This window comes from Nicotiana tabacum, chromosome 15 (genome assembly GCF_000715075.1).
Source record: "Nicotiana tabacum cultivar K326 chromosome 15, ASM71507v2, whole genome shotgun sequence".
Lineage (NCBI taxonomy): Eukaryota > Viridiplantae > Streptophyta > Magnoliopsida > Solanales > Solanaceae > Nicotiana > Nicotiana tabacum.
The window spans coordinates 32,980,120-33,052,208 of record NC_134094.1 but is presented as its reverse complement, the minus strand read 5'-3'; the positions used below and the strand labels follow the sequence as shown (position 1 = coordinate 33,052,208).

Genomic DNA, 72,089 nt, shown 5'->3' with positions numbered 1-72,089 from the left:
CTTTGAAAAAATCAACACTTCCTGGTGTGGAAAAGAGAAGAAAACTTGGGGATGATGCTTCTGGGAGCAAGGGAAAAGAGGTCGCTAAAGGAAGTAGCTCAGAAACACATAACGACAAGGTAATTGTTGATGTATTTATATGTATTCGAGTCTGCTTACATTGATTTTTAGTTTGTACAATGGTTTTCTCTTCTTGTATTTAGATGTATTTATATGTATTCAATAAGGGCATACACTGATTTTTATTTTATACAGTGATTTTTGACTGTTGTATTTAGATGTATTTATACGATGAAAATATTCTCATTATGAACTCAGCAGGGCTAGTGTTTTTACAAGAAATCTCTAGCCAACCTTCCTGCAAGAGATTCTATCTTAACATCAAGCCTATTGGGACTAGATAGAAATGATAAGATAACTTGTATTTGAGTTCATACAACAACATTTTTAAATACATTGTTAGTTCTATCATTTTGATGTTATTCATCAATTAGTTATGCATTCAATCTAACTCTATTCATCTGTATTTTCAACCTCACTGTATCCATATATATTTAAACAATAGTTATTGCCATAACTCACAGTTGTTTTTGTAATTATCAGTGTATTATGTTTTATTCATGAATGAGTTATGTATTCAACCTAACAATATTCATATGTATTTTCAACCATATATTTTATCTTTTTAGTTATTTTTTGTATGCAGGAAATAAAACTCTTTATTAAACACCCGCCTATTTTATCACCGCATATCAGTTCATATAGTAACACCGACATAATCTCCGACCTCAAAGAAAAACTTACTCCAAATCAGTACAAACTATTTGGTACTACTTGTTTTGGAGGATTCCTCAATATGAAGCACTGTGAGGTTCAACATCAGTTATTTAGGTGTTTCATGGTTCTGCAACTGGAAGAAAGTCCTATTGATTCATTTTTAATACATGTGAATGGTACAACATTATGCTTTTCAATCAGGGAGTTTGAGGTAGTTACTGGTCTCAATTATGTTAGTGACGCTGGCGATTTTGAGTTTAACACAAAGATGCCTAAAAGGATTGCGGATACATACTTTGGCGTGCAAATAATATCAAGAAGAAAGATTTATTGAAATGCTTTGATGACAATGTAACGACCCGGCCGGTGGTTTTGAGTATTACAACCCCGTCTCCCCATTTACTGCTCAAGTTATGTTTTTCAGTTGTTTTATGATTTACCGGGTTGATTGGTTCGGGTCCGGTGAGGTTTTGAAATGATTTGGAACACTTAGTTCCAAGGTTTAGAACATAAGCTGAAAAGGTTGAACGGATGTTGAATTATGTATAACGACCCAGAGAATTTTTGCTAAGGAAATTAAGGTTTTGTGGTGCCGAGGTAAATCAATTAGTACAAAGGTTGTAGAACTTTCTCCCTTGGACGTTAATTTCAAAGCAATAAGACTAAAGAAAATACAGTAAGTTATCTCATATTTTTGGCAACTTCGGTAAACGACTTGAGTTTCACTGATACACTTGAAAGACATAACTATTTTCATAAATCATGATTAAGCTGAGCATTTTATCTTTGAGTTACTTCTCTTATTACTTGCATTATATTGTTATGAACTATTGAACCTTCTTGGGCATGATTTATTAACCCGATATTGACATTTTTCTCTAATGGCATACTGTTTCATAACGAGAGTCAGCAGGTTCTTGTCACGACCCAAAATCTGACCATGGTCGTGATGGCGCCTATCGTGTTACAAGGCAAGCCTACTTCCCAAAATATTTCTACTAAACCGATTATAAGAATTTAATAAAATATTTCAACATTTGAATTTCTCATAAACTAAATCAACTTAAAACGTAATTTTAGAAATACGGAAACGAGCCCCAAACATCGGGGTGTCACTAAGTCATGAGCGTCCAAATCTATGAACTAAGAAATGAAGCTGTCCAACTGTCAATACAATCCAAAAGAAGAAATGATAAAAGGAGTAACAAGGTCCTACGGATGCTAGCAGCTACCTTGAAATCTCCACAGATAGCCGGCCTGAACTCAACGATCGCCACGCTCTAACTCACCTGAATCTGCATATAAAGTGCAGGGTGTAGCATGAGTACAACCACCTCAGCAAGTAACAGAAATAACTAAGGAACTGAGCAATAGTGACGAGCTAAGTAAAAGAGCCCAATTATTTATTTTTTTCACAATTTAAAAATAAACAGAAATAAACAGGTAAATTCCATAACTTAGTAAATGCCACAAAGAAGTTTAACAGATAAATGCAGCAACAACACAAATAAATACAACCTCACAGCATGGTCACTCCATCACTCATCACTCGTACTCAGCACTCAATACTCAAAACACTCAGCACTCTGCACTCACTAGGGGTGTGTACAGACTCCGGAGGGGCTCCCAAAGCCCAAGCGCTAAGAACGGACAACTCACGTGCCATCATATCAATACCTGGATCCGCACGGTTAACTCACGTGCTACACGGACAACTCACGCGCTATGGTATCAATACCTGGACCCGCACGGTCAACTCATATGCTATGCGGACAACTCACGCGCTATGGTATCAATATCCTCACAACCAGGCCCTCGGCCTGACTCAATCAATATCAATACCTGAATCCGCACGGTCAACTCACGTGCTACGCGGACAACTCACGTGCTATGGTATAAATACCTGGACCCGTACGGTTAACTCACGTGCTACGCGGACAACTCACGCGCTATGGTATTAATATCCTCACACCCAGGCCCTCAGCCTCACTCAATCATATACCTCACTAGCCTTACCATCATCAACAATAAGGGAACACAGCCCACATCAAGTATCACCGTATATTAGCAATTAATAGAGATAGAGGTAAACATGTACAATAATTTCTAGGACTGAGTACAAATAATGTGAGCATGAATAAATCCTAAGCATGATCTCTAACATGAAGGCAAACAAGTTAAACAACAAATAAACACATAACCACAAATAATAGCCAATTAGGCCTCACAGTTTCACGGGATGGACCAAGTCTTAATCCCTCGCGGTGCACACCCACACACTCATCACCTAGCATGGGTATCACTTCCAAATAATCATGTGATGTCAAATCTCCGGGTTTATACCCTCAAAGCGAGAGTTAAAACTGTTAGTTACCTTAACAACATAAAAATCCTACTCCGGGATGCCCTCGTCTCTCGACTCGGTCTCCAAACGCTTCGAATCTAATCACAATCAGTACAATACCATCAATATACGCTAATGGAATGAATTCCACAAGAAAAACTACAAAATTAGACCAAACCCGAAATTGGCTCAAATCCGGCCCCCGGGCCCATGTCCCGAAATCCAACAAAATTCACAAAACTGGAAAGCTCATTTACTCACAAGTATAACCATACCAAATTCATCAAAATCCGATATCGTTTGGTCCTTCAAATCCTTAAATTACTTCTCCAAAAATCCCAAGTCCTAACCCCTCATTTTCACTAATTACAATGACTAAACAACGAAAAATTACCATATATACAAGTATTAGGACTCGAGTAACTTATCTCAATGAAATCCCCTTGATTCCCTCTTCAAATATCTCCCAAAAGCTCCAAAAACCGAATATAAATGGTGAAGAATGCACCAAAATCGCGAAGGGTTCTATTTATGGTTTCTGCCTAGGTTTTTCACACCTGTGGCCATCTTTCTCGCACCCGCTCGGCCGCACCTGCGGTCCAAGGAGCCGCACCTGCGCAACTCATTTAATTCCCCAGCTTCCGCACTTGCGTACACCTTTCTCGCACCTGCGGACTAGCATATGCGGTCCTAGGTGCGCATCTGCGAAACCAGCCCAAACTCCTCATCTCCGCATCTGCGCTCAAGGCCTCGCACCTGCGGGCTTGCAGATGCGACCAATTCTTCGCACCTGCGTCCCTAGCCTTGGCCCAGCGTTGCCCACACCTGCACACTACCCACTCGCACCAACGGCCTCGCACTTGCGAGGATTTCTTCCACAAGTGCGAAAATAGCAGTAGCAGCAGCTCCAGCTGCAAATTCCAACTTTGACAAATCCGTTAACCACCCGGACTCACCCCGAGGCCCTCGTGACCTCAACCAAAAATACGAACAAGTCATATATCAACATACCAACTTAGTCGAACCTTCGAATCACTCAAAACAATATCAAATCATCAAATTACCCTCGGATTCAAGCCTAAGAATTTTCAAATTTCAAATTCGGCAACCGATACCGAAACCAACCAAACCACGTCCGAATGGCCTCAAATTTTGCACACACATCACAAATGACATTACGAACCTACTCCAACTTCCGGAATTCCATCCCGATCCCTATAACAAATTTTTCACTGCCCACCGAAATCGCCAAATTTTTAATTTCACCAATTCAAGCCTAATTCTACCACAGACCTCCAAATCACATTCCGGACAAGCTCCTAAGTCCAAAATCACCTAACGGAGCTAACAGAACTATCATAATTCAAATCTGAGATCGTTTATATATAGGTCCATATCCGCTCCACTTTTCTAACTTGAATTTCTCAATTATGAGACTAAGTGTCTTATTTCACTCCGAGTTCCTTCGAGACCCGAACCAACTAACCCGATAAGTCATAAATCAATTGCAAGATATAAATTGAGCAGTAAATAGAGAAACATGGTTATAATATTCAAAACGACTGGCCGGGTCATTACAATACTACACTCTGCACCTCGTGTGTAGATCCAGGTACTTCCGGATACGGCGATTTCCAGATTTGAGGATTTATCTGTGGAGACTATCAATGTAGCTGCTTGGCGTCCCAGACCTTGACTCTCTTTCCTGTCAGTTATTGTATTGTTCAATATTTTCAGAAACTGAATTCTATCAGTCAGACTTTTTATTCATTTAGATGCTCATGTACTCAATGACACCGGGTTTTGGAAATGTTTATATTTGTACTTGTGAGATTTCTTCCACTGAATTTAATTATTGTGTTTTCAAATTTAAAAGATATGTGGTTTATTAAAATTGTCGGCTTGCCTAGTATTGAGATAGGCGCCATCATGATGGGTGAGATTTTGGGTCGTGACAGACAAGAATTGGGGTTTTGACAACGATGGAGATGCAATTAAAATAGTTGTATTGTATTTCATACATACATTCATATTATCCATTGAGAAAAACTGCACAACTATCCCAAGACTATATTTTAATTTGGTCGAGAGCGGGAGATATTGTGATTACCCATGGGGTAAGGAGGCATTCAATGCCCTTCTCAAATCTATTAGCAAGATTATGGTTTGTATGTCGCAGCATATGCAGAGTATGTGAGCACTTATGGATTGGTTCTACATACAACCTTTGATACTAATTTACTCTGTCAAAGATATGGTGCCCTCATTTAGGACTATGCTATGCGGAAGTTAGACGCCGATGCGATAAGCGACAATGAAGCACCCGCAAAGATTGTTAGGCAAATCACAGAATCAGATATTTCTGTGAAGATAGTTTTAGAATAGTTTTCTGTTATACAGATTGTATTTTTAGCTTATTGCTGAATTGATCATGGTTTTACGCAACCTTTTTGGTTTTGAATACATGAATATCTTCTTGTCTTAATGCAACTGTCACTCGAAATACATTCAATTTATTTTTTATATGCCTATGTATTTAAATTCTCATGATTCAATACTCATTTTTAACTTTAATATTTTTTTCAAAAGTTCTGCCAATAATGTAATAAAATATAGTTATATTAATAGTATGTAAGTTATGCTGTTAATACATGTATTCGGAATACAATCAGAAAAACAGTGAAAACAACCACAGAATTGAACTCAATATAGCAGTAATATGTATTAGTATAATCATGTACATAGTTGTATTATGTATTCAAAAGTTATATTAATAGTATGTAAGTTATGTTGTTAATACATGTATTCTGCAGTATTTATGTATTAGTATGATCATGTACATAGTTGTATTATGCATTCTGCTGCTAATACATAATATTGTTATATTGAGTTTAATTCGGTGGTTGGTTTCACTATTTTTCTGGTTGTATTCACCGTATTTTACTGTGTTTACTATATTTCAAACTTAACTAGATTCAATTATTATATTCTGTTTTATTCCTACGATTGTATTTTGTTGTATTTATGTATTAGTATAATCATGTACATAGTTGTATTATGTATTCAAAAGTTATATTAATAGTATGTAAGTTATGTTGTTAATACATGTATTCTGTTGTATTTATGTATTAGTATGATCATGTACATAGTTGTATTATGTATTAATAAAATGTAGTTATATTAATAGTATGTAAGTTATGCTGTTAATACATGTATTTTGCTGTATTTATGTATTAGTATGATCATGTACATAGTTGTATTATGTATTCTGCTGCTAATATATATTACTGTTATATTGAGTTTAATTCAGGGGTTATTTTCCCTGTTTTTCTGGTTGTATTCACCATATTTTACTGTATTTACTGTATTTCAAACTTAACTAGATTCAATTATTATATTCTATTTTATTTCCTATGTTTGTATTCTAATGTATTTATGTATTAGTATAATCATGTACATAGTTGTATTATGTATTCAAATGTATTTTGAATTGAATTACATATGTATTCAAAACAATTTATATACTTGTGTATTATATGGATACATGTCCGGCTATACCTCATTTTGAATCGAATTTAGATTACTAAATTGAATGCTGCTATGGTTAGTGGTATCTATATATATATATATAGATACCACTAACCATAGCAGCATTCAATTTAGTAATCTAAATTTAAAAAATTCATCCAGTAACAATCCAATACACCAAGAAATCAATATTGAATGTATAACTTGAACAAATCAAAAAATAGTGATTACACGAATTAAAATCAGAACACCAACTAATTCATACGTGGAGCATTTCTATCTACAAGTACACTTATTATGTCCACCCTGCCCACATATACTACACGAATGTTGATTTTTCTTCTGAATCAATTCACTTAACGGCTTATCGCGCTTCTTCTTTGCTCTTCCAGGAGGTCTTTTTCATTTGGGTGGTAAAACAGCTTCCTTTGATATATGTGCTGGTATATTCCATTCACTTCGGTCAGGCAGAGAATACACGGGCACCTCGTATGTCATTACAACAGACTTTGGTTTGTAATAGTCCGAGCAATAATCTTCCGGCATTAGGAACTTACTTTTTAAGACATCCCCAAGCATGTGGGCATGGTAACTCGTCAAGTTGGAACCTGCCACAACTGTAATTTTTCTTTAGGAGGCAAACAGTGTAATGCCTTCCTTCATCATTCACCATGTGCAAGTGTTCAGTCGATGGTACAACCTACATTAAACAGAGAAATATTAGTTTTGGACATTTGTACAAAACATGTATATGTCAATGAATACATGGATTACATACATTATACATGAATACAAGAAAAAATATTTGAAATACATTGAATTCAAACAAGTATTTATTGAACAGAATATAAAAAGTGAATAACATTATTTGTGAAATATAGTAATATACTCTCAATACAAATATAAAATCAATGAATACAACCAATGAAATATATTCAATACAACAGTAATACCATGTATTAAGAATAAATAAAATACTGTGAATATAAAATAAACTTGAATACATTGAATATAACTGTTAGATACAACAGAATATAAGCACTAGGTTTATTATGAATATGCATGCAGTAGGTTACTATTACAGGTTGTATCCGGCATAAATACATGATGTATTCATATATTGCATATTACAGAAACATACCATGAAAGAAAGCATATATTATGAATACAACATAATATATGTTATATAATAATATGTTGCCATGAATACACTATAAAACTATTATGAATACATATACATATAGTTGAATACAACATATTTGTGAAGAGGTTGTAAGTAATAACACGCAAACCTATAACATTTGACCTATCAACACGGAATTGAAACCTCTGAGCAATTGCATATTGCTCTATCACCACCTTCAATGTAGCCTTATCCTTAAATACTTGTCTATCCATCACCTCCTTTTGATTAGTATTTGAAATAATCAAATCTCTTTCACGTTCGAAAACCTCAATTGGTTCACCCGAGTTTAAAGACATAAGTGCAAGTGTATCAACTTTATTCAGCCCATCGGTTGCGTCAAGTTGCATTAGGTCTCTTTGAAATAAACTTCCTCCATCTACAATTGTTTTATCCAATGTAGTTATACACAATGGATACATCCTGAATTCTCTGTTCTCCTTTTTTATATACACCCTCTAACCCATGTCGTTGTGTATTTTCATTGGCGTGTAATTTCTTTCCACTTTGTATTCAATTTTAATTGACTTGGAGCTCAAATCTGTGCCAAGTTGCTTCGAAATTAAAGCAACCAAATCATTGTACGCCGCATACTCCTTTATCAATATCCCATCAATCGAATAATCGACATAAAATTTTTCAATGTTCCACTTGCCAGAATGATGAATTAGCACCGTTAAACTTGCCATCTAGAAAACAACAACAACAACAACCCAGTAAAATTCCACTAGTGGGGTCTAGGGAGGGTAGTGTGTACGCAGACCTTACCCCTACCCCTAAGAGGTAGAGAGGTTGTTTCCGAAAGACTCTGACTTAAGAGGACAAAAAGACAAAAAGACAAAATGAGACAATATCAGTATCACCGCAGAAATTATAGGAAAAATAGGAACAACATGAAATGCAGAAGAAATATGCAAAGCAAAGGCGATATCTAGTAAATAGGTCCGGCACTAAAAAGCAAAATAGTAAGACACGACATTGCCACTAGTTAGCTTAGACAAAAACCCTACCAGACTAGTCTCACAACTGTACAAAGTAAGGCAAGACTCAACTACCTCCTAACCTACAACCCTAATACTCGACCTCCACATCTTCCTATCAAGTGCCATGTCCTCGGAAATCTGAATCCTCGCCATGTCATACCTGATCACCTCTCCCCAATACTTCTTCGGCCGCCCTCTACCTCTTCTCGTGCCCTCAACAACTAGCTGCCCACACCTCTTTACTGGGGCATCTGGACTTCTCCTCTGTACATGCCTGAACCATCTGAGCCTCGCTTCCCACATCTTGTCATCAATGGGAGCGACGCGCACCTTCTCCCGAATATCATCTTTCCTAATCTTATCCATCCTAGTATGCCCGCACATCCACCTCAACATCCTCATTTCTGCTACTTTCATCTTCTGGATATGTGAGTTCTTAATAGGCTAACGCTCAGCCCCGTACATCATGGCCGGTCTAACCACCGCTTTATAGAACTTACCTTTGAGTATCGTTGGCACTCTCTTATCACACATGACTCTAGATTCTAACCTCTACTTCATCCATCCTACCCCAATACGGTGTGTGACATCCTTGTCAATCTCGTCTCCCCCCTGGATAACAGACCCAAGGTACTTGAAGCTGCCTCTACTTGGGATGACCTGTGAGTCAAGCCTCATATCCGCGCCTACTTCCCCCGGCTCAGCGCTGAACTTACACTCTAGGTATTCCGTCTTCGTCCTGCTCAACTTTAAACCCTTAGACTCAAGAGCCTGTCTCCAAACCTCCAGCCTCTCATTAATACCGGCTCGCGACTCATCAATCAGAACTATGTCATCGGCGAATAGCATGCACCATGGCACCTCCCCTTGAATATTGTGTGTTAACGCGTCCATCACCAGGGCGAATAAGAACGAACTGAGCGCAGAGCCTTGGTGTAACCCCATAACAATCGAAAAATGCTCAGAGTCACCTCATACTGTCCTTACCCGAGTCTTAGCCCCATCATACATGTCCTTAATCGTCATAATATAAGGAACCTACACACCTTTTGCCTCCAAGCATCTCGAGAGAACTTCTCTAGGAATCTTGTCACATGCTTTTTCTAGGTCAATAAACACCATGTGCAGGTCCTTCTTCCTATCTCTGTACTGTTCCACCAACCGCCTGTCACGACTATAGCTTCTGTAGTCGAACGACCTGGCATGAACCCGAACTAGTTGTCGGATACAGACACTAGACACTGTCATCCTCACCCTCGCTTCAACCACCCTCTCCCACACTTTCATGGTATGACTCAGTAATTTGATACCCCTATAATTGTTACAACTCTGGATATCACCTTTGTTCTTATACAATGGAACTACCGTACTCCACCTCCACTCATCCGTCATCCTCTTCGCCTTAAAAATAACATTGAACAACTAAGTCAACCACTCCAAACCCGCTCTCCCCACACACTTCCAAAATTCCACCGGAATCTCGTCAGGCCATGTCGCTCTGCCCCTACTCATCTTACTCATAGCTCTCACGACCTCCTCAACCTTGATGCGCCTGCAGTACCCAAAGACACAGTGACTCTCGGAATGCTCCAATTCACTTAGCACGATATCCCAATCCCCTTCTTCATTCAGAAGTTTATGAAAGTAAGTCTGCCATCTCTTCTTAATCTGGGAATCTTCCATCAATACTCTACCATCGTCGTCCTTGATGCATCTCACTTGGTCCAAATCCTGAGCCTTCCTCTCTCTCAACTTGGCAAGCCAGAATAGCTTCTTCTCCCTGCCTTTTCCCCCCAGTTCCTCGTACATACGACCATAAGCTGCAGTCTTAGCCTCCGCGACCGCTAGCTTAGCTTCCTTCCTAGCTACCTTATACCTCTCCATGCATGCACGCCTATCCTCCTCACCTATGCTCCCCACTAACTTCAGGTACGCCGCCTTCTTCACTTTCACTTTATCTTGGACCACTTCATTCCACCACCAGTCTTATTTGTGCCCGCCAGTGACGCCCGTCGAGACTACTAACACCTCTCTCGCAGCCTCCCTTATACAATATGTTGTCGTTGACCACATAGTGCTCGCATCACCACTGCTCCTCCAAGCTACCATAGCCGACAACCACCCCTCCAACTCTTGGGCTTTATCCTTAGTTAAGGCTCCACACCTAATTCTCGTTCTTCCTCGAGCAAACCTTTTCCTCCTCTTTAACATAATACCAATGTCCATCACCAAGAGCCTATGCTGCGTCGCGAGTATCTTACCTGGAATCACCTTGCAATCCTTGCACAACCCTATGTCATACCTCATGAGGAGGAGATAGTCAATCTGAGTCTACGCCACCATATTTTGAAAGGTAACCAAATGCTCCTCCCTCTTTGAAAAGGTAGAGTTCACAATCACCAACACAAAAGCCTTAGCGAAGTCCAACAACGAGGTACCTCCTTCGTTCCTCTCCCCAAAATCGAAGCCTCCATGCACCTCGCCATAACCACCTACAGTCGACCCAATATGACCATTGAAATCCCCTCCTATGAATAGCTTCTCAGCAGGAGGAACCTGGCGCATAATCTTATCTAACCCCTCCCAGAAATGCCGTTTAACCTCCTCATCTAGGCCCGCATGCGACGCATATGCGCTAACGACGTTTAGAGTGGACTCTCGAACCACCAACTTAATAATCATCAATCTATCATTTACTCGTCTAACCTCAACCACAGACTCTTTAAGTTCCCTATCCACCAAGATACCCACTCCATTCTTACCCTTCTGGACTCCTGAGTACCAAAGTTTATACCCGCTCGCGTCCCTCGCCCCTATCCACCTTGTCTCTTGGACACACGCTATATTGACCCTCCTCTTCTGGAGGATCTTCGCCAACTCTATAGACTTACCCGTCAATGTACCTACATTTCATGACCCAATTCTCAACCAGTGGACACCCTTGTTCCCTTTACCTCCCTTGCCTCCCGCCCCGCCCCCAACCCTTGCCCTACCCCCCGCTTCCCCCGAGGGCATGACCTTACTCGACCATCCCAGACCACAACTACTATACCTACGACAGACTAAGGGGAATCACTAACACACACACAAGGCAACAGACCAAACTAGAAGAAGACAAGTTGCAACTACAGGCACACTAATACGGTGAATAAACAAATATGGACTAAGACGACAATAATTTAACGAATTATAAATTAAAGACACAAGCTCAGCAAGATATGTGAAACTAAATACCCTAGACAGTGCTAATAGGACCGAGAGCAAATACAAAGGATCTAAACAGTACATGTGAGTCAAACAATTAAATGATCTAAGCAAATAAACCATGGCTATAGCACAATACTAGTATAGAACACACAACGAACAATGAAACAAATTTAAACAATGTGTATCTAAGACAAAGTGTAATAAGACAGGAACGTAAAACCTGGTATCGTTGACGGAGACAGTGTGGCCGATGGTGGTAGTAAAAGAACTGGCCGGAGTTGCTAGGTGATGAATCACCTAGCTTGAAGACGGGTCTGGTTTACATGTGACCACGGCGCCGCAGACAGGCCTGAAACCTGACTGTGGTTGTTCCCACTCGCCGGTGACCGGACCATATCTAGCCGGAGTCTACTGTCTTATTCACTCTAGAGTGAAAGAGCGCACCCCCACGCGCACACAGGTCTGGTCAAGTTAAACGATGGGTGAAAGAGGATAACCAGCAGAGTGTAGAAGATTAGCGAGACGTCATCGGCGTCTCGTCGACAGTGAGAGAGGGAGAAGACAAGACGGAAAAGAGGAAAGGCGGGGTGAGAGAGACGGAGGAAGAGATGGAGGAGGGGTGTGGGCTGATGGAGAGGAGAGAGGGGACTTACCTGGGCGGAGGGTAGTCGCCGGCGACTGAATTGGTCGCTGGTTTTGTCATCTAGAAAATCGAATTTAAAAATATTTCTGTAGATACTTGTATCAATTCCGAGCAGAACCTCGAACAATATCAGGAAAAAAAAACTCGAGTTATATCTGAAAAAAAGAGGGACTGAAACTCTAAAGAATGCTCTATTTTTTGGTGTTTAGCGTCTGATAAATCTTCTCATTAATTGGATTGATAATGTTGTGTGTTATAATTGATTTAGTTGAGTTATATTAGGAGTGTATCACGTTAAATTAGCAGCTTTCCGTTATTAAACAACTGGAGAGACCTATTATTACGTTGATTGCCGTTATTGTATTCATGAATACATGGCACGGATACATGTGAATACATCGGCTGACAACTAGACTGCCCTATTTTTTAGCCGATTTTTGCTACTGTATTCATGAATACTGTAGCGCGAATATATCGAATACATCACCATAACAACTGAAAGGTAGCTATAGGAAGTAATTATGTATATGATAGCTATAGGAAGTTAATAGTCACTAAACAATAGTGGTTTCTGAAAATTCCTCTTTATTTAATCTATATATATGAGGCTTATATAATTGATCCAATTATATTAGTCCATAATATTTATTTGGACTAGTATATTTAAAATATCATCCAAATTATTTATTGAAATTAAACCCAATAAATTTTATATGCCTACAATAATATAACGGTAGGGCTATAATTGATCAGAAAGTGGAATGCAGGGTATATTTAAATTTAGTCCTTTTTCTTTTTATATATTGTGCAAAAATAATTAGTTTTCAATTATAATTAACATTAAAAGTCCTTCTTGCCCTTTTCTGTAATGAAAAATTTAGGATGCAAGCTATTGGAGTGCTTCTTTGTCCAGCTTTAGCAGGGTTGTTGCCATGTATGATACGGTAGTTACTCGAAAAAGGTTGAATAAGATTTACCTTTGAAGTATTATTTTACTATCACATTCTTTCGAGATAACTTTAGTGTGCTAGTATAAATTAGGTATCTATCTCTATATATATATATATATATATATATAAAGTTGGGAATGAGAAAGCTGATGTGGCATATCTCTATGGCTTTCATTCACATTTATCTTTTTTGTGATTTTTTTGGTTTTTCACCTTATTTTAATATAATTATTTAATTACTCTATGAATTACAGTCATAAATGAAATAAGGGGAAGGAAAGAGATCTTTTGGTAACAGACTTTTTTACTATTAAAATATGATAATTATTACACTTACTATTGATTCCATTCATCCATTGTAACTCCTGAAGGTACGTTTTTTTCTTCTTCTTTTTTCTTTTTCGCCATTACTCAATATTTACCGCCCTATTTAGTACCTTTCATAATTATAGGAGTGACTTTTAAGACAGTGGTCTTCATTTTAGTACAAATAAATATGGCACCCAAGAGTCCGTCCCTTTCAAATAGTCCTGCTCTCAACTAAATTTTTCATTCCTTTTGGCATCAGGTCAATCCCTTTGGAATATTTTTTTTGTTCTTTATCTTTTGAAATATTTTTGCCTAGAACATGGTTACTTTGGATGTAACACTATTTACTCTACTTTTGTTTTACGAAAATTATTGATGTATTGATTTTCTGATAATGATTATTTCCAAATGTTATTTGTTCTCTTCAATTTTTTTGATTTGGTGGATGTAATTCTTTTATCCTGTTTTTATATTTTACTGATTCATTAATATGTTGTTTGTACCAGATTAGTATGGTTTTCAATTGACGTTGCTCTCTTCTTCTTCTTTGGATTCGTTCTATTTGTTGATATGGAAGTGAAACTTCCTTTTTGGTTTCTAATGAATATGAGTTTTTTGAAATGAAAGCAAGTTTGTCAAGGTATTATAATCTCTAATGCCAATTATCTTGTGTTTCTTTTTGAAATAATTTATACATCTTGTTTTCTTTGTTTTGGAATATATATATGTATATATATATATATATACACTTTAATATCTTTCATGTATTTTACTAGAGGTGTTTGTTTGTTGCTAAGATTAAGAACTATATCAATAATAGTACGTACAAATGTTGTTTTAACATATGTTTTACCATAGAATACGTACTTAAATTTACTGAAGTATAGTTTCACCTCAAATGAGTTTCGGGATGTTTCCCACTTACCATTTAGACCATTTGGTATGCTTTTTTGAGAAGGAGGATTTTAATTTTTAAGACACTTCAAAACTTATATTAATTTTTAAGACAAAAGTGTTAAGAATAGGGGTACAATGGACATTTTTGTGATTAGTGTTAATGACATAATTTTTAAAAATACCAAACTTTTCTTATTTACAAAAAAGTCTCCCTCCTCCCCCCCTCCTCCACCTCCTCCGGCCACTCCTCCTCCCCTTGTTCCTCCATCTCGCAACGCTCCTCTCTATCCTCCTCTTGCTCCTCCATCTCGCAACGTTCCTCTCTATCCTCCGCCACTCTTAATCCTCAAACATTTAGGAAGATGTTTCAAATATCTAGAGAAATGTTTCAAACATTTACTGAGATGTTTGAAAATATCTGCACAAATATTTCAAACATCTGTGGAGATGTTTGAAATATCTCTGGAAAAAAGATCAAACATTAAAAAGAAAGAAGCAGAAGAAATATCCCGAGTGATGTTTCAAACATCCAGAAGATGTTTCAAACATCCCGGAGATGTTTCAAACATTCCGAGAGATGTTTGAAACAGTTCCCCGGGGATGTTTGAGGGATGTTTTGCATAATACTCATTTATGAGAATGCCTTGAAACATCTCGAAGGTATTTTGCAGAATACTCACTTTGTAAAATTTCATATTTTTCTCTTTCTCTCGTATATTTTAAACCACTAGAAGAAAAGAAAAAATAAAAAAAGAAGAAGAAGATGAAAATGAGATGAAGAGGGAAAGAAGAAAAAGACAAGGAAGAAAACGAAGAAGAAGAAGAAGATGACATAGACAAACCAGCAGCAACAACAACGAAAGTTGAAGAGAAAGAAGAAAGTAAGGAAGAAGAATGAGAGAATGAGGAAGAGAAAGAAGAAACAAGGAAGAAGGATAAGAAGAAGTAAAGAGGAGAAAGAAGAGGGAAATAAAAATTTGAAATAATTTGAATGATTATGATTTACTAAAATTTTTAATATTTACCCACAACTTTTATTATTTTTAATCTGACCCCCTAACCTCTTTAATTACACATTTTTTGTTAACAAAAAAATATGTCCTAAATTATTACACAAAGACTTCAAAAGTCTTTTTTTACCTGATTCTTCCTACTTTGGACAACTCATACTATTAACATTTCCTACCATTCCAAACACTCATCCCTAATACCAAACATCCTTATAACTTTTCAAACTGTGTCACACATATATTCTCTTGTTCCAATGATACCCTCAAATTATTAGTTTCCACGTGCTTGCAAAAATCATGTGTCTAACACGTAGTAGCACACTTGATGGGCCAAAACATTTAAGTTAGTTGATTTTCCAACTTTAGGCTACATGAAGCGTGTCCAATTAATTCCTTCATTAACCTAGTTTTGTCGACACAACCCAAATTTTCAAGGTAAATTGGAGTGTGGGTTGTTCTAATGGTGAGCATCCTCCACTTTCAACCAATAGATTGTGAGTTCGAGTCACCCAAAATTAAGATGGAAAACTCTTGGAGAGAGAGAATTTAAAAAAAAAATATTAGGATGTCCTAGGGTTAGCTCCTCCCTTTGAATTGGAATGTCCATTTAGTAGTGAAATATCAATTAACTATCCGGGGAAGGGTCCGGGAGCTTCTTTCCATTTCAAACTCCAACTTCTCCCCCTTTACTAAAGTACCAGTTCCAACTCAACTACAAATTGTTTCCTCATATATATAATAATATACACATCAACACATTGAAACAAACAAAAAAGAAAAAAACAAGTTTTCCACATTATATCATCACTTAACTTGGCATGTAAATAGGCATCAAATAATTTTAACAATAATATTCGGGGCTTTAATTATGAGTAAATTAGAGGAAAATTGCATTTTATGCCACTAATGATTAGCTAACTATTTTAAGCTATCGGTCAATTCTCGGCTGCTGATATATATATAATGAGAGAAATGTTTACATTCAAAGTTAAAGAAGGAGAGGGAGAGTTTGATTTCTATGGCAATGTTAAAGGAGGCCTGAACATGTCTATCCTCCAAACTTGTTTCCACTCTTCTAGAACACAATTTTTTTTTTTATGAGGAGTAATATTCATGTATACGTAAAGAATTTGCTTGACAAAATTTGTGGTTCAATCCCAACTTGCTAGATCTGCCTTTTTTTTTTCTTTTTTTCTTTTTTTTTCCTTACATTCATAGTTATTAGTAATGATATAAATATTGTCTCCTTTTGTCCTCTTGAGCCGAGGGTCTTTCGGAAACAGCCTCTCTACCTCTTCGGATAGGGGTAAGGTCTGCGTACACACTACCCTCCCAAAATTTCACTAGTAGGATTTCACTGGGTTGTTGTTGTTGTATTCATAATTATTAGCAGAGACAAACAGATGAAGTTGTAACGATAACAGATCCCAACTTCCTATTTAGAGTCAATTGTTTTGTTTATTAACAAGAAAGAATCTGACCACCAAGGGTTTGTGGTGAGATATATAAGACCCTCCACCTTTCGTAATAAGAGGTTTTGAATTCAAGGTGTAAAGATATAAAAAGTACTTTCTCTTTGTACAATACAAATTTAAATTTAAGCGAAACTTCAAATCGAATACCAACGTCTAGTGAGAACAAGGAAAAAGAAAAAGAACGTGAATAACTATACAAACGGCGATCATTTCGCCTGAAAACGCTCCATGACTGATTGATCCCATGTGTCAGGTAGCTAACATTCAAACACTTGCCTTGCAAAATAGCAAGCACTTTCATTTCTTTTTAATAGTTGACAATATATAGTCCGTTTATTATTTCATTTTTGTTTTTCCATCAACTAAAGCCGTTCATAAACGTTGACAAAATTAGAATTATTAAGCCATATCATTTGTTTTACTTAATTACAATTCACATTCATGCACTTAACTTACTAGGTTGCTGATGAGCCCTTGTTGCATCTTAAAGTTTAAGATCAACGACTTATCTATTCTGCTTGAATTATACTTCTTAAGATTTTCTTATGGTCTCCCGTTATGTTGGTAAAGTTATAATTGTATGATATATTCAAAACTACATTATTTGAACTTTTTTAGTTTCTCTAATAATAATAATTAATTATTCTCCGTCTCAATTTATGTGATAGTGTTTGCATGACTTCGGAATTTAAGAATAAAAGAAATACTTTTGAAACTTGTGTTATATATGAATCACGCCTTAGAAATTTCTCTAAGCAGCATGAACACTTTAGCATGTAATAACTTTAACTAGCTTCTATTATATTATCCATTTGCACCAAACATTTTTTTTTTAGATGAAGAATCATTCTTTTCTTTGACTTGGAATGCAAATATCATTTTTTATTTCCAGTTTAGAATGACCGCTTGAGTATATTTGAACATGCATATGATTAGATGCTATAGGCAAACATGCTCTTATCACATGGTTACCGTACATATCATAACACGAAACTAATAAAGTAGGCTCTTTTCGTTGAATTATGGTTAGCTTTACCAACAATCATGGAGTGATAACTACTTTTCATTTTTCATTAAAAATTTTGAGTTTCAGATTTCGAGTTTCGAGTCTTGAGAATGAAGTTATCTTTCATACGGTGTACTTTACCTCTAATGTAAAATTTATCAGCTCGAATCAGGTTTTAATCGAAACCCAATGCGGATACCGAAAACAAAAAAGTTATAGTTAGCTTCATTGATTCTTATAATCATTGGCCAATTATAGATCATTAGCAGTTAATATAACAACAAAAAGTCAGACCCCTCCACTCCTAAGAACACTTTAAATACTAGTCTCAAAACCCCTTTTTTCCTACCCTCTAACATAGAAAGAAAACCCCAACAAAAGAAAGAAACAAGAAAAATCCCACTCCGAACCCTCCCTCTACAACATGGCTAAGCTTTTAATTCCTTGGTGTTGTGTCTACTTGTTTTGTTTTGGATTGATTTTCTTGAAATCAAACGCAGCATCAGTAACGTACAATGTATTGAGCTTTGGAGCAAAATCAGACGGCAAAAGTGATGCAACTCAGCCATTTGTGAAAGCATGGGTTGCTGCATGCAGCTCAGTGAAGTCAGCCACCATTTACGTTCCTGGTGGACAGTACTTAATTAAGGCTGCAACATTTAGAGGGCCATGCAAAAGTAAAATCACTGTAAAAATCGATGGAACTCTTGTGGCTCCGTCGGATTATCGCGCCGTTGGCAACTCCGGCTACTGGATTTTGTTCATTCAAGTTAACCGGATTTCGGTCATAGGAGGAACTCTTGATGGAAATGGAGCTGGATTTTGGGCTTGCCGGAAGTCAGGGAAGAATTGCCCTGTTGGAGCTAGGGTAAGTTGTCAACTTATCATGTTTTCTCAGTTTAACTATATATTCGATATTCTTATTAGTCTGTGTTACGTTTGTCAGACTAATTTGGATTCGTCATTAATTAAGGATAAAAAACACTTCTTTTCCACTCCTTAAGCTCGAAACTCAAATCTCTGGTTAAGCTACAGTGGAAAGTATTTAGTGGAGTATTAATTTCATTTAGTCATATATATGTCTATTTTCCAATTCAATTATCTTAATATATGTGTTAATGCAGTCTATAACGTTCAACTGGGCAAATGATGTTGAGATTGAAGGCTTAACATCAGTCAATAGCCAGTTAATGCACTTGGTAATAAATAGCTGCAAGAATGTGATGGTTAAAAATGTAAGAATAATAGCACCAGAGTTAAGTCCCAATACTGATGGCATTCATGTCCAATCTTCAACTGGTGTTACTATCACTGGGACAAGTATCAAAACTGGAGATGATTGTATATCTATTGGCCCTGGCACAAGAAACCTTTGGATGGAGAAGATTCAATGTGGACCTGGACATGGTGTTAGGTAAATTATATTCACTTGTTTCTTTTCATTGCCAATATACCCTAATGTTTGCAATTTGTTTTCATTGGCAATGTACCAAAAGGCAAGCGTAAGACAAATCGAATACTTTAGGGATAAAATCTGAACCATTTCTCTTTCTAATTTCACTTATCATAACAAACTTAATTGTGTTTTTGGTTTGTACTTTGCAGCATTGGAAGTCTAGCAAGAGATTACAAAGAAGATGGTGTGCAGAACGTGACATTAATTAATTCAGTGTTCACTGGATCTGATAATGGATTAAGGATAAAGTCTTGGGCAAGACCCAGCACTGGTTTTGTCACTAACATTAATTATCAAAACATTATCATGAGGAATGTTGACAACCCAATCATCATTGATCAAAATTACTGTCCCAACAACCAAGGCTGTCCAGGCCAGGTAATTCCCAAAAAAAAGTGTTTAAATTTACAAAAAGAAATACCAAATTGATGAATCTAATTTGGTATTCAATTGCATATAAATTGGCAGACTTCTGGTGTAAAGATCAATCAAGTGACATATCAAAATATATTAGGAACATCAGCAACGCAAGTAGCCATGACTTTTGACTGCAGTCCAAGCAATCCATGCAGTGGAATAAAGTTACAAGACATAAAGCTTACTTATTTGAACGGAAAAGCTCAACCTATTTGCAAGAATATTAGAGGAAATACTGGAGGAATCATCTTGCCTCATAATTGTTTATATTAACCCACTGTTGGGTCTTTTTTTTCTTTCTTTTTTTTCCTTTTTGGGGTGGCAGGAAAGAGGCATATATGCAAGGGACTACATATTCTTTTTTTGTAGGGTTCCAAATTGTTGTATTGTGTTTCATGGGACTTTTCTCGACTGTAAATTATGCCATATGTAAATTTAAAGAAAAAGAAAAAAAAAGGTTTTGTTCCAGAACAAAGAAGTGAATACACATTATTCAAAAGCATTAGTTACACTTTGATTATTTTACAAACGGAAAAGGCCAAATATATATATGTACTATCGAAAAAGGTTTAAAAATACCTTTTGTTATATATTATTTGATGACTTTGAGCCCCTACCGTTATACTTTGAGTCAAAATTACTCTTAATTTTAACGGAGCGACACGTGACAGCTCATGAACAAAAAAACTTATCTCTCTTTTTTACCCGCTTCATTTAACTTCAGCCCACCCATAGGCCATAACCCAACCCAATGTCACCTAGGGTGGGCGTCAGTCGGTTCAGTCGGTTAGTATGAAAGTACAGTTCGGTTTTCGGGTTTGTAATATTAATAACCAAACCAAACCAAAGTATTTACGGTTCGGTGCAGTTTTTTCAAGGTTCGGTTCGGTTATTTTTGGTTTAGTTTTTCAGTTATTAACAGTGCAAGATTTTTACGGTTATTAAGAGTGATATCCACCTTGATAGTGTCGAGGTGGATAACTTATTGCATACAAACTAGAAAGGAGATGAATCCAATTATGGCACTAAAAGCATAGATTATGCTCCACAAATTCCCTCATCCTCAGGTAATACTTACTACTCGCCATGAAGTGAGTAAAACTACAAACACTGAGATTCATAAGTACCTTACAATTGTTGAAAGAAAGCAAGAGTATGTGTATGGGAACTTCACCACAGGAGAACGAAAAACAGAAAGAGACAATCTAAACACATCAGTGAGATGAGTATGGGAATAATACTTCTTCCTTAAGGCAGCATAGTTTGCACAGAGAAAGAGCAGAACAATCAGAATCAGCAAGACATCAGAAGAAACAGATAAGAAAGGTAACTCTGAATACTCAACGATTATTAACTTCAATTTTTCGGTTTAACCGAAAACCGAAGCACTAAAATCGCAAACCGCACTGAATACTGAAATTTAATAATTTTTAAATCGCACACCGACCGAATAATCGGTTAAACCGACACCGAAAAACTAAAATTTATGGTTCGACCGGTATTATGCTCACTCTTAATGTCACCCCCTTCTGCAAACTTCATTCTTCTTCTTTGAGAAAAAAGAAACAAACAAAAAACAGTGGACTAACCATCATCAAAGAGTTGGAAAATCCATAGCCAAAAAGAAATCACAACAAAATACCAAATACTTAATCGAATTGGCACCGACATATACTCCGACACCAATAAAGCTCGGCGAATATCTTCATTTTTTTCACACTACTTTGAGTTCTTTTTTAAAATAAAAAATCAAAAGAACATATTCAAATATATTCTTTAACAATTTGATTTCTAAGTCAGATTTTACACAGCAATAACTGGTTGGAATCAATTCTTTAATTAATTTGAAGCTTCGCAACTCAAACAACATATTCAAATCTCCAGCGAATCAAAAATTTTAGATTCGAAATTCAAGGCCCAAAAGAGCTTCAATGGTGGTGCATCGGTTCTACAGTGGTGAAATGAGCGGTGGTTCAGCGGAGCAACTGTGTGAGTAAGGTATGGTTGTGGTGTTTTAGTATGATGTGAGGTCTTTAATGGAGTTTTCACACTATTTTTATACCCTAGTCAAATTAAAATCCACCCCTAATTTTGTACGCATCACCCAACCCAAGATGGCATGGATCAAGGTTTAATTAATCGGGAAACAAAATTGAAGAGAACTATTAGCTACTATAGTTGAGCAGCAGCCATAGCTCACAAAAAGAGAAAGGGGTTCATCTTCTTCACTAGAACTATTTTTTTAACTCCATTAAAGACCTCACATCATCCTAAAACACCACAACCATAGCTTACTCACACACAGTTGCTCCGCTGAACCACCACTCATTTCACCACCGTGGAACCGATGCACCACCATTGAAGCTCTTTTGGGTCTTGAATTTCGAATCTTAAATTTTTGATTTGTTGGAGATTTGAAGGTGTTGTTTGACGCGTGAAGCTTCAAATTAATTAAAGAATTGATTACAACCAGTTATTGTTGTGTAAAATCCGACTTAGAAATCAAATTGTTAAAGAATATATTTGAAGATGTTCTTTTGATTTTTTATTTTAAAAAAGAACTCAAAGTGGTGTGATTGATCGGGAAAAAATGAAGATATTCGCCGAGCTTTATTGGTGTCGGAGTATATGTCGGTGCCAATTCGATTAAGTATTTGGTATTTTGTTGTGATTTCTTTTTGGCTATGGATTTTCCAACTCTTTGATGATGGTTAGTCCACTGTTTTTTGTTTGTTTCTTTTTTCTCAAAGAAGAAGAATGAAGTTTGCAGAAGGGGTTGACATTGTCTCTTCCTCTTCCTCCTCCTCCTTCTTCGTATAGCAAAGCAGCACAACTAACTATTACCCTCGGGTACTACATGAACCACAAGTTTAATTCCAACGGTACAACTGGGTTATGGATGGGCAGAGGTTAAATGAAGCGGGCGAAAAAAAAGAGATGAGTCCTTTTGTTCATGAGCTGCCATGTATTCCTTCATTAAAATTAAGGGTAATTTTGACTCAAAGTATAACGGTATGGGCTAAGATGACCAAATAGTATAACCGAGGATATTTTTAAATCTTTTTCGATAGTACATGGATATATTTGACCATTTTCCATTAATTAAACCTTGATCCATGCCATCTTGGGCCGGGTAATGCGTACAAAATTAGGGGTGGGTTTTAATTTGATTAGGGTATAAAAATTGGGGATAGGTCTTTTTGTTCCTGAGCTGCCATGTGTCCTTCTGTTAAAATGAAGGTAATTTTGACTCAAAGTATAACGTTAGGGGCTAAGATGACCAAATAGTATAACATAGGGTATTTTCAAACCATTTTCGATAATACAACGATATATTTGGTCAGTTTCCGTTTTACTATTGACAAGGAGAAACATGAAGCAACCCCCTCTCTACTCTCTATTACCTCTCCCTCTCGGACCACGCCTATATCTTTATATAAATAACCGATCAGATTTATTATATACTTTTCATAGAATATACATATTACATATGTAATTTTGACTCAAAGTATAACGTTAGGGGCTAAGATGACCAAATAGTATAACATAGGGTATTTTCAAACCATTTTCGATAATACAACGATATATTTGGTCAGTTTCCGTTTTACTATTGACAAGGAGAAACATGAAGCAACCCCCTCTCTACTCTCTATTACCTCTCCCTCTCGGACCACGCCTATATCTTTATATAAATAACCGATCAGATTTATTATATACTTTTCATAGAATATACATAAAATATACATATTACATATATATATTTCTACTTATATATCATGGCTGTTGTCACAAGATATGTTAGACAAATTTTAGTTTATGTGATTGCGTGGATGGCTGTTTTTTTTTTTTAATTCTTCTACTTATATATCATGGCTGTTGTCACAAGATATGTTAGACAAATTTTAGTTTATGTGATTGCGTGGATGGCTGTTTTTTTTTGTTTAATTCTTCTACTTATATATCATGGCTGTTGTCACAACTTTCAATAAGCAGCATGTAAAGTGGGTAGTCAGCCCAGGTCCACTCTGAAAGCAAGAGGAGGTCCACCCTTGTTGGGCCAAAGCCCATTAGGCTAACTGACCTAGTTTAGGTTAGGGAAATTACCAGTTATATCCATTTGTAAGTAGCTCGTTACAAAAATTGATCAATTCATAAAATATTGTTAATATTAGCCAATTAGCTATTTATAGCAAAAAAAAATGTCAATATTTTGCTTTCTTTGAGTGGGTGTTAATAGAATAAATTGAGTACATCATAAGGAGCTTGAATCTTAGTTTTAGGATGATTTGGTTGAGTTTTGAGGTGGTTTTAATTGAAAATTCGAAGTAGAAGATGAACATGAAAAAAAAATGATACGTGTATCACACTATGTATAACATATATATCATAATTGTATCAAATATGTATCACATGTATATCTATGTATACCTGTGTGTGAGATACATACGTGATACATGTTTGATACATGTACCGTAGAAAAAAAATTTGAACTCGATTTTAACTATGAAGTTTGATACCAAATTAGTCCAAATCGCCTCCAATCTTCCTCAAATTTTGTATATTGACTCATATATATGTTTTCAATGAATTTCAACCATACTCATTGAAAAATATCCTTTTTTACTTAGATTTTTTGAATCTATATTTTTTTGTATTTCATCACCTTATTTGCTACCTCATCCATGGAATTTCCTTTTCGTCTTGCATCCAATATTGTTGATCACACTTAAAAATATGGAAGGAGATCTTTGCGTGTAGTTCTTGAAGAGAAAGAACCTTATTTATTTGGATTTTCAATTTTTATATGTGTTTGGTTAATTTTGGTAAGTCTATGATTAATGGCTAAAGATTTTGGGACTTATTTGGAATATTTCTGTAAGATTTTCTTTAGGTTATTTAATGAAACATTTATAATATCCCAAACACTTGATCAAACAGGCTTGAATACGGGTCATGTACTGAATTTGGGTAAAAATAGCACGGGCTAGTCAGTTTTCGGACTGATAATTCAAAAATAGCCACTATTTGCAAGGTCATTAAAAATAGCTACTATTTTGCTGCAATACGGACCGGTCCAACATAAAATACTGGAGATTGGTGCACATGTGTATGAACTTCCGGCATATTATGCTGGAACTCCAACACGCGGAAAGTTCCAGCATAATATACTGAAGATTGGAGAACCTGTGTATGAACTTCCAGTATATTATACTGGAACTCCAGTATATTATGCTGGAATATTTTTCGGATTTTGAACAATATTTTCGTTCAGATTTATCTTTACATGAAAAATGCCTAAATTTCGATTACTTTTGAAACTGTGACTATTTTTCAATTACCACTTGTAAATCTTGCTATTTTTGAATTTCTCCCCGAATTTGGATGTGTGATATTTTAGTATAATGTCCTCATGGTTTCGGAGTAAAGATAAAACTATTTTTTTTTTCCTATCCGAAATTAAGAAGTTGATGGACCAGTTTGAAGCCCTCTTTCCCTTCAAAAGAATTGATCAAACTTCATAGTAGCCTCTACTCCCATAGAAACATAACAAAAGTAAGAGCAAATGCCAAGATAACATTGAATTTGAACAACAGAAAATATGCTCTCTCTCTCTCTCTCTCTCTCTCTCTCTCTGTCTGCTTATTGGTGGGGATGAAAAAGAAGAAACTAATAGGAAAAAACAACAGGAAATTAAAGAAGATGAAAGAGAAAAGAGAGGAGAAGAGAAGAAAATTAAGTATTTCTATTTTTAGCATGATTGGTTAGATTGGAAGAAAATATATGCTGTTTTAAAATAGGTTAATGTATACGGACAAAATAGATTTTGGCCTTCCTACGTTCGATCGAGTTCGAGTATTAACAAGTCTCGAGCCCGAAGGTCGCTCTAGGAGTTGGCTCGATAGCTCTATCGAGCCCGTGACCGAATCGATCCTCAAGGCACTTCTTCGAGGTCGAAAATGCGTGACGCCCATCTCGAAGGTCGACCTCGAGCCAAGACCGAAAGACCCGACCCAATAACGAGTTCGAGCCAGTATCGAGCCCATAGACAAGAGCCGTTGCGACCGCATCAAGAGAGAGAATCTTGGTAGGAATCAAGGAAGAGACGAGTCATCATGGTCCTTCCACTATATGCTTTATTTTATTATTTTTTTGTAATGACCCTCTTCTATAAAATGAGAAATCCTTGTAAGCTAAAGGACATAGACAAAAAATCACTTCTTAGATTGAAAGATATCCTTTTGTGTTACTTTGCTTTATCTCATTCATTCTCATTCCCCACTATTTGCATTCTCATAAGCTAAGAATTTACGTATTTTTATTTCTCTACACGATTTATATCAAATTGTATCGCATATCCTTAGAACCATACACAAAATCTAATGTTATCCGATTTTTTCGATAAACGGTTTGGCGCCCACCGTGGGGCTAAGGGTAACAGTGATCGTTTGACATAAATCTAAAGTACACGCCAGCTTGAACCTTCAAATCAGCAATGACTTTACCTATCGACCACGAAGTCGGCCTTCAAGGTGAAACCAACAACTTGGCACCCGGAGTCGGAAGGGCAATTAACAATAGCACCGAGGCTCGAATCGAAGTACTCGAAACTCGAGCCGAAATACCATTGGATGTCAATTCACAAATAGCTTTGGAGGCGAATCAGCGTTCCGAACTAGAAAGAAGCATTCAGGGCGGTACTCGATCCGTAGCCCGAGATACCTAAAATGCGGGGGAAATCGGGGCCAGTCTACGTATGATCTTCGAGATGCAACAAGTCCAACAAGTAGAGATAGCTCAGTTACAGAGCCAAACTCACGCGCAAAGCAGGCCAATTTCTAATCCACTTCGAGAAATCACCCCCAGAACAGAGCCCGCCATAGTGAAATCAAATGAGCAAGAATCGGGGACTGCTCCCGGAATTAATAAATTGCTCGAGAAACTCATAAAACGAGTTGAAGCTAACGACAAGAAGGTGGAAACATACAATGCCAGGGTCGATCAAATCCCGGGGGCTCCACCAATAAAAAAAGGGCTTGATTCGAAAACATTCATACAAAAGCCTTTTCCCTCGAGTGCGGCACCGAAACCAATCCCCAAAAAATTCCGTATGCCCGAAATTCCCAAATATAACGGTGCTACCGATCCTAACGAACATGTTACCTCTTACATATATACCATCAAAGGTAACGATTTGGAGGACGATGAGATCGAATCCGTGTTGTTAAAAAAGTTCGGGGAGACCCTCTCTAAGGGAGCGATGATCTGGTATCAAAATTTACCTCCAAATTCCATCGATTCTTTTGCCATGTTAGCAGATTTGTTCGTAAAGGCACATGCCGGTGCCATAAAGGTTGCAACAAGGAAATCAGACCTCTTCAAAGTAAAGCAAAGGGGGAACGAAATACTGAGGGAATTCGTATCCCGATTTCAAATGGAACGCATGGAATTACCACCGGTCACGGACGATTGGGCCGTACAAGCTTTCACCCAAGGGTTGAACGAGCTAAGTTCAATAGCATCACATCGACTGAAATAAAATTTGATCGAGTATCCAGCGATAACGTGGGCTGATGTACACAACCGAAACCAATCGAAAATTAGGGTCGAGGATGATCAGTTGGGAGCTCCATGTGGACCCGAGCATCGGAACAGGACAACTACCAAAAATCAAAAGGAGATCGACAGAGAACAAAGGTCGAACAGAGACCGATATCGACTGTACGTCACAGATCGGGTGAACAATAATCCAGCATGCAATACAGTTCAGAACAATCGAAGGATTGATCAAGGGCAAAATTCTTGGGGACTTATGAGTAAGAGCGGCTTTAATAAATATGCTGATCCTATAGAAGCACCTCGACTATCAGAATATAACTTCAGCGTTGGTACATCCGCTATCGTGTCGGCTATCGGACGCATCAAAGACACTAAATGGCCTCGACCCATGCAGACCGATCCTGCCCAAAGAAATCCCAATCAAACGTGCGAATATCATGGTACCCATAGCCACAGAACGGAATATTGCAGGCAACTAAGAGAGGAAATAGCTAGCTTATTTAACAAAGGGCACCTTCGGAAATTTCTGAGTGATAGGTGAAGAACCATCTTAAAAATAGGGATTCCATCAAGCAAAACGAGGAAGAAGAACCATAGCACGTCATTCACATGATCATCGGCGGCATCGATACCCCTTAGGGACCGGTGCTTAAACGCACTAAAACATCGGTTGTGAGGGAAAAGCGATCTCGGACTCAAGATTACGCACCCATGGGGACTTTGTCCTTCGATGATGAAGATGCAAAAGGGGTCATCCAACCTCATAACGATGCACTGGTAATATCCGTACTCACGAATAAAATTAAAATTAAGCATGTGTTAATCGATCCAGGTAGCTCGGCCAACATCATCCGATTGAAGGTCGTAGAACAGCTCGGCCTGCAGGACCAGATCGTACCCGCAACTCTGGTTCTAAACGAGTTCAATATGGCATGTGAAACCACCAAAGGCGAGATAATCCTACCAATAAACGTGGTCGGAACCATCCAGGAAACAAATTTTCACGTGATCGAAGGTGATATAAGATACAACGCCCTTTTCGGAAGGCCATGGATCCATAACATGAGAGCTGTACCTTCGACCCTATACCAGACCCTCAAATTCCTGGCATCGAGAGGTGTCAAAACGGTGTACGGAGAGCAACCAGCCGCGATAGAAATGTTCTTCATCGAGGAAGCTAAACCAATATCCTCACCTTCGCTGATAAAGGGATCGGGCTCAGAAGGAGAACAGGACACCAAATAGCAATCACAGATATCGGCTTCGACCCAGCCAGATAACCAGAAGATCGAAGAGGATGATGATCAAAGGGTTCCTCGATCTTTCATGATTCCTGATGACTCTGACGCTACCAAATCAACAATCGAGGAACTAGAGCAAGTCGTATTAATCGAGCATTGGCCCGAACGAAAGGTATACTTAGGAACGGGGTTGAGCCCCGAACTCAGGAAGAAACTCATTAAATTTCTTATCGATAACATCGATTGTTTTGCCTGGTCCTATTTAGATATAACAGGGATCCCGCCGGACATAACGATTCATTGGCTAAGCTTGGACCCCAGGTTCAGATCGGTGAAGCAAAAGAGAAGATCCCAGTCCGAGGGAAAGCACGTATTCATAAAGGACGAGGTAACTAAGCTTCTCAAAGTAGGGTCTATTCGAAAAGTGAAATACCCCGAATGGTTAGCCAACGTAGTTGTAGTGTCTAAAAAAGGGAACAAACTTAGAATGTGTGTGGACTATAAGGATTTGAACAAATCATGCCCCAAAGATTCCTTTCCGCTGACGAACATCGATCGCATGATCGATGCCACGGCCGGCCACGAGATCCTCACTTTTCTCAATGTGTATTTCGGGTATAATCAGATCCAGATGAACCCGTAGGACCAGGAAAAAATTTCATTTGTCACCAAATATGGAACGTATTGTTATAATGTGATGCCCTTCGGGCTAAAGAATGCAGGGGATACTTACCAACGCTTAGTAAATAAAATGTCCGAAGAACAAATAGGAAAATCAATGGAAGTTTATATTGATGACATGCTAGTTAAATCCCTACGCGTAGAGGATCATTTGACCCATTTGCAGGAAGCGTTCAAAATTTTGAAAAAATACAACATGAAGCTCAACCCCGAAAAATGCGCTTTCGGGGTCAGTTCGGGCAAGTTCCTCGGCTTCATGGTGTCACATCGGGGAATAGAGATTAACCCCGATAAAATCAAGGCCATCGAAGACATCGTCGTTGTAGACAGCGTGAAAGCCGTACAAAGGCTAACGGGTCGGATTGCAGCCTTAGGCCGGTTCATTTCAAGATCATCTGATCGAAGTCACAAATTTTTCTCTCTACTCAAAAAGAAGAACGATTTTGCTTGAACCTCAGAGTGCCAACAAGCATTAGAGAAGCTAAAATGATATCTGTCAAGCCCACCACTACTTCACACTCCAAAAATAGACGAAAAACTTTATTTGTACTTGGCAGTATCAGAAATCGCCGTAAGCGATGTCCTAGTTCGAGAAGAGCAAGGTACGCAATTCCCCGTTTATTATATAAGTCGAACCTTAGGAGAAGCGGAAACTAGGTATCCACTCCTAAAAAAATTGGCACTTGCACTGATAAGCGCCTCTAGAAAGTTAAGGTCGTACTTTCAATGCCATCCCATATACGTATTGACCACTTACCTGCTTCGTAATATTTTGCAAAAACCTGAGTTATCAGGCCGACTAGCCAAATGGGCCATCGAACTCAGTGGGTACGATATCGAATATCAACCCCGTACGGCCATCAAGTCTCAAATTTTAGCAGACTTCGTGGCCGATTTCACGCCAACCCTCGTGCCCAAAGTCAAAAGAGAACTCCTGTTGAAATCAGGTACATCATCGGGGGAATGGATCCTTTTTACAGACGACGCTTCGAACGTGAAAGGATCCGGGCTGGGCATAGTTTTGAAACCAGCCTCGGGTAACATTATTAGGCAATCTATTAAAACTATCAGGTTGACTAACAACGAGGCCGAGTATGAAGCCATGATTGCAGGTCTCGAGCTAGCTAGAAACTTGGGAGCGGAAGTCATTGAAGCCAATTGTGACTCTTTGCTGGTGGTGAGTCAAGTAAACAAAACCTTCAAAGTTAGAGAAGGTAGAATGCAAAGGTATTTAGACAAACTGCTTGTCACTCTGCACCATTTCAAACAATGGACATTACGACATGTTCCACGAGAACAGAATAATGAGGCCGATGCGCTTGCAAATTTGGGATCGTCGGTCGAGGTAGACGACTTGAGCTCGGGGAATGTTGTTCAACTTTCGAGATCGGTAATAGAAGAGGGTCACGCCGAGATAAATTCTACAAGCTTAACCTGAGATTGGAGAAATAAGTATATCGAATACTTGAAGAGCGGAAAGCTCCCATCGAACCCTAAAGATTCTAGAACCCTACGGACTAAACTTGCTCGATTCACGTTGGCTTTGGACGGAATGATGTACCGAAGAACATTCGACGGGCCGTTGGCAGTATGCTTGGGTCCGAGAGATACCGATTATATCCTACGGGAAGTGCACAAGGGCACTTGCGGGAATTATTCCGGTGCCGATACTTTAGTTGGAAAAAATAATCAGAGCAGGGTATTATTGGATCGATATAGGCAAAAATGCAAAGGAATTCGTTCGTAAATGTGACAAATGTCAAAGGTTTGCGCCAATGATCCATCAACCCGGAGAGCAACTCCACTCAGTCCTATGCCCATGGCCGTTCATGAAATGGGGAATGGATATCGTCGTCCCTCTACCAACGGCCCCAGGTAAAGCCAAATTTATTTTATTTATGACTGACTATTTTTCTAAATGGGTTGAAGCGCAGGCGTTCGAGAAAATAAGAGAAAAGGAAGTTATAGACTTTATTTGGGATCATATCATATGCCGATTCGGGATACCTGCCGAAATAGTATGCGACAATGAAAAAAAATTCGTTGGCAGCAAAGTAACGAGATTCCTCGAAGACCACAAAATAAAAATGATACTATCGACGCCATACCACCCCAGTGGGAATGGACAGGCCGAATCAACCAACAAAACCGCCATTCAAAACCTAAAAAAGAGGTTGAGCGACGCTAAAGGAAAATGGAGAGAAATCCTGCCCGAAGTCCTTTGGGCATATCGGCCGACGTCAAAATCCAGTACGGGGGCGACCCCATTCTCCTTAGTATATGGGTCCGAAGCATTGATACCAGTAGAAGTTGGTGAACCCAGTGCCAGATTTCGATTCACGATGGAAGAATCAAATAACGAGGCTATGAATACCAGCCTCAAACTATCGGACGAAAGACGAGAAACTGCTCTCGTCCAATTGGCCGCCCAAAAGCAGCGAATCGAAAGATATTATAATCGAAGAACTAAGCTCCGCCATTTCAATCCCGGGGACTTAGTGTTAAGAAAAGTTTCCGTCAATACCCGAAATCCGAACGAAGAAAAATTAGGACCGAATTGGGAAGGACCATATCAGGTGCTCGAGAACATCAGATTAAAAAGTACTTTTCCAAAATAAAAGTTTGTAAGCAGCGCTTTTTGCAAGCTCATTATGTTTGGCCAATATTTTAAAAAAGCACTTTTAAGTATCAAATCAAAAAATGACAGTAAAGGTTCAATTTGCAATTAGTATTATTTAGAAAAAAAATTAAATTTAAACATTTGTTATAAAATAATTCAATTAAAATATAAAGCGAAAAGTAAATGTAAATTAAAAATTTCAATCAATATAAAATATAGTTATTCCAAAGCAATAACATTGAGTGTTTGGTATTACTTATTATTTTACATGATAATTTAAATATGTCAAAATATATCATTCAATATAATTTAAAATCTACTCTTAGGAATAGGGGAGTGCAAATAAAAATATGATTAAAATAAAAAAGAGAAGAAATGTATAGTAGAAATAAAATAAAAAAAAGTTAAATCAATGAGGTATAATTTGAAAAATATAAATTTATTGTAAGATTATTTTTTTCTTGAATAAATTAATTTTCTGATTCTGCTTATTGGAAGAAACTAGAGTTTGTAGCTTCTTCCCAAAAGTAGAAAAATTATTTCTGCTGATACTCAAAAGTACTTTTTAATTTTAGCCAAACACCTTAAACTAGAAACACCTTAAGTTTTCGAAAAAGTACTTTTTTGACCCAAAAAAAATGTTTGGCCTCCCAAAGCTTGGCAAAACAGGCTCTTAGAATCAATTTTTAAAAGTTTGACCAAACATTAATTGCTGCTTAGAAGTATTTTTCAAATTAATTAATTCAACACAAACTACTCAACGCCAAAAGTACTTTTGAGAAAAATATTTCTCTAACTTGACTAATACCACTTATTAGGATCGAAATAATTACGTGTCATGCAAAAGCTAACAAAGCAAACCTAGAACGGCGATAAATCAAAAAACAAAAAGAAATATACTAAAAGAGACACAAACATTTAACGTGGTTCGGTAAATTAATCTACGTCCACAGGCGGATATGAGCAGTCCACTATATAAAAGAGAATATAAAATATCGAGAGAATAACCTCACAAAGAGACACACACAAGTGGCAGGCTAACATCGTCACACCTCATTTTTACGGGGAAAGAAGTTTTTTCAATTTAAGTGACATTATTGAAATGAGATTATTTATTTAATTATAGAGTCGCTATTCAAAATTATTTAATTAACGGTGTTCTGAGTCACCAATTATTTTTGAATCCCAAATCAAGGAAAGTTTGACTCCGTATAAGTCTACGAAATACAAAAGAGCTAGGTAAGGAATTCTGTCAACCCGGAAGAAGGTGTAAGGTACTCTCGAATTCCGTGATTTTAGCACGATCGCCTTACAATTACACCTGACTTAATTATCCGATTATTATATGTTTTAGACCTTTTGTGCATTTTACCTTTTACCGCTTTTGAACAAATATTTTGGCCATTTCAAGTATTTATGGAATTTACTTTAACAAGTTACGATGTCGTACACTTATCTTTTTGTACACATCGCAAATAGCGCCGCGTGTAACGCACCCGCAATTCACAACATGTTTATTTTTATTGTTACTTTGAAGTTGGGGTCAAGTCACACAAGCGTGCATTCATGTTTGGAGTTACGTATTATGTCATTAAAACTGTACCCACAACCATGATGATTTTTATTGTATTATTATCATGAAAACCGTACCCACAACCACGATGATTTTTATTAAACGCGCCTGGAATATTCATAAATTGCTTATTTTTAGCTGTTTGAGATCATGTGTTGAGGTCTATAGCTATGAAGTCATTTGGGGATAAAGTACACAAATCAAAGTAAATTTGAACGCCAACTTGCGTGAGCTGCCAGAATATTAGAGACTTAAGAGTCTTTCTTCAATTGAGTTAAATTAATGAGGTAAGATAATCGGATATAGGCACTCGAATCATTATCAAACATTGTTAACAAATTATGCTATGTAACCAATGGCGAATTAATTGGTGGATCTTTTTCAGTTAATTATTTCAGTAAGAATTCATCATAAGATAGCACTACTATGGGTTAAGACCATTCGACCTCCAACAGGCTTAAAAGTGTTCGTAGGTGGGCTTACAGCGAAAGCCCAATATGTCATAGCCTTTTGAAACAACCAGCCTTCTCCAATTGCCTCATATGAGGGTGAGCTCAAGTGATTAACCATTGGTTTGGGTGGTTTCAGCGGTGTTGCTTCTGGAGGGCGTCCTACCACAGCAGAGGTCGCCCTTATAGGCCCGCTCAGATGCCTCGTCCATTTCATCGTGGTGCATCAGCTATCCATGTTTCATACAATGCCCGTCTGGGTCAGTCATCTCTCCGTGCCCTCCTAGATTAGAGTTCATCCAGTGCTCCATCTGTTCAGGGTTCATCTGTGCCATGTTCCAACCTAAGTTAAATCCAGCTCTAAAGCTTCCAAATGGATTTGGGCCTCCATAACGAGCCCATCAGTGGACATGAATAGGGGTGGACAACAAACTTACAATTACAGTTCAAAATAAAATGAAAAACTACAATACAAATAGTCACAAATAACTTGCGTAATTTTTTGCTAATTGCAAGTTGCAACAACTGATAGAACAAATTATTACAATCCTATTTCAAATGAGTTTTACACAAATCAGTGTTAACAGAAATAACCCTCAAATTTCAAACTAAGAACTAAAACTCAGCTATTACAATCAGTGGGCCCTTTTTACATCTGTGAAGCCCCGAATCAAATCATGCACTGGTCATAATTCCAAATCTCAATACCAATGTTCTCAATGTTCTAAACCTTAGTTACAAATCTGTCAGTAATCAACCAAACTCCCTATACAACGTCAATTTCTAGTTAACAAAATTCCAGTCATGAATCGAATCATATGAGTCAGAGAAACAGATTTCATGGTTATTCACATTTTTCATATTAATCAAATCAAACAAATCTAGTTTCAACTCAAATTTACAGTCACGAGAAAAGCATTTGATAACATGTGAATGAACAAATTTCAGCAAATTATGTAGCATAAGGAGGTCCAATCAACAATTACATTTGAGATTTGAGACAAATACCTCAAAAGCTATGAAAACACACTTAGAAGAGCTAAATAAAGGCTGAATCAGACATATTTGAGCTAGAAGAAGCAAAGATTAGCAGGTTCAACAGTAAAGCAGCAGCAGACAGCTTCAATTCCAGATGAAAATCAGTCTTTGAAGTCTAGGCGAGCAATATAGAATACTTACTTCAGTCAACAATAGCAACTAATTGTTTTTGAGTATGAAACTAAGCCTAAACCTTATGTTTTTCCTCTCAGTTTTTAAAAGCTAGAAAAATCAAATCACAGAAAAGGAACTTTCAATCTAAATATCTGTTCTCAGCTCCTTTTCGTGTGTGAAGGGTGAGTTACTATTTTATAGACTACTCTAGGGCTGCATTCACATTTTTCTTTTCTTTTAAATAACTTCTTTTCTGTTTTTTTACTCACCCAGTCCTTAATAACTGACCCTCTGCTCAGTCTTTTCTTGCTAAACAGTCCCCTTTTCCATTACGAGGAAGCTTCCTAGCAGTTATTAAAAGATTCCCTAGATTGAATTCCCCAATTACCTCTTAAACCCCTGTGATTACCAATTTCTTTCAGCATTAGGCCTGGGCCAGATGCCAATAAGCCCAGGATCGATCACTAGACCTGTTGCCCTTCTCAAACTCAAAACTTTAATCTAATGGGCCCAACCCACGACCAAACAAACCAAGAGCTCATGCTCAGATTGAAGATTAGGTAAATAATTTTGAATTCAGAACAGATTCTTAAACTAATTATCAAGCAATTACAACTAATTAATCCCAATTACGAACCAAAACATGCTTTAGACATAATTTCAAAAACTAGAACACACTTACAGAAAAGGGAAGAAAATTTTACCAATTGACGTCAAAGAGTTCCGGCGAATGAGATGAACTCTAATGGCAATCAATTAAACTCCGGCGAGCAAAGACTTTGGCAAGTAATGAAAATTGTAACATAAGCATTGGCCGAAATTTCTTCAAACGGCTAGTGCTTCATGTCACAATTCTCATTACACGCTAAAAAGAGGAAGAGACAGATTCAAGGCGACTCTGGCCGGTCAACGGCCATTTGACCGGAATCCAGACGCCGTGAAATAAGTCAGAACCAACATCAATCAACTGCTCTCATCAAAAGCAGTCGATTGATGTAGGTGTCACTACCAAAAAGGGCCAGATTAGGAAGAAATCAGAAAGGGGATGAAAAGGTTGAATTTTTATTTTTCTGGTTCACTAATCGAGAAGTTTGGATGGGTTTTGGGGAAATAGATGATGGATTAAGGATGATGAGTATGTGAGGAGTATTTGGTAAGATTTTGGGAGCATTTGGCGCTGATTCGCCGCCGGGAGGCGAATTCCGGTAGGCAGAAGACGGCGGATTAAGGTGGGCTGCTGGACAGAATAGGGGAATTAGGGGCGGCTGAGTACATTGGGGTGAGTTTAATTGTTTTGATGAGATGAGGGAGATGGGTCGTTTAAGTTAGTGGAGAAAGACGAACGGCGAAGTTTTGACACTATACTACGTCGTTTTGTTGCTCCGGCCTTAAGGGCACTTGGACCGGGTAGAAAGTGGGCTGGGGCGGGTAATGTAAGCATTGGGCTGCTGAAAATTGGCCCAAATTGCTGAAGACTTGGCTAGCCTCTTTTCTTCCTTGATTAATTAGCCACTTAAACTAAAACTCTTCTTTTTAGTACTAAATTGCAAAACTAACCTATTAACCTATCTTACTCTAATAATGATTTAATTAACTAACCGGAGTTGTGGTTTAAGAAAAGAAATAAAAAAGCTATTCAATTTAACCTAGAAATGCTAATGTATTCTGTGAGTTTGTCTTGAGAGATGCTATTATCATGCAACTAAATGCTAAAAACGAAATTAGCTCTATAATGTAAAAAGATGAAAGAGAAGAAATTATTTTTGACTTTTCATGATTTTAAATGCTTTCTGATTATGCTAAAAATGCAAATAAATGCCAAATAAATAAAAATAAAAATAGAGGAAAATTCCTAAATATCCATAAAAGCAATTAAAAATTATTTTGGATATTTTATGAGTATTTTAAACATAAGGCAAAAATTACGTGCTCACAAACACTTGTCCCAAAAATTCTTCGCCTAAGCAAAACTCTCAAACGCCTTATGGCAATATTGTGGATGCCACTAAATGAGAATTCCTAAATATCCATAAAAGCAATTAAAAGTTATTTTGGATATTTTATGAGTATTTTAAACATAAGGCAGAAATTACGTGCTCACAAACACTTGTCCCAAAAATTCTTCGCCTAAGCAAAACTCTCAAACGCCTTATGGCAATATTGTGGATGTCACTAAATGAGAAGGAATGATTCTCAATTTATAGAAATCCAAAATCTTTTCTCTAAGAAAAAGGAATAGTTAAATATGGAAGAATTATATATTTTCTTTTCGTAAAAGGTTAAAAACTAATTATGGTAAATATGTTGTCCTTCCTTCAAGGAATAGAAAAACTAAATATAGTAAGAAAATCAGGACAACACATAACAGTTAGCCCAATAACTGATATTATTAGAGCCAATGGTTTGGCGTGACTATGGAGATGACTTAGTGTGGCGTAGGGGCCCGACTTAGTGTCTTTGCCCGTCTACAAGGTTTACGATGACATTTACCCATAGCTTTGAAGACGCATACGCAGCCTTTGGCCTTCAGTGACCGTAAATACTCAAGACCATGTGGGTAGCACATAGTTAATCTCCAAATTAGCCCATGAATGGTGATGGGTCATGTAAAATTTAGTTCAAGGGGAAGATTGTTGGGTGTATGAACAAAGTCTCACATGAAAAGTAGAAAAGGAAAAAAAAGTTACTTATAAAGAGTTGGATACTCTTAATGGTATGAGACCTTTTGAGGAAAACTATACGGACTTGGTTCAAAGCAAACAATATCACACTATAATAAAAGTATCTTTGGAACGTTTTCGCCCAACAAATTCTTGAGATTAAGGCGAGTCATACTAAAGTAATGAGAATTTGTAATGGATATTTTAAATCTAGATATGATGCTTTATAGAATCTAGTGTTCGGTTCGACATAAATATCGAGCGATAGTAATCTATTAATCCAATGTATTAATTTATGTGATAGAGTTAGATCCCATTAGGAGTAGGTGATGGTAAATAACTACTAATAAGTTTGAAGTTTTGAAAAGTGTTTTTAAGTGTTGAATTGATTTTTTAAATAAGCGTTTATGTATTTGGATGGAAGTGTTGAAACTGATACTATAAGTCGAGAAATAGCTCTGAGGTATAGAATGAAGAAAACGTTAGAAAAATTATTTTGAAAAAAGTATTTTGTAAATTAAAAAATATTATTAAGAATAAACAAACAAAAGTCTTGGTCAAACTAAAAGTGTTTATAAGCAAAAAGTCATAAGTTGGAGGTGACCAACTTATAACTTATGACTGATTTTAGCTTATAAGCACTTTTGGTATTTGCCAAATATATAAAAAGTCAAAAAGTATTTATAAGACAATTTGACTAGCTTATAAGCTTTGTCAAACATCCACTTATTATTGTGAAATTTATGATTTTATTTTGTACTCCCTCCGTTCACTTTTACTTGGCACGTTTTGACTTTTCACTCCCCTTATGAAATAATAAATGAAGTGCATAATTTATCATGATACTCATATTAATTGATACATATTTTATTGGATTTGAGAAAATAATTTGAAATGAGTAATAAATACTGTGGATATAACATGAATTTTTTTTTATCTTTTTTTTGATATACGTAAAATAACAAGTAAAAATAAAAAATTATTTTTAGTATACATGCCAAATAAAAGTGAATGGACAGAATAAGATTTATAATCTAAATATAGCATGAGATGTTTATTGCATTGACCCTTCTAACTTGTGTGCGCGTTCCACCTACTCTGCCAACAGCCACCTTTTCTTTTTATCTCCTTGTATTTTAGTGAATCTTTGAATTTTTAACTTTCAACGGCGGCCAAAGTCCAAACATAGCTTCTTCCGCTTACCAACTTCTGTCAACGTTTTACCAAAAATTAAGACTTTTAGAGACCTGACAAATGCAAAAGGTGAGAAAAAACCCAATGATTAAATAGGATACAACTATTTTATCACACGTGTTTTACATATCAAACATGCGTAGGAAGTTTCCTTTTACTGTTCTTCTTGATTTGCTGAAAAATTGTCTCTTTTGATATTTGGAGTGGCTACAAAATCAGAAGTTTGCACTACCCCATTACAAGTCCATGTGCCTTTCTTTTTGGACCTTTGAAGTTTCTTTCTTGCTGAGCTCTGAAAATCTTACAAATTTACAAGCTTAACTTGGAGTTTCCTTTTTGGTTTAACATTTTGTGGGGTTGTGGATTTTAGTCTCTGAATTGGAAGTTTTCCATAAAAGTGATGTTATCAAGTGTTTTAAGCTAGAAATGGGAGAAAATATCTGATCTTTTTGCGTAGCTTAGTGCTTCAAAAAATTGACCTGGTAAAAAAGAAAAGTGAAAATCTTCAAGATTTACTGCAATTTGAAAGTGGAAAGAAGTTAGTACTGTCTTTAAAGAGAAGTGGCATTTCTGAAATTAGCTTCTTAGGTGCAAGAATGGAAAAACAACAGAGTTTTCGAAATGGGGTGATGGAAAATCAGAAAAGTATTAGGATAGTAATGGAGAGGCAAGTTAGTTTTGATGTTGAGAAGAAAAGGGATAAAGAATCACCGGGAAAACGAGGGGATTCACCTCTTCATCTTGCAGCTAGAATAGGGAATTTAGGAAAAGTGAAACAACTTATTGAGAAATTTGATGGAAAAGGCATCAAAAGTTTGCTATCTTTGCAAAACCAACAGGGTGAGACTGCATTATATGTTGCTGCTGAAAATGGCCACACTTTAGTTGTTGCTGAGATGTTGAAATATTTGGACCTTCAAATTGCTTCTTTTGTTGCAAATAATGGCTATGATGCATTCCAAGTTGCAGCAAAGCAAGGTCATCTTGGTAAGTCTTCTAACACAGAACAATTGTCCTAACACTTGAAAAAGTAAGATATATATATATATATATATATATATATATATATATATATATATAACGACAACAATAAACCCATTATAATTTCAAAAGTGGGGTCTGGGGAGGGTAGTGAGTATGCAGACCTTACCCCAATAGACCCTCGGCACGAAAGACATATAAAGTATGATAAGAACTTTGAAAAAAATGAAGATCATGTTTCAATTAATTGTATGAAGTTCTGTTCATATTGTCTTTAACATTTGGTGTTGATGCAATTAACTTTCAGATAAAAAGTGTGTATACTTCATGGGGTTAGTGCTTTGCTAGTATATTATGCACTTGACCTTGACACTTAGCGTGCCACTTCCATCCCGGATTTTAGCTTCTGAACCCTCAAATTAGATGGTACTTGGATGTCTTATAGTTTTTTTTTTTTTGTTAATCTTTTTGAAGTTCTCTAATCCATGACTAATGAACCTAGATAATTCCTACTTTTTTCTCCTCCCATGGGTATAAGCTCTAAATATCACATTATAAAATTGTTAGAGGAGTTGTGAAACTATATTGTTCAAGACCAAGATAATGATACATCTTTAACAAAATGATGGGAAAAGACATTTTTCTGCGTCAAGAATGGACTTGCACCTGCCAATTGCCATCAATTGATACAATTGCTCAATAGTCCTTACTCCAAAGTATTACGGCTTAGGTGTTTGCGAGGACAAGTAAAAAAGAAAAATTGAGTGGGTAATTGCTTGAAGTTTGTTCTGTTAACACTTGTTCGTTACGTTCTTTTCTTACCTCCACTCTTTGAAACTCTTTTTTTTTTGGATATGACATTGCAGAGATACTGAAGGAACTATTGCATTCATTTCCAAACCTGATTATGGCGACAGATTCATCCAATTCTACAGCCCTACATACAGCAGCTGCTCAGGGACACACTGATGTGGTAAATCTGCTTCTGGAGATTGATTTGAACCTTGCTAAGATAGCTCGGAACAATGGGAAGACTGTGCTGCATACAGCAGCAAGAATGGGCCGCTTGGAAATAGTTAAATCTCTTCTGAGCAGAGATCCTGAGATTGGCCTTAGAACAGATAGTAAAGGCCAAAGTGCCCTGCACATGGCTGTAAAGGGACAAAATGTTGACATTGTGCGCGAATTAATCAAACCGAATCCTGCTGTATTGGCTTTGGAAGATAACAAAGGAAACAGAGCTCTTCACATTGCAACAAAAAAGGGACGGGCACAGGTTTGTCTCTGTCTGTCTGTATGTTTCCTTTTAAAACAGTAATCCAGAATTCATGTGTTTTGCGGTGAATGAATATTGTGTTTTACATCTTGAAAAAAATGCAGCTAAATTCAGTCAAATTGTTTGTTAATACAGATTGAAATTAGAACCTTTGTTTTTGAACAAGTGGAGGGGCCTCCACTTATATGTGAATTTGATACTCCTCATGTTTAAAGGGCAGCCCGGTGCATTAGCTCCCGCTATGCGCGGGGTCCGGGGAAGGGCCAGACCACAAAGGTCTATTGTACGCAGCCTTACCCTGCATTTCTGCAAGAGGTTGTTTTCCACGGCTCGAACCCGTGACCTCTTTAAGCAACAAAAAGATTAGGTTCTTTGGTTGATTAAATGCTCCATTTAGGAAAACTAGTGTCCTGCTCCTGCTCTTCTGTTTTTAGCGTTCATGTTGAAACTTTCCTATGTTGCATTTGCAGATGGTACAGTGTCTGATATCAGGTGAATGCATCGATCTGAATGCCACTAATAAAGCTGGAGAAACGGCTCTTGATATTGCTGAAAAGTTTGGAATGCCAGAGCTTGTTTCCATTTTGAAGGTGGTGGGAGCTACCCATTCCAAAGATCACGGAAAGGCCCCAAGCAATGCTAAGCAACTCAAGCAGACTGTCAGTGATATAAGACATGATGTGCAGTCCCAACTCCAACAGAGTCGACAGACAGGCTTCAAAGTACGGAAAATTGCAAAGAAGGTGAAGAAGCTGCACATTAGTGGCCTCAACAATGCCATCAACAATGCTACAGTGGTTGCTGTCCTTATTGCTACTGTCGCTTTTGCTGCCATCTTCACTGTGCCTGGTCAGTATGTTGAACACAAAACAGATGGGGTTTCACTCGGTGAAGCACACATAGCTAGGAAAGCGGCATTCATAATCTTCTTCTTGTTTGACAGTATGGCCTTGTTTATTTCCATTGCTGTTGTCGTAGTCAGACCTCTCTGGTTGTGATTGAACCGAGAGCAAAGAAGCTACTCGTGTTTTGGATAAACAGGCTCATGTGGGCAGCTTGTCTCTTCATCTCAGTTTCCTTTATTTCGCTTTCTTATGTGGTGGTCGGATCTAAAGAAAGATGGCTTGCTATCTATGCAACTGCGATTGGTAGCATCATAATGCTCACTACTATTGGCTCTATGTGCTACTGTGTGGTTCGACATAGGCTAGAAGAGTCAAAGATGAGAAGCATAAGAAGTACTGGGACTCATTCACATTCGTACGCAATGTCTGTGGTATCAGATACAGAGATTTACGCTGAAAACTACAAGAGGATGTATGCAGTATAGGAACAAATAAAGTCAGCCAACATTTTGCCTATGATTTCAAACCTGAAGCTCTGTGGACAAAAAGTACACGTCTATACCATGAAATCTGATAAACGTCTGTGCATGGCACCAGATTCCAAATGGTCAAGCATACGAAAGATTTATGCTAGTTAGGAACAATTAAGGGAATGTTTCAAATAGAGTATAGTGCAGTAATACGGCAATTCTCTGATTTGGTGTTCTTGCAACTACTGGAGTGTTGCAACCTGAGGCAAGTCTTGCTCAGAAGTTCAAGATAAAGGCTCTAACAAATCTTTTGGTTTTGTTTCCATAACATTTAGCAGTTCAAGGGCAGTTTCCTGACTATATGGCTACAACAAGTAGCAAACCAGAGAGCGACTTGGTAACAAGAAGGTTCAGATGCCTGATATTGATCGGTACACAACCAATTTCTTAATGAAAGTGTACAAACAGAAAAGCTATTCTTTTTTTATATATATAATTCATTGTATTTCTTCTCTCTTCATAAAATACATGTTTTTCAGCTTTCTAGCCACTACTCTTCGAGGTGATGAGGTGGAAACTTTCTTACTCCATCTTGAGAGTAGCAACAATGCTTGATCAAATACTAACTCCTCACTCAGAGATGCTTCTGATCTACAGAACAAGAAGAGAAGGGAAAAAACTTTACCTATAGCTGGTGTTTACACCAAACCATACTAATTTTGCCATAGTTAAGTCATAAACAATGTGTAACTATGGTTTAGTCATAAGAGTGTACTGCGTCATACATTCATTAGAGAGTGTCAACACCAAGTGTAGGTAAGTTAGATAGTGTCAACACCAAGTGTAGGTAAGTTTTTACCAGAAGCGAGAAATACCACCCAAAGTAACGACCCCCACGACACACATAGTAATGAGATCTTTTGATCACTCATTTTTGGAAAACCCTTTTTGGTAGGGGCCTTTCGTTTTCCACGTGAATTTTCTTCCCCTTCTGGTGTTAATGCCTCTGAAGCACCAAAACCACAAGATCATAACGTTATCGTAGTTTACTTTTGTGGCATGCATATGTGCTGGCAAGCAGAGATTTCTAAAGACAGGTTTCTCCCTTAATGTATCAAACATAAGTACAGGACTGGAAACAACTTTAACTAAATATGAACTGCAGAATTAAGAGCTTGCTAGAACTATGCAAATCAAGAACAAAAATGTATTTCTGATGATGCACAACCAGATTTCAGATGACCGAACTGCAAAATTGATCATAAAATTCTCAGTTAAAAATTAGCATATCAGTACAGAAATTTAAGATTGATTCTACCAAAAAAAAAAAGAAGAGGTGAACGACTTTATACCCGTCTATCAAGATCTCTGAGGTGGAGACTCATCTCCATTCTAAATCATCTATGAGTATTTACATCAAGATCCTATCAAGTAGTATTGCCAGTAAAAGAAATCCCAACGTTTAAACATCTGAGCATTGTCTTGGAAACTCTTGTGAATCAGTTTTTTTGTTTGTCTCACAGGAATTCATGTAGCTATCTAGGACCCCGAAAGCTTTCATTGTCAGTCATCATTTCAGAGCCACTTCCTACATGTCTAAGTGCAGATCTGTGGTGGGAGCTACCACCACCTTGACTTCTTCTCGAACTGCTTTTTGAAGTCGTGCGAACTGCATTAGCTGAGAAGCTGTGGCGAACATGCACTTTATGCGTTCTTGCCTCTGTCGAGCGACTGGCTGTCACATTGATCAGCAAAATCACCTCCTTATCTCTGGTGTCCTCACGCCACCAGCTTTGTGGAATTCCATCAACAGTGTCTTCTAATTTGTTGAACTCTTCATGACGTATCAAGATTTCAGCAGCTTGATCCGGTTTGATGATGCCAGCAGCAGGTGTGACCTGAATAACAAAAACATAAGATGTTGCTAGCAGAACAGGTCCGTTTTCGTCTAAAGAAGTGCATTTGAAGCTACTTTTAGTTTTTGGGTACAATCAAGAAAATAAAATTGAAGTGAACTCGGATTCTCTTAAGGACACTAACAAAGAAACAAATAGATTTAGGCATCAATCCAGAGAAAATGGCTTGCTTGGCTGATCAGATTAACCAATGCCTTCTTCACATTTCAAATTTGTTACGCTCTCCGTCAAAATTTATGTGTCACTCTTTCCTTTTTAGTCAGTACCAAAAAGAATGTCATCTTCCCTATGTAGAAATAATTTATCTTTGGATTCTTACTTTATCCTTAATAGATTGATTTACAGCCACACAAATATTTATGGTTTATTTTAGACCATAAGTTTTAAAAGTCTGCATAAATTGGGAGGGAGGGAGTAATATGTATCTAGTAAATTAGGAATCACCTCAAGCCACCGGGGAAAACCGAAGGAACCTCTGGAACGATACTCTGATTGTTGTTCATCCTCTTTGACGGTGGATTGACCTCCACAGGTTATCTGGAAGAAAAGTTTGTCTTCTCTGCTTCTACTGCTGATTCTTAAGCTGTATGTGTCTTGATTCTGAAGGACTATCTGGCTCGTGCTAACAATCGTTTCAGGAATATAACGAAATTCTTGTAGTGAAGACTTGATTTTTTCATTGCACTGGAAAATCTTCCCAAATTCTTGTCTCCTTACTGATCTATCAACATGGGCTATTTCAACATTAAACTTACACCTTACCGGTTTATGATCACTTTCTGTCACTTCCATGCAAGCCTCATACCTATCACATGAGAAAAGTAAGTTTCAAGATGAGGCTAAAAATCACCAATGTGAAGAAAGCCTCGAGGGAACTTACTGTATAATGGAAGAAACTACGGGGCATTGTAAACTGCATTCTGTGGATGGAGTTGCCCTGTTGTCTCGATATAGTACTCGGTCACACCAAGCTGGAATTCGTTTTTTCTCCCCAGAATCATATCCTAAAATTGAAAAAGAAATGTATGTTTTAGTCCTTTTTAGTATCTCATCTATTAAGTTGGACATTCCGGGAGGTCAATCTCTAACTACAAATATGTCTCACCTCCTAATCCTGGTTTTCCTCTTTCAAACTTGTACGTCGGAGGAAATCTTATGATTGCTTCCCGCATCCCTTGGAAAACCTTACCAGCTTTCATTTCTGCTCTCAACTGATCTTTTTCACGAAGCCAATCGAAGCATCTTTGCGAAACAAAGTCCCTTGCTTCATCATAAGATATTCCAAAAAGACGATAATTGAAATCACCACAGAATATCACCAAGTCAGCTTCAGCAAGCTCGGGTTTTCCCTCATCAGGATTAATTTGTGCAGCCTGTTATAATTAACAAGGGTTAGTTTTACATGAATTGGATTAGACAGCAAGATGAGTTGACAATTACTACAAGAAGTTCAGGTCTATACATTTGCACCGCGAAGCATCTGAGCAGAAGATGAGACACCAGCTGCAAGAGAGAGGATACATGCAAGTCAGACGAGTGAATAGCCAAATTAAATGTGGAGGAGATAAAAACAGGTAAAGAAGCATACCAGCAGAATTAGTTAGAAGGTTGGAGGATTTGGTGAAAACCATTGTTCTAAATATATGGTTAAAATCAGCATTGCGACGGTTGACTGCTTCTAAATGTGCAGCAAAGTGACAGTTTGTAAAGCACATTATTCGATCAAAAACTCTTAACCTCAAACCAACTCCACCCTGCATTTTAAATGTGTAACCATGAGAGAATTATATCAGACATTTTATTGTTCTGAGGGCAAAAACCAATAACCGGTTTGAAACGTCATTTATTATCTAAAGAAGCCGAGCCAAAATCTGTTATATATTAGCTTTAGTGTCTCAATTATCTTAATTAGATGAAGTGCGCTTACTGCAAAGTAAGTTCACCAATTTGAACACTGAAGTAGCTTGTTCAAATGCTAATCAAAATGAATGTTATGATTTACGATACAAGTTAACATAGAGAAGAAACTTACCTTATTACCAATTGCACGTCCAATTCCACATGCAACTGCTCCAACATCAAGGTCCCCCACATGAGTCCTAATAGATTTTCTAACCCTGTGTTTTGAAGTACAATCAAGAATATTAGTATACACAGGCAAGAGCCGATGAGACTGCCAACTCACCCCATTTAGTCAGAAAGACAAAGCTTAACGAAGGATGAGGTTCGATGAGGTAGAGTCCGGACTGCAGACAAAAAAAATAGAGAAGAGATTACCCAAGTAACCTAAAAGGTTCTTACCATATAGCAATAAGCAAGGCAGCTAGTTGCCTTGATCCTACTCGTTCAAAAGTTGATCCTTCGTTCAATGCCTTCCCTATAGCATCCTGCCACCATTGTCCAACAGAACTTCCTTCTAGTCCTACCTAAAGTTGACATGAGTTATTAGGATACTGCTACATACATTATATAAAATGAAGAAAGAAGAAGGTTACAATATCTAGATTGGCCCTAAATTGTGTATCCCCAATCATCAACTCTATCAAATACAATATGTAATTAAAGATAAACTTGAGGACCACTAAGATAAAAAGGGCAGCCGTCACACTAAGCTTCTGCTATGCATGGAGTTCGGGCAAGGGCCTGACCACATTGGATCTATTGTGTGCAACCTTACCATGCGTTTCTGCAAAAATCTGTTTCCACGGCTTGAGAACTAAAAAGAGAGATGCAAAATTTTGAACCTAGATCATTTCTTGCAATTTACCATTTAAAGCCATGTAGTACTCCACTTTCTGCAATCAATTAATTGTTTTTTGAATTGCAAAAGTTCAAAAGGGCAGCCCGGTGCACGAAGCATCCCGCATTAACGCAGAGTCCAGGGAAGGGCCGCACCCCAAGGGGTGTGATATAGGCAGCCTACTCTGATGCAAGCATCAGTAGCTGATTCCACGGGTTCAAGCAATGATGATCAATTCGTTTTACTGCTAGCAGTTGCAGAAGGTGTTTAAATTCGTTAAGCTGCTACAATCCTAATAAGATGTAAAGGGTGTTAGTTGATAGCTTACCGTTTCTTTTGCAGCAGACATAGCAAGAAATCCTGCTCCCATTTCTACTTCTTGCAACCCAATAACTACAATCCCGACATCTGAAACTGTAGAACCCAACCATGTGGCAAGTGCTTCTTGCGAGGCTCTTCCTTGGCCGACATTCCAGGTGCCAACCAGAACCCTGAGATTTTCTTGACTCGTGTATGAATATTCTTTCTCGGCTAATTCTGGTCGTAATATGTTGTCAATAGGTCCTGGAGACGTAAGGTTCCATCCACGAATACCACCATGATTTGCCAAGCTAAACATATAGTCATTCCCAACTGCCATTTTTATTACAGGCCCATTGTGTGCAACCCAACCAGCTAGCAAATTCCCGTCAAGGTCCAATGCCTGTACCATACCACTTACATAGCCAACCCAGATTCGAGAACCATGAGCGCATAAGCACAGAACTGCACAACGGTGGTGATGAAAATCTTGCAAACGGTTGCCATTCCCATCCCACTGCACAAGTAAGCCACTTGAACATCCACTCCAAATCATCCCATCAGCTGCAAGCACAAGAGCCTCTGTTTTCTTACTATCTTCTACAAATGCCCCCTTTGTCGCAACTCGACGAACAGCATCTGCAGCTCCCATTATAGCATTACGTGACCGCTGCAAAAAGCTACTTCCTTGTGACTTTTCTTTTTTTGATTTGGAGACAAACTTAACATTCAGATCATCTTCCGTTGATTGGTCTTGCACTGATGATATATCAACCCGGTTCTCAATCATACCTTCTACATTATAAACTTTCAGGAGTTCCCTACTCCGTGCATCCCTGCAGTTTCGCAACTATCGGAGTTATTAGGAGTGACAACTAATCTGTAAGGAAACTCTTGCCTATTTCATAAAAGATTCAGATGGAAGCAATAATGAGGAACATACCATAGTGAGAAGGATAAAGAACCAGCTGCCCACACTTTTGCCCTTACATGATCAGATAACAGACACTTTACCTCAGATGATGAGATGTTACATACACCATTAACCGTAACTAGGCTCCTAAGGTCAATTGCTGACCTCTCCACGAGTAAAGCAGCCATGTGTTTTTCTTCTGGTGATAAAGAAAGGGATTTTTCAACAGATTCCCATGGCCATACCTTTATGATACCACCCTCAGATCCAGACCATATATAACCTAATATCGACAAACAATTAGTCATAGTTGTTGTTTGGAACAAAATTAGAAGCAACAAATCATTTCACCATTATTTGATACGCTGATAAAAGCTAGCAAGTGAGTTTCACCATTTGAACTTGTAATTTGTTATCTAGGAGATATCACTTCAAACTGAAGCATTCTACAATTGTAGATTCCTCTTTACTCCTTTCGTCAAACTTCAAGCGCAAAAATTACAGCTATACTAGAAATGTAAAAGCAGAAAGAGTACGTGATGCTTAGAAGTTCAGAGTTCATCGGTGCATCAAAGGACAAATAAAGAACAAAATGACTGCTATGTATATCCAAATATTGAGCTCATGAAGAGGAGAAGCTATCTATAAATTGAGTTAATAATAAACATGGATCAGGATCAGATATGTTCGTTCGGAAATCTAGATATTACCATAAGAAGATATGACCATTGAGAGAACTGGACCGCGATGAGCCTGCCAAGAGAGTCCTTCCTTAAAAGGAGAATCATCAGAATTAGGTTGGTCCATCCTCCACGATCTAATCTTTCCATCCTTATGTCCAGTCCACACCAGCTTACTCCCGCTATCGACGGTCAAGCATATTGCAGGTGATGTATTTACTGACTCGTAAAATGGTGCAGCATCCTCATCTCCTCTCTTTGCCCTTCCATTAATTCCCAGTCCGGCTTCATATTGATCCGAAAAATTCCATACTCTTACACCACATTCTTGTCCTGCCCATAGTTGTGTCTCTGTGCAGGCAATGGTCCTTAAAAATCTCCCAACCTGGAGTTATGTTTCATTCATTACTAGAATTGAAAGAGGGAAACAAAAGGGAAAAGGGAGGAGAAAATCAACAGAAAGACGTTCACTGCTCATCAAAATCTCTCCTTCCATTTCAATGTTGTTCAACTTATTTCTATTTATTCCATACCAAGGACATCATTCGAGAAATGTAAATAAAGGAGGTTAAATATTGCTGCTCCCATTTCGCGCGCCACTACTACAGGAATCAATTTTATTTCTTCTTTCCATTCAATACGAAATATTCGAGCAGTCGATTCATTTTTTTTTATCTTAACTCACTGGCTGGTGAAGCTGTTATGGATCAACCTAGTCAAAGTGCCAAGGTGAAGACTCGCAAGCTGGTGACATGGATAGCATGACAACAAAGATGTCGTCTCCCTCTTTTCTCTCTGTCTCTATTGCATTTCGTCCACCTTGGGACTTTGACTAGGTTGTTCTGCCCCTTCCCCGGACCCGCGCATAGCGGGAGCTTGCTTAAGCATGAGAGTCTGATATATATCATTTGATAACTTCATATCCAAGAATGAACAAATTCAACTTTGCATCGTTTAGCAAGTCAACAATTCAATCAAATGATATTGAACATGTTTCCCGTGTCTTCTTAAGAAAAAAATACAAATTCTAATTTCTGACTATTTTACTAAAAATACATCAACGGCAAATTCTCTACTTAGCTATAATAAATATCTTATTGTTTGATTAATATATCTCTAGGTAAGTTACGGAAGTTTGCTCATCAAATCGGTCTTTATCTTACAAAAAATAAATCGATAAACATGAAAACAAACCTTTGCAAAGAAAATAAACCTTGAATCTAACTCAACCAAAAAAATTAGTTCATTCATGAGGACTATCCAAGACCATACAATACAAGGAGACAACAGTCGTTTCCTCAACCTTTGGGATAATCTAACACTTCATACTTTTACATCTAAAGCGTGAAAAACATAAGATGGGAGCATATTTGCTAGACTTTAAAGGAGCTCCGACATGGATTATGTGGAATCCACGTGTCAAAGTACTTTAGGGAAAATGTCCAAATTTACCCATCTATTCTTTGGTTCAAATTACCTTAATTTCAGAGCCCTGCCAAAATCAAGGGCAAATACGAGATAATCTGTTAATGGAGAGTATAAGGAAGTATAAAATTGAAATTATATAAATGGGATGCTTTTTACCCTTTCCAAAATATCATGGACAAAAAATAAAACCAAAAAAACAATAACATAACAAAATTGACAAAATTAAAGATTTTGTCACCTGGGATTCTCTAAGGGGGTGAGGTCTCAATTCATGGCAAGTTGGACGAGAAGGATGTACAGCAGCACGAGTAGGAACCTTAAACATTCCAACACCACCACCTGTTGCGGCGAATTCCGGCAAAGGAAGCTGTTGATCGTCATCCAAGCAATCAGGAATCACACCAAGCCCAGCAAAATTCTGACTCATCAAATGAAAATCTTGGCGATCACTTCCACCAACAACAGGGCCCGAAGCAGCAGCAGCACTACTGCTAACAACACCGCTATTTATAATGTTGGAATTTGTAGAATAAGGATAAAAACCTTCATCATCGGACGAATCCTCGTATAAACCGGAGTTGTTAATGCTGTTTGGCATGTAATCATCGTCAAGACTGTGTTTGCGGATTTGGTGGTGGCGTTTGTGATGTGTTCCTGTGTTTGTTCTGAGTTGGTGGCTGTAGGAATGAGCTTTTCTTCTTGGTGGTGGGATTTCGCTTAGACCTTCTAATGCATGCTTCTCGTCGTCTTCAAATTTGTCCTCCATTTCGAACAAAATCTTTAAACGTGGAATGACGGTAAGTTACGGCGAGACGGAGACAGATCCAGAATTTAAACTTTAACGGGACATTCTCTCATACAAACCTTGAATGTGGATTTAAACGCGGAACGATTCGAAGGTACAGATAATTAGAGATGGATCCAAAATTTTAACTTGACAAGAATGTGGTTCTAATGGGGCTTCAACACATGATCTCATACAAATCTTGAACGTTTTAAATCATTACTCTAGAGAAAGAAAATGTTGGTAACGTTGGAAAAGGGGAAAAAAAGGAAAAGATGAACGTGGAAGAGAGAGAGAAGGAGAAAGAAAGATTCAAGAAAATAGGATAAAAAAATATGGGAAATATGAGTGAAGAAGAGAGGGAAAAGGACATGCATGGGAATAGAGAAAATTGAGAGGAGAATTAGGCGAAGCTTACTGAGATTGTACGGACAGAAATGTTCTTAATTTTCCCCCCTTAAGAACTGTCACTGTTGGGTATATTCTAGGAGGTAATGACGTCGCTAATTAATGGTGTGGTTTGGTGATCCCGATTAGAAAATTACTGACATAATTTTATACGTGCAATAAAACAATAAGGAAAAGAACAATATTGCAAGAAAAAGAGAGGTAATTCTTATTCAAATGATTTAAATAGCTTCACTTAGTCACAAAGTAACAAACTCTTTAAAAGATAGATATTTACTCTAAGTACAATTCTATTTATAATACCCTCTTGAATGTATATTCAATAGATAATGTGTCTCGTTAAAACCTTAATTAAAATAAATACAGTGAAAAAAATGCTAGAGAAGGAAAAAGAGTACGCATGTTTAGAAATACACATTTTGGTTGCCTCGTTAAAAAACTTGCAAGGAAAACCTAGTGGGACAAAACCTTGTAAGGGAACAAGAGTACAACGCATATTAACTCCCCCTGATGAGAGCATCAATTCACATCCTTAAGTCTTCGCATCCCAATCTTGTACACTAGTTTCTTGAAGGTTGACTTTGGTAGAGATTTTGTGAACAAATCAACCATATTATCACTTAAACGAATCTGTTGCACATTGATATCACCATTCTTTTGAAGATCATGTGTGAAAAATAACTTCAGTGAAATGTGCTTTGTCCAATCTCCTTTTATGAATCCTCACTTCAATTGGGCTATGCATGCTGCATTATCTTCATACAAAATCGTGGGTAGTTTGTCACATTTTAAACCACATTTGTCTTGAATAAGATGTATTATAGACCTCAACCACACACATTCTCGACTTGCTTCATGAATAGCAATTATCTCATCATGATTAGATGAAGTAGACACAATTGATTGCTTAGTCGATCGCCAAGATATGGCAGTGCCTCCACATGTAAACACATGGCATGTTTGAGATCGAGTCTTGTGTGGGTCAGATAAATACCCAGCACATGCATAACCAACAAGATCGGGATTACAATCATTGCCATACAATAAGCCTATAACGGTAGTCCCTTTTAGATACCACAATATGTGTTTGATTCCATTCCAATGTCTCCTTGTAGGAGCACAACTATATCTTGCTAAGACACTAACTAGAAAAGTTATGTCAGCTCTTATAGTATTAGCAAGATACATTAGTGCACCAATTGCACTAAGATATAGTACTTCAGGACCAAGTAGCTCTTCATTCTTTTCTTGAGGTCGGAACGGATCCTTATTCACATCAAGTGATCGAACCACTATCGGAGTACTTAATGGATGTGCTCCATCTATGTAAAACCATTTTAATACCTTTTCTGTATAGGCAGGTTGATGAACAAAAATTTCGTTTGCCAAATGTTCAATTTGCAAACCGAAATATAATTTTGTCTTTCCGAGATCTTTTATCTCGAATTCCTTCTTTAAATAATCAATTGCTTTTTGGAGTTCTATAGAAGTTCCAATAAGATTTATGTCATCAATATATACGGTAAGTACAACAAATTCCGATGTTATTTTCTTTATAAAAACACATGGACAAATGACATCATTTATATAACCTTCCTTTAATAAATACTCACTAAGGCGGTTATACCACATTCTTCCTGATTGCTTTAGACCATACAAAGATCTTTACAATTTGATTAATAATATTTCTCGGAACTTTGAATTATGTGCGTCTGGCATTTTAAATCCCTCGAAAATTTTCATGTATATCTCATTATCAAATGAGCCATAAAGGTAGGCGGTAATCACATCCATTAAATGCGTATCAAGCTTTTTCATGGACAACAAAACTAATGAGATAACGAAATGTTACTGCATCCATAATAGGTGAATATGTCTCTTCATAATCGACACCAGGCCTGTAAAAATCCTTGTGCAGCAAGACGTCCCTTATATCTTTGTATCTCATTTTTCTCATTTCTCTTGCATACAAAGACCCATTTATAGCCAACAGGCTTAACATTGTTAGGTGTTTGGACTATAAGCCCAAAAACTTCACGTTTCGCAAGCGAATCCAACTCGGAATGGATTGCTTCTTGCCATTTTGGCCAATCACGTCTTTGTCGACATTCTCCAACAGATTGAGGTTCAAGATCCTCACTATCTTGCATAATGCATGCAACATTATATGCAAAGACATAATCCATCACTATATCTAATCGATTCAAATTTGTCTCAATATCGATTGGATTTATTGGTAGTTCCTTATTTTCTTGAGTCTCATGCTCAATGATTTCATCATGAATCTCAGGATTGGTTAAATCATAGATTTCTTCATGAGACTCTTTCGTAGTTTCATCTTGATCATTTCTTTTTCTTTTTCTAGGATTTCGATCCTTATAACCCAATGGTCTTCCACGCTTTAGGTATGCTTTTGACTCATTAGCTATGGCACTAGAAGATTGTCCAACAGGAACATCAATACGAATTGGAACATTCTTTGTAGGGATATGTGATTTTGTTATCCTTTTCAGATCTGTAAATGCGTCTGGCATTTGATTTGTTATTTTCTGCAAGTGAATGATCTTTTGCACCTCTTTTTTACAAATAGAAGCACGTGGATCAAGATGAGACAATGATGGATTTTTCCATAAAATTTTCCGTTTGGTTTCACCAATTTCTCCCCCTAATTTTTGAAAAAGTGTCTCATCGAATCGACAGTCTACAAATCGAGCAGTGAACAAATCCCCCGTTAATGTTTTGAGGTAGCGAATAATGGAGAGTGATTCAAACCCAACATATATTCTTTGGAGACTCATTTTGGTATGATATGGCGGTAGTACATGCACATATACTGCGTATTTAAAAATTCTTAAATGGGATATATTAGGTTCATGACCCAAAACTAATTGCAACGGGGAATATTTATGATAATTTGTCGGTCTGAGACGAACTAGCATTGCTGCATGCAAAATGGCATGACCCCAAACAGAAGTAGGTAACCTCATTTTCATGAGTAACGATCTTGCTATCAATTGCAGACATTTAATCAAAGACTCTGCAAGGCCATTTTGAGTGTGAACATAAGCTACATGATGTTCCACTTTTATCCCAATTGATAAGCAATAATCATTAAATGCTTGTGATGAAAACTTAGCAGTATTATCAAGTCTAATAGACTTAATTGGATTATCGGGAAACTGTGCCCGTAATCGAATTATTTGTGCCATTAATTTAGCAAATGCGAGGTTGCGAGATGATAATAGGCTCATATGAGACCATATAGAATATGCATATATTAAGACCATAAAATATCTAAACGACCCACTAGGTGGGTGAATAGGTCCACAAATGTCCCTTTGTATACGTTCCGAAAAAGTAGGGGACTCAAACCCAACCTTTGTTGGTGATGGTCTAATAATTAACTTGCCTTGATAACGAGAAGTGCAAGCAAATTCATTATTTAAAAGAATTTTTAAATTCTTTAATGAATGCTCATTTGAGTTTTTTATAATCCGTCTCATCATAATTGATCTAGGATGTCCCGATCGATTATGCCAAAGTACAAAAGTATTGGAATCAGTAACCTTTTGGTTTACGATAGAATGTGCCTCAATTGCACTAATTCTTGTCCAATACAGGCCACAAGATAAAGACGAGAACTTCTCAATAACCCTTTTCTGGCCAGAGATATTTTTGGTAACGATGAGATATTCAATATTATTCTCATCTATTATCTCAATATGAGATTCATTTCGGCGGATATCTTTAAAACTCAACAAATTCCTCTTGGACTTGGAGGAGAACATTGCATTATCTATGATAAGTATTGTTCCCCTAGGCAGAGTTATAGTAGCTTTTTCAGAGCCTTCAATTAGATTACTACTACCAGAAATTGTAGTAACATCTACCTTACACATACTTAAATGAGAGAAATATTTCTTTTCTTTGAATATTGTATGTGTAGTACACGAATCAACTAAACAAATATTTTTACAATTGAATTTTGATCCAAGTTTGCTTTGAGAGATATTCATATTTGTTTCCCATGGTTTGACATACAAAAAAAAATATACGAATAAACATTAGTATTTTCAAAGAAAAGGGGGAAAGAAATAAAGTTGAATCAAATATTTTAATGCAATTTCGAGCAAACTCTGATTATGATACAAACAATTACGTAGCAAAAAATAATAATTATGCTTTTCATTGAATGACTTAATAGTCTTGCACAATAAGAAAACACGGAGGAAATTGGATCATTTAAAAATATACTCAATGACTTGTTCAATTAATGTGTCGATAATCACTACTTCGAACTTTTCGTAAGACACTTTCTTTGATCGAACAATTTAATTAGAAAATAAATACTAAAATTTCAGTTTGACATGTACTCAATCACTTATTCAATTGGTAGCATTTTGACCGATCAAATGTGTCAGATTTAGTCCAACATACGCTAATTTAGGAATGAATTATGATTAATTGATTGAGCGGAAATCCGTATTGGTGTTTGTGACATAACCAAGTTTTGTTTATGAAAGAAACTATAATGGTTAACATAGGCATCCGTGTATACGGTCGAAACTGATTTTGGCCTTCGTATAATTGATCGAGATGGGAACATAATGGACCAAAAAAAGTCTTCGTAATATCAAGATGGGATCCGAAGAAGGTACAAACGAACTTTGAGTTTCAGGGACAGGACAAATGCCGAGCTCGAAGTCATTATCGAGCTCGGGTCCAAATCGAACTATGATGAGAAGCGGTGGAATCGAGCTTAAGGGCCAAAGGCCAACCAATATCGGCCTAATACTGGGCCCCGAGTCAACATCGAGCTCGAACCCACATCGAGCACTAAACCTAAAAATCGACAGATACCGAGTCCGGTCAGGATCGAGCTCATAGACAAGAGCCGTTACAACCGCACTAAGGGAGAGAATCTCGACGGAAATTAAGGAAAAACTGATTTATCATGGGTTCCCTACTATGTATTTTTAATTATATCTAAAGTAGGATCCCTCCACTATAAGAGGGATGGCTATATTTTTGTAAAGCATCAAGTTTTGCATACATTGTAACTCAGATATCATACACTCCCATATTGAAGAATTATCCTTTTTTAGTTTCATAGATTGATTCATCTTGCTTAATCCATAAATTATCCTCTTCTCAACTTTGCTTATTTTTCATCCTTTACAGTCAATATTCGATATTTCTATTTACTCTTACGATTTGTGTCAAGTTATACCACATACCCTTAGAACTACGTACAAATTCAACTATATCCGTTTTTCGGATAAACAGTTTGGCGCCCACCGTGAGGCTAAGGATAATAGTGATTATTTGATACGAATCTGCAAAAACACACCATTTTACACTTGTTTTCGGAAGTATCTTTGATTTCGGATTAGCTACGACGAGTTCTCAATTAAATGGTCTTACCTATCGACAACGAAGATGGCATTCAAGGTAAGAACAACAACTTGACGCCCACAGCTGGAATGCCACTTGTCGACGTCGTTGGAGCTCGAGTCGAAGTACTATTAGATGTTAATTCGCATGTGGCCATTGAGGCAAACCTACGTTCTGAACCTGAAAATAGCATTCATGGTGGTACTCGATCTGAAGCTCGAGAAACCCATAACGCTGAGGAAAACAGAATTAGCTTGCGTATAATTTTCGAAATGTTGGAAGCTCAACAGGTAGCGATAGCTCAGTTGCAGAGTCAAACCCAGGTACCGAGCAGGCCTGAGCCCAGTCTACCCCGAGAAATCACCCACAGAATGGAGCCAGCAATAATAAGATCAAATGAGCAAGAGTCGGGGACTAATTCTAAAATTGCTAAGATACTCGAGGAACTCACAAAAAGGATTGAAGCAAATGATAAAAAAGTGAAAACATATAACTCCAGGGTCGATCAGATCCCGGGGCCACCACCAGTGTTGAAAGGGTTGGATTCCAAAAAAATCATGCAAAAGCCTTTTCCACCAAGTGCAGCTCCAAAACCGATCCCCAAAAAATTCCACATGCCCGAGATTCCTAAATATAATGGAACGACCAACCCCAACGAACACGTCACCTCTTAGACATGTGCCATCAAGGGTAACGATTTAGAAGACGATGAAATTGAATCTGTGTTGTTGAAAAAATTCGAAGAGACCCTCTCGAAGGGAGAAATGATTTGGTATCACAACTTACCACCAAACTCCATTGACTCATTCGCAATGTTAGCAGACTCTTTCGTAAAGGCACACGCAGGAGCGTTAAAGGTCGCAACAAGGAAATTGGACCTTTTCAAGGTAAGACAAAGGGATAATGAAATGCTGAGAGAATTCGTGTCCCGATTTCAAATGGAACGCATGGAATTGCCACCGATCACAGATGATTGGGCCGTTCAAGCTTTCACCTAAGGATTGAACGAGCGGAATTCGGTAGCATCACGTAGGCTGAAACAAAATTTGATCGAATATCCAGCTATAACTTGGGCAGATGTGCACAACCGATATCAATCGAAGATCAGGGTCGAGGACGACCAATTAGGAGCCCCTTTCGGTTCAGTACATCCAAACAAATCGATAGTTATAAACCAGAGGGACGTCGCCAGGGATTCAAGGTCGAACAGAGATCAATATCAACCATATACCGCAGATCGAAAGAACAATGGTTCAAAACGCAATTCCGCCTGGAACAATCCAAGAAGTGATCGAGTACAGAATTCTCGAGGACTTATGAGCAAAAGTGGTTTTGACAAGTATGTCGATCCCACAGAAGCACCTCGGTTATCAGAATATAATTTTAGCATCGATGTATCGGACATTATGTCAGCAATCGGAAGGATCAAAGACACTATGTGGCCCAGACCCATACAAACCGATCTTTCCCAAAGAATCCTGAATTTGATGTGCAAGTATCATGGCACGCATGGTCACAAGACCAAAGATTGTAGGCAATTAAGAGAAGAGGTAGCCCGTCTATTCAATGAGGGCCACCTTTGAGAGTTCCCCAGCGATCGAGGCAAGAATCACTTCAGAGAAAGGGACGCCAACAGAAAAAATGAACAGGAGGAACACCAACATGTCATTCATATGATCGTCGGTGGGGTCGACATTCCACAGGGACCCATATTCAAACGCACTAAGGTATCAATCACTAGGGAAAAATGAGCTCGAGATTATGTGCCATAAGGCACTTTATCGTTCAACAACGAAGAAACAGAAGGCATTTCTCAGCCCCATAACGACGCTCTCGTAATTTCTATCTTATTAAATAAAGTTCAAGTTAAACGTGTTTTAGTGGATCCAGGCAGCTCGGCGAATATCATCTAATTAAGGGTCGTGGAGCAGCTCGGCATACAAAATCAAATCGTGCCCGCAGCTTGGGTCTTAAACGGCTTCAATATGGCCAGTGAAACAACTAAAGGGGAGATTACTTTACCGGTGAACGTGGCTGGAACCATTCAAGCTACCAAGTTCCACGTAATCGAGGGTGACATGAGGTACAATGCCCTGCTCGGAAGGCCTTGGATCCATAATATGAGGTCAGTCCCTTTGACTCTCCAATAGATGATGAAATTCCCAACGTCGGACGGTGTAAAAATAGTATACGGGGAGCAGCATGCTGCAAAGGAAATGTTTACGGTCGATGAGGTAACACCGATATCAAAACTATCAACCTCGGAAAGGTCGAACATCAAAGGTAAACAGGAAGTCAAATAGCAATCACAGCCACCAGCTTCGCCCGAATCAAGGAAGCAAGATATGGAAGAAGAAGAGGAGGATTTTTTGACCCCTCGAACTTTTATCGTTCCCGAAAACTCTGACGCCACCAAATCAACGGTCGAAGAGCTGGAGCAGGTTATATTGATCGAGTACCTGCCCGAGCGAAAGGTATACCTGGGAACGAGATTAACCCCCGAACTCAGGAAAAAGCTTATTCAACTTCTTATTGATAACATAGATTATTTTGCTTGGTCCCATTTAGACATAACAGGGATCTCACCGGATATAACGACGCATTGGCTAAGTCCGGACCCTAGGTTCAAACCGGTGAAGCAAAAGAGAAGTCCCAAGTCCGAGGTAAAGCACGCATTCATAAAGAACGAGGTAAATAAACTTCTCAAAATAGGGTCCATTCGAGAAGTGAAATATCCCGAATGGTTAGCCAATGTAGTTGTAGTCCCTAAAAAAGGGAACAAACATAGAATGTGTGTAGATTATAAGGATCTAAACAAGGCATGCCCTAAAGATTCTTCTCCGCTGCCTAACATCGATCACATAGTCGATGCCACGGCAGGCCACGAGATCCTTACTTTTCTCGATGCCTATTCCGGGTATAATCAAATCCAAATGAACCCGGAAGACCGAGAAAAAACTTTATTTATCACCAAGTATGGAACATATGGTTATAATGTAATGCCATTCGGGCTAAAAAAAAAATGCAGGAGCTACCTATCAACACCTAGTAAATAAAATGTTCGAAGAGCAAATAGGTAAATCGATAGAAGTTTATATTGATGACATGCTAGTTAAGTCCTTGCGCGTAGAGGACCATTTGGCTCATTTGCAGGAAACATTCGAAATCTTAAGGAAATACAACATGAAGCTCAACCCCGAGAAATGTGCTTTCGGGGTCGGTTAGGTCAAGTTCCTTGGTTTCATGGTATCAAATCAGGGGATCGAGATCAACCTCGATAAAATCAAGGCCATCGAAGACATCACCATCGTAGACAGTGTAAAAGCCGTGCAGAGGCTAACCAGAAGGATAGCTGCCTTAGGCCGATTCATTTCGAAGTCATCGGATCGAAGCCACCAATTTTTCTCTCTACTAAAAAAGAAGAACAATTTTGCCTGGACCCCGGAATGCCAACAGGCATTAGAGGAATTGAAGAAATACCTATCGAGCCCACCGCTGCTTCACACTCCGAAGGCAGATGAGAAACTTTACTTGTACTTGGCAGTATCAAAAATAGCGGTAAGTGGTGTCCTAGTTCGAGAAGAGCAAGGTACGCATTTTCCCATTTATTATGTAAGTCGAACCTTAGGGGAAGCAGAAACTAGATATCCACACTTAGAGAAATTGGCACTTGCACTAATACGGGGGAGGAAGATGAGATCAGCTCGGGGGCTGTCATTCAACTCTCGAGATCAGTGATCGAGGAAGTTCATGCCGAGATAAACTCTACAAGCTTAACCTGGGATTAGAGGAATAAGTATATTTTATACTTGGAGAACGGAAAGCTCCCATCGGACCCTAAAAATTCGAGGGCCTTACGAACCAAAGCTGCTCGATTCATGTTGAATGCAGATGGAACATTATACCGAAGGACATTCGATGGACTATTGGCAGTATGCTTAAGACCAGGAGACACCGACTACATCCTACGTGAGATTCACGAAGGCACTTGTGGAGATCATTCCGGTGCCGATTCATTAGTCCGAAAAATAATCAGAGCATGATATTATTGGATCGATATGGACAAAGATGCAAAGGAGTTTGTTCGAAAATGTGAAATGTCAAAGGTTTGTACTAATGATCCATTAGCCCGGAGAGCAACTTCACTCAGTCATATCCCCATGGCCATTTATGAAATGGGGAATGGATATTGTCGGTCCTCTGCCATCGGCCCCAGGTAAAGCTAAGTTCATTTTATTTATGACTGACTATTTTTCTAAATGGGTTGAAGCACAGGCGTTCGAGAAAGTAAGAGAAAAAGAGGTTATAGACTTCATCTGGGATCATATTGTATGTCGATTTGGGATACCCGCCGAAATAGTGTGTGACAATGAAAAATGATTTATCGGCAACAGAGTGATGAAATTTCCCGAAGACCCCAAAATAAAATAGATATTATCAACACTGTATCACCCTAGTGGGAATGGACATGCCGAATCGACGAACAAGACTATCATTCAAAACCTAAAGAAAAGGTTGAACGACGCTAAGGGAAAATGGAGAGAAATTCTACCTGAAGTTCTTTGGACATATCTGTTACACCCTATATTTTTTTGTACGTAAAACTGCGTCGTGAGCAAACTAATGTAGGACCCAAAAATGAGATCATCTTTTAAAATATATAACGAAAGTTAATCATGTTACCTCGAAAGTTACAAATATTGAATATCATGAACAACAAGTACAAAGAGGGTTGGAAGGTTTAGAAGCTAAAGGATTTGAAGAAAATAATATTTTGTCGAAAGCCGACAAATTGGGAATGTTATAGCATGTACTTTTGGGATGAGACTAGGGTATTTTATATGATAATGAGGTTATGTTACGAGTTATGTTATTCGTATGATAGTCGTATGTTATGTTTTGAAGTCAAGCGAGTGGTGGAACAAAAGTCGATGAAAGTCATCACAAGTTACATTCATAAATTTTACTGAAACTTTGGGTCAAATATAACTGCGATTTTATCCTAATATACTTATAGTTATGGGGTGTTCCACCCATAAAATTAAAGATCTATGAGTCTACTTTCCAACGCATTAAACTGTTTGTCAATATGATATCTGAGTAGAGAGATATGGGTATTTTTTCAAGACTGCGCAGACTGTCACCTACTTGCTTAAACGAGAATAAAAAACTGGGCCAGTTCGGGTCGTCCAAAACTGGGCCAGTTCGGGTCAATCAAATATGCCTTTTTAAATGCCTATCCCCTTCATATATTAGGATGATAATAGGGCATAATAACCATACTTAATCTCTGCAAAAATCCTCCCAAAAATTTCCCACAAACCCAAATTGATTTTCTCTCCCTTTCAAGTTCTAATTGGAGGTAAAGCCTAGAGTTTGAAGAGCCAAGATAGGAGCTGAGTTATCCCACAAATAAGGTTAGTTTACTGCTCTCTTTCATCCATTCTTTACAGTTGTAGATGCATGGTAAGTTTTTCTATATTTGTAAGAACTCACGTGACGGTGATCGGAGGCCGTGAGTTCGAGTTATTCACTTGTAGCGGACTGTTTTATGGATTGTATTGTGGACTGTTTGGTGTTGCTGTTGGGCTGCATGATTTACTACTATTTTGTGGAGTTTTGGAGGAGTAAGGGTGTGGAGAAACACCACATAAATGCAGGATGTTGGGCTATTCGTTCGTCGTAATATTTTCGGGGTTGTTGACACTACTACGGTGGTCGTTTTGTGTATGAAGAGATTGGGGGGTGTTGGGCTATTTTGTAGTATTGTGTGGTGTACATAAGTTTGGAAAATAATGTATGTATGTTGTTATTGTTGTTGGTGGTGTTACCTTGAACTTGGAGGAAGTAAGGATTATAGGGGAAATGCTGTCCGTTTTAATACAAAATAAGCATGTCGTTCATTGTGCGATAGTTATACGTTTCAAAACTTAATGATAGTATTATTATCGTTGTTGTAGATTAAGGTGAGAAGAGGAGAGTTCAACTTGGTGATTGAAAAGAGTGTGATAAGGTATGTTAAGGCTAAGCCTTCCTTCATTTTGGCATGATCTCGTAGCTACATGTGTTAGTAATGAGACAAAAGAGAAGTTCATATTCATGAATTTATTCACACTATTCTAGTCTCATAAGTTACAATATTATTCCTTATCGAGACTCTATATTCAATTTAGTATGGTCTTCTTCCAGTCAAGAGAGCAGCAAGCCTATATATACAGTATTGCAGTATTTTTATTACCATCGAGCTATAATCGATGGGCCGGCCCCTATTGGGCAACCTCTTATCAGATGGAAAGTTATATACCGAGCCTACTGTGGCCGAGCGCCTACGAGCGAGCCCAGCATGGTCGAGATACATAGCCTAGTATGGACGAGCGCCTATGAGCGAGCCTACTACAGCAGAGCAGTTATATATACCGAGCCTTATAAGGCCGGACAATTATTTTACTTACTATATTGAAGGAGTTGAGTCAGTATCAACAGGTAAGTATATCTCCAGATCATCTTTGACTCCCAATTACTTTCAATTATTATATTATCAGTTCAGTTTTAACTTTCAGTTATTTTATTGCCTTATATACTCGGTACATTATTTTGTACTGACGTCCCTTTTCTGGGGACGCTGCATTTCATGCATGCAGGTTCAGATAGACAGACGTGTATACCTCCTCAGTAGGTGTTTCCAGAGTTCAGCGTGATCGGTAAGCTCCACATCCTTCGGAGTTATCGGGTCTAGGTTTTCGCGTACATCTTTTGTGTGTATGTATATATATTATGGGTAGGTCGGGGCCCTTTTCCGATCACAATATATCTATCAATAGAGGCTTGTAGACATATCATGTCAGTTAGTGCACTATGTTGGGCTTGTAGGCCTGGTATGTATATTTTGGTGGTTTGTCAGTTGTAGTAGTTATGACGGCCTTGTCGGCCCAACTTTATATTGATGTTTAGTCAGCGCTAGTTTCCATTCAGTTTTATATTTTGCTTCGCAAATTGTCTTGCAAGGTGGCCCCATGGCCAGATTATGACATTATATGTTCAGAGTCCCTTAGTCGCAATTTGGTACACTAGGTTAGTTGAGGCACCGAGTGCCAGTCTCGCTCCTAGGTCGGGGCGTGACAATATCGAACAACATCAAAATCCAATACGGGGGCAACCCCGTTCTCCTTAGTATATGGCTCCAAAGCCTTGATTCCAGTCGAAGTCGGGGAACCCAGTGCCAGGTTTCGATATACAACAAAAGAGTCAAATCACGAGGCTATGAATACTAGCCTCGAATTATTGGATGAAAAATGAGAAGCCGCTCTCATCCGATTGGCTGCCCAAAAGCAGCGGATCTAAAGATACTTAATCGAAGGACCAATCTTCGCCATTTTAAAATCGGGGACTTAGTGCTATGGAAAGTCACCCTCAATACCCGAAACCCAAATGAAGGAAAATTGGGTCCAAATTGGGAAGGACCGTATCAGGTACTCGAAATCGTCGGGAAAGGATCCTACAAGCTCGGTATTATAAACAGCAAACAACTACCAATCAATTGGAATGTGTCGCACCTAAAACGATACTACTGCTAAGGTACGACCCTCCCATGTTCGTTTATATTTCGAAACTAACCCTTGCAGGAGTTCGATCAGGAACAAGGATGGATTATTCAACACGAAGCCTTAAGTCTAAAAGCACGAGTTGCACTCTTTTTCCCTTGGACCGGTTTTATCCCAAATGGGTTATTCGACAAGGTTTTTAATGAGGCAACCATTGATCGTGCTAACTTAGAACAATTCAACAGTATTCGATGTCTCTTTACAATCAATCTCGAAATACTGGGGGGCATACCCTCGAATATATCACGTTCGATTATCAAGTTCGAAGGAAGAAAGTTACTTCATGGCGACAAGGTTTCGATAGGAAAAATTGTAAGAGCCAAATGGTCAAAACGAACCATGTTCATGTAGTTTGCTAGATCCCTGGTACAGAATATAAACACATGTATAATGACATAAAGAGAATATTTTACCGATATCTCATATCTCAGAATCGATCCTCTATTTCGAGTTCGAGCAAATCGCTCACTCAACCATTAAGCCTACAGGCTACATTACTTCGAGTTCGAATCACTCACTCGACTACTAAGCCTATGGGCTACCTTTTTTTGAGTTCGAGCAATCACTCACTCGACTACTAAGCCTACGGGCTACTCTTATTTCGAGTTTGAGTAAATCACTCACTCGACTATAAAGCCTACGGGCTACCTTACTTCGAGTTCGAGCAAGCACTTACTCGACTACTAAGCCTACGGGCTTCCATTACTTCGAGTTCGAGCAATTACTCACTCGACTATTAAGCCTACGGGATACATTACTTCTAGTTCAAAGCACTCACTCGACTACTAAGCCTACGGGCTAGCTTTCTTTGAGTTCGAGCAATCACTCACTCGACTACTAAGCCTTCGGGCTACTCTTATTTCGAGTTCGAGCAAATCACTCACTGGACTATTAAGCCTACAGGCTACCTTACTTCGAGTTCGAGCAAGCACTTACTCGACTACTAAGCCTACGGGCTTCCATTACTTCGAGTTCGAGCAATCACTCACTCGACTATTAAGCCTACGAGCTACATTACTTCTACTTCGAAGAACTCACTCGACTACTAAGCCTACGGGCTAGCTTTCTTCGAGTTCGAGCAATCACTCACTCGACTACTAAGCCTTCGGGCTACTCTTATTTCGAGTTCGAACAAATCACTCACTCGACTATTAAGCCTACGGGATACATTACTTCGAGTTTGAAGCAGTCACTCGACTACTAAGCCTACGGGCTACCTTTCTTCGAGTTCGAGCAATCACTCACTCGATTACTAAGCCTACGGTCTACTCTTATTTTGAGTTCGAGTAATCACTCACTCGACTATTAAACCTACAGGCTACCTTACTTCGAGTTCGAGCAAGCACTTACTCGACTACTAAGCCTACGGGCTTCCATTACTTCGAGTTCGAGCAATCACTCACTCGACTATTAAGCCTACGGGCTACATTACTTCTACTTCGAAGAACTCACTCGACTACTAAGCCTACAGGCTAGCTTTCTTCGAGTTTGAGCAATCACTCATTCGACTACTAAGCCTTCGGGCTACTCTTATTTCGAGTTCGAGCAAATCACTCACTCGACTATAAAGCCTACGGGCTACCTTATTTCGAGTTCGAGCAAGCACTCACTCGACTACTAAGCATACGGGCTACCTTTCTTCGAGTTCGAGCAAGCACTCACTCGACTACTAAGCCTACGGGCTACTCTTATTTTGAGTTCGAGTAATCACTCACTCAACCTCTAAGCCTACGGGCTACTCTTATTTCGAGTTCGAGCAAATCACTCACTCAACTATAAAGCCTACGAGCTACCTTATTTCGAGTTCGAGCAAGCACTCACTCGACTACTAAGCCTACGAGCTACTCTTATTTCGAGTTCGAGCAATCACTCACTCAACCTCTAAACCTATGGGCTACCTTATTTCGAGTTCGAACAAGCACTCACTCGGTTATAAAAGCTACAAGATCCGAATTCGATCAAATTGCCTTAAGCCTTATGAAAACCTTCGTAAGGCATGAATGAAACAAAATCTTCACAAGGCAGAGAATAAAACAGAGGCAAGTCGGGAAAAGAAAAGATCTTTATATATATATATATATACATGTTTACAACGTCCGAACAGGACCCAACACTAAAAACCAAAATGGAAACTAAGGGCTAAGGTCTCCTGGTTATCTCCGGGGGCAGTCTCTTCTCCATCGGGCTCCTCCCCGCTCTCGGACCCACTCTCACTCTTATCATCATCATCGGAAGCCAAGGCTTCAGCATCGGCTTCGAGCTCTTTAGCCCTTTTTATCTCTTCGGTGAGATCAAACCCTCGAGCATGGATCTCCTCGAGGGTCACCCTCCGAGATTGGCATTTGGCAAGTTCATCAACCCAATGTGTGCGAGTTTTAGCGGTCTCAACTACCTCTCTTGCTTGTACCTGAGCAGCTTCAGCATCGGCCCGATAGACGGCCACGAATGCATCCGCATTGGCCTTTGCTTTTTCGGCGTCAGATTTGTCCTTGGCAAGTTCGGAGGCCAACCGAGCCTCGAGCTCCTCTATTTTTCTTGCTTGAACCAAGATCTTCTCCATCATACCTTGAAGTTGGTTTTTGGCCGATGATAATTGGGCTCGAGTAGTTTTTTTTTCTGCGGCGAGACGGTCCATACCATCTTTCCATCCCAAGGTCTCCGCCCTTATCATATCGACCTCATCACATAGCTTCCCAATCACCTCAAGCTTCTGCTGCATCTGTGAGATCAAAATATTAGCCACCGTTCCAAGGTCGAGCCCATGGATTTTTAAGATTATCATTACCTGCTCGGTCAGGTCGGCCTGATCTTGATGAGCCTTGGCCAACTCAGCTCGGAGGTCCTTGATTTCTTCTTCCCTTTGCCCGAAGAGGAGTCTAAGGGCGTTCCTATCATCCGTGACCCGTCGAAGGTCAGCCTCGTATCAACGCAGCACAGTCGAGACCAAGAATATGCTTCTCGATGAACCGAGTGGCCTACGTAAGAAAGAAGAAAAGAAGTTAGAAAAGAATAGCAAACATAAAAGTAATATCAACGAAGGGAGTTAAAGCTTATCTGATTCAGAGCTTGCTGCAATTCACAGAAAAGGCCCGAAACATCACTAGGGCCAGCAACATCCTTGACACCTGTAAACAAATCATAGAAGGGGTCCTCCCCTTCATGAGACCGGTTTATCTCGAGGGCCCCCAAAACTTGGGCTTCCCGAGTCGCTCCTTCAGAAAAATCCGGGAGAGTGGGCGAATCTCCGATTACTATTGCCCCAAGCGACTCGCTTGGGGCATTCTCCTCAGTTCGGAGAGCTTCAGGACCGGCCCCTTCAGATATACCCACCGTTTGTTGACTTCGGTGGGAAGCATCCTCGATCTCTAACGATTCGGGGACTCTGCCCGAATCTTTCTCCGATATCTCCTCAGTTCAAGGCATAGCTTCATAAACCACCATCGATTCAGCTGCCTTTGGGGCGTCGATGGTTTTCTTCATTCGGGCCACCAGTACGGACCCGTCTTCTTCTTCTTCTTCTTCGTCTTCATCCATCAGACGCCAAACTGATTCTTCGATCAAAGGGATGGTATTCTTCCTCTGCTTATGAGCCGTCCTCGTCTTCGATTCTGGATCTTCAGAAGTAGAAGCCCTTTTTCTCTTATTATCCTTCACCGATTTTGGAACAAAAGTCGAAGCCTCTTCCTCGCCGGACAGGGGCCTCAAAACCGTATCTTTTCCCAGGTCTACACACAAGAAAATTGATTAATCTATGGAAAACACTTCGTTCGAACTATCAAAGATACGAGAAAAAGGCTTACCATGATTTTTGGCCTCTCATCGGCAATCTGACAAATCACGCCATGAGCGCTCGGCGTATGTAGAGGTCGAAGCCAGGTCTCGTACCCAGTTCTTAAGGTCAGGAACTGCACCGGGCATCCAAGAAACTTCTGCATCACAAAAGGGGATATCAGTGAGAAAGAAACAAAGGAACAAACAATAGGAGATAACAACAGAATTACACTTACGCTTCATGTTCCACTCCTCGGGAAATGGCATCTTCTCGGCCAGTATTAGGTCCGAAGTCTTCACTCGAATGAACCTACCATCCAGCCTCAATCATTCTCCTCGTCTATACTCGAGAATAGAACCTTGGTGGCCCGGCGCTGAAGTTTTATTAACCCGTCTCGAAAGAGGCGGGGGCTGTACAATCGAATGAGATGGTCGAGGGTGAAAGGAATCCCCTCGATCTTGTTCACAAAGAAATGGATCAGAATAACGATCCGCCAAAATGAAGGATGGATTTGGCCTAGGGTTATTCAGTATTGACGGCAAAAATCAATGACGACAGGGTCGAGGGAGGCCAGTGTGAAAGGGTAAGTATACACACTTAAAAACCCTTTCACATAAGTGGTGATATCTTCTTCGGGGGCCGGGATTATCACTTCTATTTTTTTCCAGTTACAGTCTTTCCTCAGCTGCTCGAGATGCCCCTTGGTTATCGAGCACATATACCTCGATATTGGCTCGTATCGACCGGGAACCGACGAACCTTTATCGACCTTAAAATTGAAGGTAAGAACACACGCCCCTGGAACATACTCCCCAGGCCGTGGCTCCACCGGTGTTTTGTCGACGGTAGGTTGTGAAGAAGAAGCTTTTTCTTTTTAAGGAACGATTTTAGATGTTTTCGCCATTTTTGATTTAGAGATGGAAAATAGAAGGAGATGACAAAGATGTGGTGTTTTGAAGAAATATTTTGCATTGAAAATCACAGAAGAAAGATATTTGCAGAAAAATCACAGACTTACAGATGAACTCAGAAGATGCGAGAAAGAACTTGGAAAATTTGGAGATTGAAGATTGAAGATGTAAAAGTGATAAATGGTAAAAAGAGGGGCTATTTATAGATTGAGCAAGGACGGTTTAATATCAGTGGTGGCTGACCACCGTCTGACACGCATTAAATGTCTTGGTAAACTGAACCGACGGGACAGCTATCACATACGTCATGGTCGGGCTCGATGCAAACGTTAGTGTATATCCAATCGAGCCGTTGGAAAATCATATCGTTTCTCGCCATATCCTTTCCGAGAAACGAGGGGACTATCTGTATACAGTCGAAACTGATTTTGGCCTTCGTATGACTGATCGAGATGAGAACATAATGGACCGAAGAAAGTTTTTATAATATCGAGATGAGATCCGAAGAAGGTACAAACGAGCTTCGAGTTTCAGGGACAGGTTAAATACCGAGCTCGAAGTCATTATCGAGCTCGGGTCCAAATCGAACTATGATGAGGAGCGGTGGAATCGAGCTTAAGGGCCAAAGGCCAACCAATATCGGCCTAATACTGGGTCACGAGTCAACATCGAGCTCGAACCCACATCGAGCTCTAAACCTGAAAACCGACATATACTGAGTCCGGTCAGGATCGAGCTCATAGACAAGAGCCGTTATAACCGCACTAAGGGTAAGAATCTCGGCGGGAATTAAGGAAAAGCTGATTTATCATGGGTTCCCCACAATGTATTTTTAATTATATCTAAAGTAAGATCCCTCCACTATAAGAGGGATGGCTATATTTTTGTAAAGCATCAAGTTTTGCATACATTGTAACTCATATATCATACACTCCCATATTGAAGAATTATCCTTTTTTAGCTTCATAGATTGATTCATCTTGCTTAATCCATAAATTATCCTCTTCTCAACTTTGCTTATTTTTCATCCTTTACAGTCAATATTTGATATTTCTATTTACTCTTACGATTTGTGTCAAGTTATACTACATACCTTTAGAACTACGTACAAATTTAACTCTAACCGTTTTTCGGGTAAACAATGTGCCTTTTGTGTGATGCTGAAATTTTTCATACAATTAGCAACTTAGCATGTCAGTTGCGGAAAAATAAACCACAAAAGAAATTGAAGATTTGAATTTCCTTGGAAAAAATTGAAGTAGCTTTCGCATGATCTGTTAACTTGGCTATTTGCAAATGTTAAATTTTCTTTTCACAAAATCATAACGTTACTTTAATAAAGAATATATTAATCTTTGAAAACTAAGCAAACTGAAACATTGTTTAAAACGGATACTAATTATATTTAATCAAAACGAATTAACACTATCGCATAAAATAAATAATACGAATTAATACTAATGACTACTATTCATGTAAAGAACTGTGATTACATGATGTTTATTCACTAGCTAATACGAATATGCAAAAATAATCAATCATCTTTAACCACGGATCCATCACCGATCAAGTGATCTATTTTTTCATCAGAGTGCTCAAAAATATCTGCCACATCCAAGTGGGTGATGTCAAATTCATTGTCATAGACAAAATTAGTTTCAGGGCCTTTATTCTTTAGAGATGCTTGATAAAGTCAACCAAATATCTTGGTGTACGACAAATATATGCTCAATGCCCTTTTTCACCGCAACAATAGCATTCAGTTTCTGAAGCATTTGCCTTTCGCTTCTCATCTTTCCCTTTCCACTTTTGGTGGTTATTTTTCTGCGGGGGATGATTAACACCAGGAAAATTTCTTCCTTGTCCACGGTCGCGGCTACGACCACGACCACGAATAGAGTCACGGCCGCGGCTACGGCCACGACCACGAATAGGGCCACGGCCTTTTTCACGCTTAGCATAATGGGAATACACCCCATCCACTTCAAGCAATGGTGTAGACCTAGTGGGTCGATTATCATGATTTCTCATGAACAAGTCATTGTTTTGTTCAGCCACAAGGAGAAGAGAAATCAACTCAGAATACTTCTTGAAACCCTTCTCTCGATACTTCTATTGCAGGACCATATTGGAGGCATGAAACATTGTGAACGTTTTTTCAAGCATATCATAGTATCTCCACAGAGTTTCAATTTAGAAGTAATTATGAATATCGCCGAATTGTATTCAGAGACAAACTTAAAGTCTTGGAGCCTCAGATGAGCCCAATCATATTGTGCTTGTGGAAGTGTGACCAACTTTAAGTTGTCATATCTTTCCTTTAAGCCATTCCACAAAACAAGTGGATCTTTGACTGTG

At 38.4% G+C, this 72,089-nt stretch overlaps 3 protein-coding genes and 1 long non-coding RNA gene across 4 annotated transcripts; 2 read left to right on the top strand and 2 right to left on the bottom strand.

The window, feature by feature from the left end:
* Positions 1-18,681: 18,681 nt before the first annotated feature.
* Positions 18,682-20,576, top strand: LOC107810735 (polygalacturonase-like). Its single transcript, XM_016635545.2, has 4 exons — positions 18,682-19,180; positions 19,437-19,726; positions 19,918-20,146; positions 20,237-20,576. The coding sequence occupies exons 1-4, from the start codon at positions 18,737-18,739 to the stop codon at positions 20,456-20,458; spliced, it is 1,185 nt and encodes a 394-aa protein (XP_016491031.1). The 5' UTR covers positions 18,682-18,736; the 3' UTR covers positions 20,459-20,576.
* A 13,637-nt stretch (positions 20,577-34,213) lies between these two features.
* LOC107793306 (uncharacterized) lies at positions 34,214-36,302 on the bottom strand. The gene is made up of 2 exons (XR_001649679.2): positions 36,163-36,302; positions 34,214-34,632 (listed from the first exon to the last, which is right to left on the bottom strand). It is a non-coding gene; the product is annotated as an uncharacterized LOC107793306 (long non-coding RNA).
* Positions 36,303-39,475: 3,173 nt separating this feature from the next.
* Positions 39,476-43,422, top strand: LOC107793305 (ankyrin repeat-containing protein At5g02620). Its single transcript, XM_075230738.1, is given in 4 exon segments — positions 39,476-40,299; positions 41,160-41,569; positions 42,040-42,544; positions 42,547-43,422. Coding segments are annotated over 4 exon segments (1,659 nt in total). The 5' UTR covers positions 39,476-39,908; the 3' UTR covers positions 42,900-43,422.
* On the bottom strand, positions 42,956-51,980 carry LOC107793304 (type I inositol polyphosphate 5-phosphatase 13-like). The gene is made up of 12 exons (XM_016615638.2): positions 51,100-51,980; positions 49,464-49,818; positions 48,784-49,036; positions 47,869-48,676; positions 47,102-47,226; positions 46,833-46,917; positions 46,389-46,554; positions 46,263-46,303; positions 45,906-46,173; positions 45,681-45,804; positions 45,245-45,605; positions 42,956-44,782 (listed from the first exon to the last, which is right to left on the bottom strand). Exons 1-12 carry the CDS (start codon positions 51,625-51,627, stop codon positions 44,420-44,422), a joined length of 3,477 nt encoding a protein of 1,158 aa, XP_016471124.1. The 5' UTR covers positions 51,628-51,980; the 3' UTR covers positions 42,956-44,419.
* Positions 51,981-72,089: the final 20,109 nt, after the last annotated feature.

What these genes read in the sequence shown, in the direction of transcription:
- LOC107810735 (XM_016635545.2), top strand. Translation starts at nt 18,737, where the DNA reads ATGGCTAAGCTTTTAATTCCTTGGTGTTGTGTCTACTTGTTTTGTTTT. An exon ending in GGACCTGGACATGGTGTTAG is followed by an intron (nt 19,727 to 19,917) that starts GTAAATTATATT and finishes TGTACTTTGCAG; the next exon opens with CATTGGAAGTCTAGCAAGAG. An exon ending in ACCAAGGCTGTCCAGGCCAG is followed by an intron (nt 20,147 to 20,236) that starts GTAATTCCCAAA and finishes ATAAATTGGCAG; the next exon opens with ACTTCTGGTGTAAAGATCAA.
- LOC107793304 (XM_016615638.2), bottom strand. Translation starts at nt 51,627, where the DNA reads ATGGAGGACAAATTTGAAGACGACGAGAAGCATGCATTAGAAGGTCTA. An exon ending in GACGTGCAATTGGTAATAAG is followed by an intron (nt 46,555 to 46,832) that starts GTAAGTTTCTTC and finishes TTTAAAATGCAG; the next exon opens with GGTGGAGTTGGTTTGAGGTT. An exon ending in GTAGTTTCTTCCATTATACA is followed by an intron (nt 45,606 to 45,680) that starts GTAAGTTCCCTC and finishes CTCATGTGATAG; the next exon opens with GTATGAGGCTTGCATGGAAG.